This window comes from Diabrotica virgifera, chromosome 2, assembly GCF_917563875.1.
Source record: "Diabrotica virgifera virgifera chromosome 2, PGI_DIABVI_V3a".
In the NCBI taxonomy this organism is placed as follows: Eukaryota; Metazoa; Arthropoda; class Insecta; order Coleoptera; family Chrysomelidae; genus Diabrotica; species Diabrotica virgifera.
This window is the reverse complement of record NC_065444.1, coordinates 29,149,297-29,209,222: the sequence shown is the minus strand read 5'-3', so window position 1 is coordinate 29,209,222 and position 59,926 is coordinate 29,149,297. Positions and strand designations below refer to the sequence as shown.

General features: G+C 33.4%; 2 protein-coding genes across 2 annotated transcripts; one reads left to right on the top strand and one right to left on the bottom strand.

Annotated features, from left to right (window-relative positions):
- Nucleotides 1–2,983: 2,983 nt before the first annotated feature.
- LOC126880023 (protein takeout-like) lies at nt 2,984–59,723 on the bottom strand. Its single transcript, XM_050643548.1, has 5 exons — nt 59,545–59,723; nt 40,026–40,118; nt 37,052–37,199; nt 19,887–20,020; nt 2,984–3,377 (listed from the first exon to the last, which is right to left on the bottom strand). The coding sequence occupies exons 1-5, from the start codon at nt 59,615–59,617 to the stop codon at nt 3,073–3,075; spliced, it is 753 nt and encodes a 250-aa protein (XP_050499505.1). The 5' UTR covers nt 59,618–59,723; the 3' UTR covers nt 2,984–3,072.
- LOC126880022 (uncharacterized) lies at nt 4,876–9,964 on the top strand. Its single transcript, XM_050643547.1, has 2 exons — nt 4,876–5,302; nt 5,864–9,964. The coding sequence occupies exon 2, from the start codon at nt 8,353–8,355 to the stop codon at nt 9,748–9,750; it is 1,398 nt and encodes a 465-aa protein (XP_050499504.1). The 5' UTR covers nt 4,876–5,302; nt 5,864–8,352; the 3' UTR covers nt 9,751–9,964.
- Nucleotides 59,724–59,926: the final 203 nt, after the last annotated feature.

Sequence of the window (59,926 nt, the reverse complement as noted above, 5' to 3'; positions counted from 1 at the left end):
GCAAAAACAATGTTCTATACAAAAATGTTCTACGTGAAATTTAAAACAAAAAAGATCCTATACATAATTGTTTTAAAATCAACGGTTCCAGAGTTACGGAGCATACTTCCCACCAAATTACCCACCAAATAACCAAGAGATGGAAGAATACTTCTTGTCTTTAGGTCACAGGTTCCTAGCAGGAGGTGATTACAATGGGAAAAACATAGCATGGGGCTCAAGACTAACAGCGCCAGGTAGAGGTAGAATACTATATAACATCATCCAAGAACTGCAGTTGAGTTACCTATCCACATACACTCCAACGTACTGGCCTAAGGATCCAGCTAAAATACCAGACCTACTTGATTTCTTTATAGTTAAAGGCATGGGAGCTGGTTACCTAATATAAATGTAGAATCAAATCTAGACCTTTATTCTGATCACACACCAAAAATAGCACAAGTTAGTGCCACAATTATAGAAAAAGAACTTTCTGTAATGCTGTTCAACAAGAATACCAATTGGGAACAATATAAAAACCAAATTAATGCAGAAATTGACTTAAAAATATCATTAAAAACAAAAACAGAAATTGAAACTGCAGTAAATCACGTAACAAACATCATCCACACAGCTGCGAAAAATGCAACACCAGAAATATCAAATCACAAGAAAAATCAACACTGTCCGTGCCCAGTAATAATAAAAAAGAAAATAACTGAAAAAAGAAAACTCCGAAGGATTTGGCAGCGTAATAGACACCGTACAAACAGGATAAATTATGATAAAGCTTCTAGAGAATTGAAAGAGCTTATAAACAATATAAAGAATGCATCATTTAACGAATACTCAGAAAATCTGACAAGTACAGAAGATACAGACTATTCGTTATGGAAAGCGGTTGGGAACTTAAAAAGACGAAATGAGCAAATTCCACTAATTCGTAAAAGAGACCGAACATGGGCACGCACTGATGAGGAAAAAGCAAATACCTTCTGAGAATATCTGGAGGAAGACTTTCAACCTCTTTCATCGCAAAATACGCCTGAAATAGAAGCTAAAATCAAAGAAACTCTTGGAGCTCCACATCAAATGTCCCAAATTCCAAAACTCTTCAAAGTCAAAGAGGTACATGAGACAATCAGAAGAAACTTAAATCCAGATAAGGCTCCAGGGTTTGATCTGATCAAAGGTCGTCTTATTAAAAAGCTCCCCTGAAAAGGGATCGTGCTAGTAACAACCATATTCAACGCAGTGCTACGTTTAGGACACTTACCTGTCCAGTGGAAAGTTGCCGAGCTTATACTTATTCCGAAACCTGGAAAACCAATAAATGAAGTAACTTCATACAGACCAATCAGCCTGCTGACAGTCCTTGGTAAACTCCTAGAAAAGCTACTCGTAACCCCACTGACTCCCATAATAGAAGAAAACCACCTGATTCCTGAACACCAATTCGGATTCAGAAAGGATCATAGCACAATTGAACAGATACACAGAGTAGTGGACGAAATAAATGAAGCATTTGAGCAAAAAAGTTACTGCACGACTGCTTTCTTAGATGTGAGTCAAGCCTTTGATAAGGTTTGGCATGATGGACTACTGTTTAAATTAAAAAAATCACTCCCCCACACACTGTACATTATTATGGAATCCTACCTAAAAGAAAGATATTTTACTGTAAGGTACGGACATACAACATCAGAAATCATATTGATAATGGCAGTGGTACCACAGGGCAGTGTTTTTGGTCCACTTCTCTATCTTATGAACACAGCTGATCTTCCAATAAGCAACCAAACAATCACAGCTTCCTTTGCAGAAGATAAAGCGATAATGGTTAAACACAAATACCCAGTCATAGCCGCAAGAATTATCCAACATCTAGTGAAAATTCAGGACTGGACAAGAAATTGGAGAATTAAAGTCAATGAAGTAAAATCAGTACAGGTTCCATTTACCAAATGCAGAGGTACAGTGCCACCTGCTACACTAAATGGACAAGATCTGCTTCAATCTGACAGCGTCAAGTATTTAGGGATGCACTTGGACAAAGGACTGACCTGAAGAAAGCACATTTTTAACAAAAGAAAACAACTTGGCTTGAAACTCAGCAAATACTACTGGCTATTGGGAAGACAGTCAAAACTTAGTTTAACAAACAAATTATTGGTGTATAAAGTAGCCTTAAAACCAATATGGAGATATGGTATACAACTATGAGGTACGGCTGCAAACTCAAACATGAAGATATTGGATTGGAACGCTTCCAGTCGAAGGTACTACGGACCATAACAAATGCACCTTGGTTTATACCAAACAGAAAAATCCGAGACAATCTCCAAGTAGCCACAGTTAAGGTTTGATACAGATAGTGAGTGGCTACAGCCAGATAGTGAGTGAATACAGCAGCCGCTATTTGGTAAAATTAGAAAACAAATAATCTTGCACTGAACCTGCTAGATAATAGTGAGCAGACTCGGAGACTGAAGAGGCACAAACCAATGGAGCTACCATATAAGTTCTAAGCAGCAGTGAAGTGAAGTGTAGTGCAGTGCAGTGAAGTACTTACCCTTACAGGGCACAGTTCAGTAATTTAAGAGACTAGTGGAGTCTTTGTTATCACTGGATAACAAATCCAAATTTATACATACACCCCTTTGAGCAAACAACAAACATGCTTATAATTTTTATGTATTAATTGCATGTAGTAAATATCCTATAATAAAAAAAAGAGAAGACAAGAGAAGCGTCAGTCGACCGCCTAGAGGATAGACTGACGATTTAAGAAGGCTAAATAAAAACTGGATTAATGCTGCGCATTATAGACTGGGTTGGAAACAACAGGAGGAGGCCTATTTTTAGCAGTGGACTTCTGAGACTGGATTATGATACCGAAGTTAAACGATATGGAGTGTGTGTTGAGATTTATTGATTTCAAAACTGACAGAAACTAGCCAAAAAGAATGTAAAATTCTAAACAACTAAAAATAAAAAACCATTTAACAAATGCAGTAATTTATTAAATAAAAACAAACCCTATCTACTTACACTAATAATACTTCATTTAGGCTAACAACTCAAAATTATTTAAACATCTAAAAATATATCCTCTAGAGCAACTCTTGAAAACACTCTGTTTCCCAAGCCCTGAAAGATGAGTCCAAAACTTTTTTCATAGCCATCTCGAACATCAGTGAACAACTCGCTCCAGTTGTCGTTTAAAACTGACAAGATTTGATCGCCTAATTTTTTATCTCCATTGAAGAGATTTTCAAATTCGTAGATCATTTTCTCTGGTCGCAGCGTTACTGTGTAGTTGTAGAAATGCCAGTATTCTTTCCCTTTTTTCTGAATAGACTCTGCATAGATGGTGTGATTTATATGTGTATTTACTAAAACAAGAACGTCTTTTGATATGCCATATCTATACCTACATTCAAAAATGAATTCAAAATCAAATACAATCAAAACATCTCAATTTAATAATGAATATAGACCAGGGCGGATCTGTGAAAAAACGTCTATTTTTGGATGTTTGAGGTGTCATTCGGATTTTTGCAGATAAAGTTAGGTGACAGCTTCAATAATAATAATTGACTTATGCTCCTTCTCAAATATGCCCGGAACATTAATAAAAAAAATAAAACACGTAAAAATTTCGAAAAACATCGTTTTTTTTATTTTCTTTGCTTATAACTTTAAAACGGTTCATTTTGGAAAAAAGTCATGGGGAAATATAATAAACATAATTGAATTTTGTATCATATAGGTCTGGTTAAAAATGTATTACCTAAATTATTAATCTTTCTGCAAAATAAGGGGGCAAAATAGGCCTGTTTTATTCAATGTTTTTCAACCACTTTGGTTGCACTTAAAACCTTCGTAGTTCGCTTAGAAAAACATACTTAAATCGTCCACCAAATTTCATTAAAATCGACTTAATAGATAATTATTGCATAATAATTTTGCAATCTAAATTTGTTTAAAAAATATAAATTTTTTAAGAACTTTCTGAACAAAAAGTAGACCATTTATAAGTTTGCTAATTTCTTTTACATATAAAGAGGCGCTCTACCTACCTAATACACTTTACAGAACTAAGCACTGTTTTGCAGAACCTTTCGAATAAGCTAGCACACGACCCCTTTTTTAATTTAAAAAAATAATCGATTACGTCATCACACCCAGATGGATGACGTCACGAGTATGATATATATGCCAAAAAATTATAATTTAAATATAAAAAATCAACCTGTTTCGGTATTTATCTCCAGAGTCGCCCATTCTCGAGAAAATGAATTTATTCCAACTCAAACGTTCTCACTATAATTTGTTTATAAGCCAAAAAATTGTTTATAACTTTAAAACTACTGAGGCCGCTTAAATAATCTGATTTTAATTCTGTAAAGTGTATTAGATAGGTAGAGCGCCAACTGATATGTAAAAAAAATTAACAGACTTCTAAATGGTCTACTTTTTGTTCAGACAGTTTTTAAAAAATTTTAACTTAAAAAAAAATAGATTGCAAAATTATTATGCAAAATCTATTATGTCGATTTTAATGAAATTTGGTGGACGGATTAAGTATGTTATAATAATTTTCTAAGTAAGTTACGAAGGTTCTAAGTGCAACCAAAGTGGTTGAAAAACATTGAATAAAAAGAGGCTTACTTTGCCCCCTTATTTTGTATTTATTGCTATTTTGCAGAAAGGGTAATAATTTAAGACATTTTAAACCAAGAAAGATGTGGATAAACGAAGTGAGAACCGATGTTAAAGAGATATTGAGCGTGGACAACTGGACGAAAGCAGCCAGGGACAGAGTTACTTGGAGGAGGATGCTGGGGAAGGCCAGGGCCGGACTTGGGATGTACCGCCATAGGATGTGACGTTCCGCCCCTTATAGAATCGATTATTGATGGGAAGATATTATTTAACTATCCAAAATATTATTTAATTATTTTCAGAATTATTTTCTTTCAATGTTTATTCAAATAGAACTTAAACCCATCTCAGAATTTTTAAATGCTTGATGACGTCACATTTAAAACGTGGCAACATTGGTTTCCCCACTTTGACAGCCAATGCTTAGTAGAGGGGTACGAAGGATTCAGCTGTGAACGTGAGCCTTGGATTGCCATTGTTTCTCGAGTGTTCGGTCTGAATCGTAGTGTGCGGGGTCATTAGACTCAATTATTCACCTCTAATTCTCAGTTCCAAATTGATTAAATATTACAATAAAAGTATAGTGAAGTTATCCAGCAGCAGTGGATTTGAAGAATTTTAGAGCATACTATATCCAATGAGTTCTACCCCGGTAAATACACATTTTATTAAGTATTTTATTCAGCCATTTTGGAAGTCCTTGACATTTGCTAACTAAGTTTCACATAGTCTATTTTCATGGTTTTTATGTTTTATTTTCATGGATCAAACTCATCTAGAGATAATTCAATATTCGTTGTTAATTTGTGCTTCCAGTTGGAAAATAGAGCTAATTTAAACTCCATTTTTTATATTCCTTTCAAGTCTACAGAACTCCTATCTTTTGAACGATGATCAAATAAGTATCCATCGCTTAGTCTTACTATATTTCATCCTTGTATAATATATCTATATACCGGTGTATATATTATAATAAAATATTCTTTCACAGTAATTATATTTTGTATTTCAATTGGAAATTATTTGTGTTATTTGACCAAGGTCATCTGATAGCAACCTGATAAAAGGTCAAGCTGTCTAGTCATTCAAGTTTTTGGACTTAATGACCTATTTCTTCTTATTCCCATAGGAATAAAAACACCTCCTCGTATCTCTTGCTTCTTTTTTTTGACATTGGTAGATTGGTAGTAACACCACACTGTGTTTTTTTTAGCACCTACCATGAAATCTTAAAGCCACCCTACAACAACACCAAGGCCAGACCACACAGAGAGAAACAATCAATAGGCGACCAGCCTGGATTATTTCCACATTTTCTTTTTTTTGAGTACCTCCAGCTGCTTTCCAACAGTTTTGAGTACCTTCAGCTGCTTTCTACCAGTCTTCCTCTCCTGTACCTCCAGCAGGACAGCTGCTAGCGAGAGTTAGCACCCTTGGGTGCTCATTACATCAACTTCAAGATTAGGAAAGAGTGGTTTGTTTGGGAACATTTACTGTGCTCTTATTAAAGACAGACTGGTTTTGTGATATTTAGTACATTTTTTTTTATAGTTCAATTGCACACACATTTTTCCTGCTTTATATTTTTTATAGGTTTTTTTTTCTTTACAACATAATATTTAATTGATAGCGTTCCCCAACACTCTGCAATCTATAAAGGTATAAATTTCTGAGCTCAGATATTTTCCCTGATAATAGTAGTCGGTACTCTTATCTTGATTATTTTTAGGCTGTGTTCCACTTTTGTATAATTATTTAAACTCATTCCATTATTTTAGTATATGTTTAATTAAATTTTTAAAAATTAACTTCACATATTAGTCAAAATTGTAATTATTAACTTTATTTAACTTGAACTTATTAACTTTACTTAACTTTAACTTATTAACTTTATTTAACTTTAACTTTAATTTATTAAATTCATATGAACTTCTGGATTCTAATCCCTCAGATTAGTTTTTGGTTTCACTTGTTATTATTACTATTATAAACCACGAGTTAGGAAAAGGATCTGTGTATCCACTCGTAGGTTTATTTATTCAATAAGGCTTGTGCCTGTCCCACTCACAGTGAGGTATTTATATGTTATATATAGTATCAGGTAGTATTTAATTAAGGTGTACGTATTATAAACGTACAATTATTATTTGGTGAGGGTTCTACTAACCTAGTTGTAAGTTGTACTTCCTGTATTAGAGGTACCCGTAGTCAGTTTTTCTAACCTTATAAAGAGTATTCTTAGATCATAGTTGTATGATGATTTTGTAATTGACTTTCACTAGTATCACTTTTTCCTGTCATGTTAGAGTTACACACTAGTTACTTGTCCTAACTCAGAGATTGTTAAAAAGATCTAGTAGTTACATTCAATAAATATACATTTATTGTGATTTTTTTTTCTTATTAATCCTTTATTTTTAGTAGTATATTTTATAATTTAATAATCTTTAATAACTTTTCACATACTTGTACTACAAATTTAACATACTCTATAGCAGCGTAGAATACCTGGAAGAGCGTTAACCTAGTTATCCTTCTTCTGGCGCCCAAAAATTCATTCTATTTTCAGTATATTATTATATTTACTCTATCTATTTTCTGAACATTATCTTCATATCTTCTTTTCGAGCCATCATTGTCACTTCCTTTAATCTATTGTCTGGCCAAAAATAGCCGTGCAAATTGGCCGAATCCTTCCTTGAGTGTCAAGTGGCCCTTCTCATACATATTTAGCTAGCCATTCAAGTTATATCTATCTATTAATGATTTCTCATCTCTAGTCCTGTATCAATTCGATATTCTTTGTCTTGGCATCCTTCCATACAAATACTACTACAAAGTTGTATTTTAGTTACTCCAGCTTCTTCAACGGAGAAGCCACACATTTTTGTCCTTTGGCTACATTAAGTAGATCTTCTTCTTTTTACTACTTCTGTTGGAGTTTACCACTCCCTTTTCATTCACTCCAACAGAAAATCATCAGCTAGTTGTTACATCGGCTTTCCAACGTGGTGGCTTTATTTTTGGTCTGAGACAGTATTCATTTAGGTCAATTCTTCTCTTTTATCTGAAATCTCTTTGTTATTTCCGTTTGGTATCCTATACACATATTGTTACTTATTTATTTTATTTTTAATTTCTGATACATATCAGGTATTCTTAAACGCTGTTTTGATTTTTGTTTATATTTTGGGACCTCATTATAGTATATGTTTGTGCAGCTTACATTCTGGGTTAGATTTTGAATTTTTATTGGGAACTTATATTTAATATTGCTATTAATAATATAATTCATATAACAATTTTATTTCTTCAGTCAATAGTGGTATAGTTGGAGGTACAACTAAGTGTTGATTATTATTATTATTATTATAGATATATATTTTTTCTAGAGTGGTGGTAAGTTACATATAAATAAAAAAATTTACTTCCAGTATTTAGGTAGTAGGTTTACTTGAGTATACAATATTTATTGGATTATCTATCCATTTATTTGATCTTATATATTTATTTGATCTTATTTATTAGATTATATACTGCATTATATATATATTTTTTTTTTGCTGGCTATTTTGATTTTGTTGGTGTGTTGCTGATATTTTCTCGGTTTATATTATATATATTTTGCGTGCAAACTTTCATATTTTCATATTTTTCATATTTCTGTTCTTTGGACTATTTGTCAATAACTTTGCTCTCATCATGTGTGCTTTTAAAGCTGAACATCTTCTGGTGGATGAATTGGATTATGAATTAAAGATTCGGGACATAATGCCAGAGGAGTCGACAACTGTCGATAAAAAACGCAATCTTTTGAGAGGTGCTTTGAAACAAGAAGCTGGCAATAGAAGTTTTCTCCAAATTTCAGCTGTATCCCTTCCTTTTGAGGAACAACAAAAAGGAATCACTGAAACATTGGACAGCTTGTCTAAAAAAATCGAAAAGTTTAGGGGAACTGTAAAGGATACAGAGTATGCGCGATTAACATCTCGTCTAGGCCATATTTCTGCCCGTGTACACTTGCTACACTGTCCTTCTGAAGAACAGGAACCGTTCAAGAGGTCTGTTTCTCTTAAAATATTAACACTAGAGGGTGAACTTGATTCTAGAGTTAACCCCATTGCTACCTCTACTCCTAATGCTTCAGTCAATGTACCTAGCTTTACGTACTCCAAACCTGTTCAAGTACACAAATGGGGTATTTCATTTTCAGGTGAAAAACAGCACACTGATGTGATGTCATTTTTAGAAAGGGTTGAATGTCTTCGAATATCTAGAGGTGTTTCTGAAGAGGATTTGTTTGCTGCTTCTGCTGAGTTGTTCACCGGGACCGCTTTTACATGGTTTATGAATAACAGGGGTAATTTTTCTTGTTGGTCTGATCTGATTAAAAAGTTGAAGTCGGATTTTCTTCCGTATTCATTCCAGGATGATTTATTAGATCAAATTAAGAATCATAAGCAGAAACCTGGGGAATCTGTTACTATGTTTATTAATACTATATTAGGTATGTGTAGTCGTTTAGACACTCCTTTGTCAGATTTAGCTAAAATTAAAATCATCCTTAAATGTCTATTGCCCTTTTATCATCAACAATTAGCTCTTATGGACATTCAGAACATTGATGACCTTACTATAAAATGCAAACGTTTGGAGGAAACGTTATCCTGGTCTTCTCAACCTCCATCCACATCTCGATCCTCTTCTAACTCTTCTTCTCAGCCAACTTCCTTTAGGCAACGTTCTTGGCTAAATAAGGGTCATGAACATAATGTTTCGGTTGTTAGTTCTCTTGTCTGCTGGAATTGTGATCAGCCTGGTCACCCATTTTACAATTGTGGGATTCCTCAAAATCGTATTTTCTGCCATGGTTGTGGCCGAGAGAACACCCTTAAAAGAAACTGTTCTAAGTGTTCGGGAAACGACACGTCGGAGGTCCGTCCCCTGAACGTTTCTCCGTCCAACATCCAATCAGGGAATCAAACCCCATCGTCAAACGAAACTGCTGGACCAAGCACATCCAGCAACCCAAACCCATCTTCACGAAAAGGGAAAGGGGTGTCGTTCAAGAAAGCAGCACACACCACAAAACAAAATTAAACCAGAAATTTATTTCTATAGATAATACGTTAGATTCGCTTGATTCAAATGATCACAGATGGTCATTTACAAACGCTTCTTTGATTGGTAGTGTTCAACGTAACAATAATAATTGTGATAGTAATGTGGTTCCATTATCTATATTAGATTCTAGTTTTGTTAATGATGATGATACGTCTGGGTTAGTTCCATATAACGGTTGTAGACAACCAAATACTTTAGATCTAGATATTAATTCGTTATTAGTTAGGAAACAAAATGATAATAGGCCATATCTTCCTATTCAAATTTTAGGACAATCGTGTTTAGCTTTGTTAGATAGTGGCTCTAATATTTCATTGATAGGGGCACATTCGTTAAATTTATTGAAAAATTCTAGTATTCCCATTATGCCCATTTCATCTTTGCAAGTATCTACTGCAGATGGTACAGTTCAGTCCATTACGGGCAAACTCCAAATTAAAATCACAGTGGCAGATTTATGTAGGGAAATTACATTTTATGTTATTCCTTCCGTGCAGAATTCTATAATTTTAGGTATGGACTTTTTCAATGCTTTCAATAGTACCTTAAGTTGTTCTGATTTTTCTTTTTCCATATCTGAATTTAATTTATCTACCCTTAGTGCTATTCACGATTTTGCTAGTTTATCAAGCTCTGAACAAAGGCAATTAGAGAGTATGATCTCTAAATTTACTACTCTTTCTTCAAAAGACAAACTAGGTCGTACGTCGTTAATCTCTCACACTATCGAAGTGGGAAATCCCACTCCTTTCAGATTATATCAGTACCCCATACCTCAAGCCTGGCAGGCAGATTTAGAAAAGGAAGTAGATTCGATGCTTGCTTTAAATATCATAGAACCTTCAACATCGTCCTACTGTTCTCCGCTCTGGTTAACGAAGAAGAAGGATGGATCCTTCAGGATCTGCTTTGACGGTCGAAAACTAAACAGTATCACAACTAACAGGGATGCTTATCCTATCCCCAGAATAGATGTGATTTTGAGCAAACTTCAGAATGCCAAATACATCTCTTCTATTGATTTGTCTAAGGCCTTCCTACAGATCCCACTGAGTGAAGAGAGCAAGAAGTATACTGCTTTTGCTGTCAGTGGTAAAGGATTATTCCAGTTTGTCACCATGCCTTTCGGTCTTGTTTCTGCTCCTCAGACAATGTGTCGTCTGATGGATTTAGTCATTGGTCCACCGTTAGAGCCCTATGTTTTCTATTATTTAGACGATATTTTGGTTGTCACTCCTGATTTTTCCCTTCATATGGAAATTTTAGATAAGTTATTTTTACGTCTTAAGGAAGCTAATCTAACGGTCAATCTGGATAAATGTCAGTTTTGTCGCCCTAGTCTTAAGTTCTTGGGTTATGTTGTGGATAACCAGGGGCTGAGGACTGATCCTGAGAAAATAGTTGCTATCAAAAATTTTCCTATACCAAAGACCACCACCCAAGTCCGTAGGATATTGGGAATGTGTGGCTATTATCGGCGATTTGTACCGTCCTACTCTACTTTGTTGTCACCTCTTACTGATCTTTTGAAGAACAGGAAAAAGGGACAGACCATTACTTGGACTCCTGAGGCTGACGAAGCTTTTAGGCGCGTTAAAGATGCTTTAACGAGCGCTCCGGTTATGATGTCACCTAATTTTGATGAGCATTTTTATCTAATGACAGATTGCTCTAATACAGCTTCTGGAGGCGTATTATTTCAGTTGAAAGATGGCTCCGAACACCCCATAGCGTACACTAGTAAGAAGTTGAACAAGGCCCAGAAAAACTATTCAACTACGGAGAAAGAACTCTTAGCTATCATCCATGGGTTAGAAGCTTTTCGTTATTATCTGGAAGGTCGTAATTTCACTATAATTACTGATCATAGTTCCTTAGTATGGCTTCATAGTATGAAAAACCCTTCACAGAGGCTTTCTCGATGGATATGCAAACTGGCTGCCTATTCATATAAGATTGTCCATAGAAAGGCAAACGGGGTAGTGGTCGCAGATGCTCTTTCACGTGTCCATGATATTAATGTCCTAGATCTGTCCTCTTTAAGTCCTGATATGTGGTATCAGAATATGATTGATAGGGTCACTCAAGACCCACAAAAATATCCTGATTTTAAGGTAGAGAATAATATTCTGTACAAACACATCTTAAGTCCGATAGAGTCCTTATCCAATATGTCGGAGTGGAAAATAGTTGTACCTACGCCAAATAGGGAAAATATTCTGCATATGTTTCATGATGAAGTTACGGCGGGTCATTTTGGTTTTTATAAGACTTATCACCGTATTGCCGAATTATATTATTGGCCTGGTATGCGGAAGTCTATAAAAAGGTACATTTCTAAATGCATGGTTTGTGCTACTTGTAAACCAAGTAACCTACCACAGGCTGGACTTATGGGTTCCTTCAGGAACATAAATTTTCCTTGGCAGATGATCTCAATGGATCTCATTGGACCTTATCCTCGGAGTTACAAGGGTAATACCTATTGCCTGGTAGTTGTGGATTATTTCACTAAATTTCCTTTAGTTTGTCCCCTTCGCCAGGCCACAACTCCAGCAATTTTAAAATATTTGGAGGAACAAGTCTTTTTGGTGTATGGTGTTCCTCAAATTGTGTCATGTGACAACGGTCCTCAGTTTGTATCGAAGGCCTTTAAAGATCTTCTAGCTAAATATAAGGTTCAAAAGACCTTTTATAATGCTGCCTACCATCCACAAGCAAATCATACTGAGAGAGTAAATCGCAGTATTGTCACAGCTCTAAGGTCCTATACTTACCCTGATCACAGAGCTTGGGATCAATATATTCATTCCATAGCTCAAGCCATAAGGACTTCTGTCCATGAAGTTACCCAGTGCTCTCCAGCATATTTGAATTTTGGTAGGAATGTGGCTTTATCAGGTGATTATTTTGGTGTAATTTCAGACAATTCCGAAAATCTTCCTCAAATATCTGAGAAACTTCATCGCTTAGATGATCTCCAGACGTTACCTCATATTTTCGCAGACATTAGGAAGAAGTTAAAAACTTCTTACCTAAGGAACCAGCAGCACTATAATTTGAGGAAACGAGATCTGCGATTCTTTGTTGGTGATCGAGTCTTAAAGCGCAATTTTGTCAAATCCAATAAGGGTGATGCCATTTCTGCAAAGTTTTGCCAGAAATATGTCCCATGTACTGTCTCAAGGGTAATATCTCCTTTGATTTATGAATTAAAGGACAATTCGACTAATAAGCGAATTGGTCAATTTCATGTAAAGGATTTACTGCCTGACAACACCATGGACGATGTGGATTCTTCAACTTCATCGGAAGAAGATTAGCTTAACAGGGTTGTTTAAGCTAATATCTTCCTGTGTTTGCCTTTAATTAGTTTTATTATGGTATAGTATTTTAGTTTAAATTGTTAATCACCAGATAATGCCTGACCATAGCAATTTTTATCCTTCGGCATGGCTTGATGATTTCTCACGTATTAGTTATTAGGTACCGAATTCTTGTGTAATACCGCTTGTATGAGTTTATTATTATTTTTTTTGTATTATAGATTGCATTTGAGTCATTATCGACAAATATTCTCAAATACTAATCCAGCCAGTAGTATTACCAAGTTAATAACCTCCACTTGTACTCTTAGTTTTGTACTCAACCTCTCAGAATAAAAGGGCTGTTGATTATTATATATTAAGATATTTGGATGTGTGGGCTCATACAAGTATTCTTGCTTAATATAGATGGAGCTATGTTACACTACCATATCTTAGATTATGTGTTATATCTTGGATATTTGATTACATACCTATTATTTTTTTTTATTGTTTTTATATCATGTCATTGGATTTGCCATATTGGAAAGAAGTTGTGGTTGTTAATTTGTTATTGGGTTACTTTATTGATATTTGTCACAGGTACCTTAAATACTTTATATTAATTCGGATTCTTACTTCCTCCACAGGATGATTCTGGAATGAATTTGGAATTTTGATTTATAAATGAATTCTTGAGTCCTTCATATTTCTTCTTATGAACTAGTCTGTTAATGCTCAAAGTTGGTGAATACGTGGGTTCGAAGTTCAGCAACTGATCACTGCTATCCGATTTCGTAATCCATGTCTTTCTTGTCAGAGTAGGCAGATGTTTATCCATGATAATATTTCTGGTTGGGAAATGGTGTACAACACTTCCTAACCATTCTTGTGCAATTGTTCCAAATATTCCAGGCACATTTTCACACGATAATAGGGAAGTCTAGTTTGCTTATTTTATGTCTCTTAGTTCATAGTATATTGATGCTTGACTTTCCATAGACGTAGAGTCGTAATGTTAGTGATTAACCCACTGGGACAAATTATTGATTTTCTTTTTAGTAGATTCCCTCTTCTTTCCTTAGGCATTAATTGTTGCTTAGATTCAGGAATATCTCCTGGATAATCCTATGTATGTTCACATGAATATACAGTCTTATGAAAGATTGGGAGCTCGTTCCCGTCATATTTTGTATTTACCATGGAGTCATAGAACTTATAAGTTCATCCTTTATTTTTACTATTTAGTTTCGATAGGCTCATATTACCGGATGAGGGTAGATCTAGAGCTAATTTAGTTAGTTATTTAGTATTAGTGAGAATTGGTCCATAAATCTTCCTGATCGTTCTTCTTTGGATATGCTCCTATAAATCTGGTGTCCATTGCTCGTCCGATTTTGGATTAAGTGTCCGATTCTTCACTTATTTTGTTTATTTGGTTGTATAGGTTCGTATTACCGGATGTGGGTGTACGTAGACCTAATTTATTTATATGATTTAGTATGGATGTGAATTGGTCCATAAATCTTCCTGGTCGTTCTTCATTGGATATGCTTTTGTGAATCTGTTGTCCATTGATAGTCTGACTTTGGATTGAGTGTCTGATTCCACATTTATTTTGGTTAATGTGTTTGCATTCCTTTGGTATGTTCACTATTTATATTAGTTGGTATTGGTGAAAATTATTCTATAAATATTCCTAGTTGTTCTTCTCTGGATATGCTATTACGAATCTGGTGTCCATTGCTAGTCCAATTTAGGATTGAGTGTTTGATTCTTCACTTATTATAGTTATTGATTTCATTGGTGACTTTAGTATATGTACTTGCGTTATGGTATGAATTGGCTCTCACCTTTGCCTGGTTGTTCGTCCTTGGATATACTCCTTATAAATCTGATGTCCATGGATAGTTCAACTTTGGATTTACTGCCAATTCGACACTTATTTGTCATTATAAATTATGTCTCATCTTTAGCACCTTTACTAGGACTTCGGGTCATATTTTGCAATTTCCGTTATTTGCTGCAGTGACCATCCTACTTTCCCTTGATTATTAGTGGTGATTATTTGTAATCTTGCGAATCAACGGGGAATGATACACTAAGCACTACTACTCTAGTTTAATATTTTGAGAAAAAAAAAAAAAAAAAAAATTTTTTTAAATAAAATTTTTTTTCTGGTGGTTGAAAGGGAATGTGACGTTCCGCCCCTTATAGAATCGATTATTGATGGGAAGATATTATTTAACTATCCAAAATATTATTTAATTATTTTCAGAATTATTTTCTTTCAATGTTTATTCAAATAGAACTTAAACCCATCTCAGAATTTTTAAATGCTTGATGACGTCACATTTAAAACGTGGCAACATTGGTTTCCCCACTTTGACAGCCAATGCTTAGTAGAGGGGTACGAAGGATTCAGCTGTGAACGTGAGCCTTGGATTGCCATTGTTTCTCGAGTGTTCGGTCTGAATCGTAGTGTGCGGGGTCATTAGACTCAATTATTCACCTCTAATTCTCAGTTCCAAATTGATTAAATATTACAATAAAAGTATAGTGAAGTTATCCAGCAGCAGTGGATTTGAAGAATTTTAGAGCATACTATATCCAATGAGTTCTACCCCGGTAAATACACATTTTATTAAGTATTTTATTCAGCCATTTTGGAAGTCCTTGACATTTGCTAACTAAGTTTCACATAGTCTATTTTCATGGTTTTTATGTTTTATTTTCATGGATCAAACTCATCTAGAGATAATTCAATATTCGTTGTTAATTTGTGCTTCCAGTTGGAAAATAGAGCTAATTTAAACTCCATTTTTTATATTCCTTTCAAGTCTACAGAACTCCTATCTTTTGAACGATGATCAAATAAGTATCCATCGCTTAGTCTTACTATATTTCATCCTTGTATAATATATCTATATACCGGTGTATATATTATAATAAAATATTCTTTCACAGTAATTATATTTTGTATTTCAATTGGAAATTATTTGTGTTATTTGACCAAGGTCATCTGATAGCAACCTGATAAAAGGTCAAGCTGTCTAGTCATTCAAGTTTTTGGACTTAATGACCTATTTCTTCTTATTCCCATAGGAATAAAAACACCTCCTCGTATCTCTTGCTTCTTTTTTTTGACATTGGTAGATTGGTAGTAACACCACACTGTGTTTTTTTTAGCACCTACCATGAAATCTTAAAGCCACCCTACAACAACACCAAGGCCAGACCACACAGAGAGAAACAATCAATAGGCGACCAGCCTGGATTATTTCCACATTTTCTTTTTTTTGAGTACCTCCAGCTGCTTTCCAACAGTTTTGAGTACCTTCAGCTGCTTTCTACCAGTCTTCCTCTCCTGTACCTCCAGCAGGACAGCTGCTAGCGAGAGTTAGCACCCTTGGGTGCTCATTACATCAACTTCAAGATTAGGAAAGAGTGGTTTGTTTGGGAACATTTACTGTGCTCTTATTAAAGACAGACTGGTTTTGTGATATTTAGTACATTTTTTTTTATAGTTCAATTGCACACACATTTTTCCTGCTTTATATTTTTTATAGGTTTTTTTTTCTTTACAACATAATATTTAATTGATAGCGTTCCCCAACACTCTGCAATCTATAAAGGTATAAATTTCTGAGCTCAGATATTTTCCCTGATAATAGTAGTCGGTACTCTTATCTTGATTATTTTTAGGCTGTGTTCCACTTTTGTATAATTATTTAAACTCATTCCATTATTTTAGTATATGTTTAATTAAATTTTTAAAAATTAACTTCACATATTAGTCAAAATTGTAATTATTAACTTTATTTAACTTGAACTTATTAACTTTACTTAACTTTAACTTATTAACTTTATTTAACTTTAACTTTAATTTATTAAATTCATATGAACTTCTGGATTCTAATCCCTCAGATTAGTTTTTGGTTTCACTTGTTATTATTACTATTATAAACCACGAGTTAGGAAAAGGATCTGTGTATCCACTCGTAGGTTTATTTATTCAATAAGGCTTGTGCCTGTCCCACTCACAGTGAGGTATTTATATGTTATATATAGTATCAGGTAGTATTTAATTAAGGTGTACGTATTATAAACGTACAATTATTATTTGGTGAGGGTTCTACTAACCTAGTTGTAAGTTGTACTTCCTGTATTAGAGGTACCCGTAGTCAGTTTTTCTAACCTTATAAAGAGTATTCTTAGATCATAGTTGTATGATGATTTTGTAATTGACTTTCACTAGTATCACTTTTTCCTGTCATGTTAGAGTTACACACTAGTTACTTGTCCTAACTCAGAGATTGTTAAAAAGATCTAGTAGTTACATTCAATAAATATACATTTATTGTGATTTTTTTTTCTTATTAATCCTTTATTTTTAGTAGTATATTTTATAATTTAATAATCTTTAATAACTTTTCACATACTTGTACTACAAATTTAACATACTCTATAGCAGCGTAGAATACCTGGAAGAGCGTTAACCTAGTTATCCTTCTTCTGGCGCCCAAAAATTCATTCTATTTTCAGTATATTATTATATTTACTCTATCTATTTTCTGAACATTATCTTCATATCTTCTTTTCGAGCCATCATTGTCACTTCCTTTAATCTATTGTCTGGCCAAAAATAGCCGTGCAAATTGGCCGAATCCTTCCTTGAGTGTCAAGTGGCCCTTCTCATACATATTTAGCTAGCCATTCAAGTTATATCTATCTATTAATGATTTCTCATCTCTAGTCCTGTATCAATTCGATATTCTTTGTCTTGGCATCCTTCCATACAAATACTACTACAAAGTTGTATTTTAGTTACTCCAGCTTCTTCAACGGAGAAGCCACACATTTTTGTCCTTTGGCTACATTAAGTAGATCTTCTTCTTTTTACTACTTCTGTTGGAGTTTACCACTCCCTTTTCATTCACTCCAACAGAAAATCATCAGCTAGTTGTTACAAGGAGAGAGAACTATTAAATTTTAATAACCAGAAATTTTAATTTTTCATAATGCCTGTAACTTAATAATCGATGTTTTTACATAAAGGACCCCGCACAAACCTTATGGAAAATAGGTCCCAGTGAATTTCGTTCTATACTTTGGGAAAATATCCTTTGAAGCATCCTGACAAAAAGTTCTCATGGGCACAACACAATGGTATGAAGGATTTTCAAGATATAGAGGCCCAAACTCGGAAAATTATAAGATTTACGGGGTATTCCAATTCCGTGAGTTACTGGTTATTTGGCAACATGTAGAAGTTTGGATCAAGGAAAAGTACTAGTAGTCTATGATTTTTTCCTGGCTATCCAATGGCGACCTTTACTTTGACCTTGACCTTCAACGGACGTCATCTTCTAGAGTTTCGAGGGTTTTCGGCATTAAATTGATATAAACAGATTACTCATTTGTTTTTGGGATAGCAAAACACGAATATGCCATCAGAATTGACCTCCGGTTGACGTGGTGGCCAGAGCCAGTGCAAGGGACGTCATCTTATAGAGTTTTGGTAGTTTTCGGCATTTAAATATGCCACCAGAACCGACTCCCGGAGCACCTGGTTTCCAAGGTCAATGAAACATTTTTAATCAATTTAATGCTGAAAACCCTCGAAACTCCAGAAGATGACGTGCCATATTGAATGTTCGGTAGTATGCATGTATGCATGTTCGGCAACCCCAAGAACCTAAGATTAATCCATTTGATTCCTCCGAAACTCCAGAATATAACCTGTCTTAGGCACCAGGTGCTCTTGTGTCTGTGCTGATCACGTATTCGTGTTCAGCAACCCCAAAAACTTATAACTAATCCGTTTGAATTAATGTAGTACCAAAGACCCTCGAAACTCCAGGAGTCCCTTTCATTGACCTTGGAAATCAGGTGCTCCAGGAGCCGGTTCTGGTGGCATATTCGTGTATAGCGACCTCAAAAAACCCTCCAGTAATTCATTTGCATCAATTAAATGCCGAAAACCATCGAAACTCTAGAAGATGACGTCCCTTGCAGAGGCCCTGGCCACCACGTCATCCGGGGGGCAATTCTGATGGCATATTCGTGTTTAGCGATGCCAAAAACCCATGAGTAATCTGTGTATATCAATTGAATGACGAAAACCCTCGAAACTCTAGAAGATGACGTCCGTTGAAGGTCAAGGTCAAAGTAAAGGTCGCCATTGGATAGCCAGGAAAAAATCCTAGACTACTAGTACTTTCCTTGATCCAAACTCTACATGTTGCCAAATAACCAGTAACTCACGGAATTGGAATACCCAGTAAATCTTATAATTTTCCGAGTTTGGGCCTCTATATCTTGAAAATCCTTCATACGATTGAGTTGTGCCCATGGGAACTTTTTATCAGGATGCTTCAAAGAGTATTTTCCCAAAGTATGAATGAAATCCACTGGGACCTATAGTCCATAAGGTTTGTGCGGGGTCCTTTTCTTGAACTTACAATTAAAGAAAGAAAGCTACAGTATCTCGGACATGTGATGCGGGGCGAGAAGTTTGGCATCCTGCGACTCATAATGCAAGGAAAGATAGATGGCAGAAGAATCATCGGAAGAAGACGAATTTCATGGCTGAAGAACCTGAGAGAATGGTTTGGATGCAGCTCAAAACAACTATTTAGAACTACTACCTCAAAAATTAAAATAGCTATGATAATTGCCAACCTCCGTAGCGGAGATGGCACCTGAAGAAGAAGAAGAAGAAGAAATTTTCTTGGTTGGTTAAGCCAGCGAACAAAAACAAAATATAAAAGAATGCAGTTGTATGTAAAAATATGAATTACTTACTAAGAGTAATATTACATTTGCCTTCACCATAAATTGGTAAAAGCATCACTTTCCCCTTCAGTGAATAATCCCCATCCAATCTCAAGTATGGGGTAATGGACGTTGAATATAAAATCTTATTGGGTACATCAACACTAAAACATAAAAATCAAACCATTGTTATTGTTATCTATATTTTTGAACCTATACAGGGTGAGTCATGAGGAACTGTACATACTCCTACCTCGTATAGAGGCCCCTATGGACAAATGACCATTAAAAAGTGTCTGCTCCCATTGTTTAATAATATACAGTGTGAGTTTCGCATTTTGACAGAAATTTATATTCGTCATAATTTTTGAACGGTCAGATCGATGTGTCTCTTATTTTGGTCAATCGTTACACTATTACCACCTAATCAACTGATTTATTCAAACTAGAAAAAAATCAGGTCGGGCTTTAACAAATTAGTTCGTTTTGGGTCTTAGAAAAAATTTCACCCTGTATACGCTTTTTGAAAACTCTAATATTAATTTTACAAATTAGACAAATACGCAATTAAAATGACATATTTATTTTTTCCCCCACACGATTACTTAATTTATTACAAAAAAATCAAATTTGACTGTGAATTAAAAATTTTCACAAAAAGTGAACCATAGATTTAAAAAAAATTAACTTTTATTACAAAAATTAATTTTTTTAAACAAATATTTGATTTATGTTACCACCTTACCACCCAATCAACTAATTTATTCAAACTAGAAAAAAATCAGGTCCGGCTTTAAAAAATTAGTTCGTTTGGGTCTTAGAAAAAATTTCACCCTGTATACGCATTTTAAAAACTCTAATATAGATTTTACAAATTAGACAAATAGGCAATTAAAATGGCATATTTATTTTTTCCCCACACGATTACTTAATTTTTTATTAAAAATCAAATTTGTCAAAATCGCAATTTTACCATAAAAATAAAAAAAATTAAACAACGTTTTTCTTAAAATTAAAAGTTTCACCATTTTTTTTTCTCTAACACGTCTAGATCTAAAACTCCCCATAACACTTCTCTTTGGACTCTATAGTTTAACATAGACGTGATCAAATAGATAAATTTTAAATATTTTCACTTAATTTTTGCGATTTAACCCTTAACTACAGAGATCCGGTATTTTTTACCGGCGGGCATTCCCAAAATGTAACTTTCATGGTAACCTTACCACTTACAAGTTCATGTGTCTCTGTACCTCTCGGGTAGTTTGTATAACAATGCTAGTCAAAGCGTGTAGTGTGTATGGTCAATATTTTCTGTTCTAGCACACATCAAAAATCTTAACCGGTAAAAATTACCGGATGTCTGTTTTAAGTAAGTATTTTTATATGAGTACTATTTTTGTAAATCTGAAATGTTTATATTATTTTTTTGTATTTTTAGGAAAAAAGTAAAGAAATGGACTGTGGAAGTCATCCTGGACCTTCAATGAAGGTTAAATTTGATAATAAAAATTTTGAGGCCACTTTGCAAAAATGGAATTGCCATTTAATTCTGTGATAATTTTACCCCTTGCAGATTTTTTCTCATGGATGTAAAAATTTTCGTAAATGCTTTTTTATGTTTCCTTTGTCATTCTATGTTACGTTTATTTGTTAAAAAAAAGTCTAAATTTTTGTCCATAGCATTTATGGCCGTTTATTTCTATAGACCAAAAAGTCACCAAAATTCTCGTTTAACAGATTATTCTTTAAAAATCTTGTATTATATTAATAAAATCACTCATTTTACTATTTTTCCCTTATCTAGAGACACCATAAAAACACATAATGCATATTATTTTGTTTTTTATTATTAACTTTATATTTATACTATATTTTATAATGACCGGTAAAAAATACCGGGGATCTGTAGTTACGTGGTACTATTGGGATGTCTGTAGTTAAGGGTTAACTTTGCAATTCACGAAGCTGCGCCTTTTATTTTTAAAAATTCATAACTTTTACGAGAAGAAGACCGAAAGTCTACAACAATTGTCGTAGTCTTCACAATGGTAAGAGATATGTGCTGTAAAAATTTCAGAAAAAAAATTTAAAATGGAACGTTGTAGCGAGTTAAACCGTGATTTCATCTTTTTTTTTTCATTTTTAGGTTAAAATTCCGATTTTGACAAAGGACCAGGCAACACTCCTTATGGAAAAGTGGTCCCGGTCAAATTTGAAGTCCATGGCACCTGAGTCTGAATAACTACTATTCTCGAGTTATAGCCTTCTGAAGTTATTGGATCCGAGTGCTCGGTTTGCGTTAAGTGCACTAATTTACGGTCAAGTGAACGAAAATATTTATTATTAGAAGAAGAGAAACTCATGTTCTTGATACATACTTGCGTGTTGTATATGAATTCGTGGTCAAAAATAGTTGGATCGTATTTTAGTCTTCAGAAAACCTCCGAAAAGTCTTCAGAAAACTAAAGAAGTGCGGTATAAAAGGTGCTGCTAGATCGATATAAGCATTATCATGTTTTCATGAATGCTTCTCAGTTATGGAATACCAGCAAAACTACAGTTCCGTCCTATCTTTAGAAAACTGCTGAACAGTGGCGGATCTAGGGGGGATGGGTGTAATTCCACTCGTAACATGTTCCAGAATAATTAAAGAAAAAATTGTTGAAACAAAAAAATACATTAGTTGACATGAAACTTGTCCCGGATATCAGATATAAGACAGGTAGAGAACATGGACTTGATTTCAATACAAAAAAAAAAACAAATTAAATGGTAGTTTGTAAATGTTAAATATTAATTACAGTTGTCTATGGAAAAATCGGGTTTAAATCATCTTCGACTATTGTAACGATACGAAAACATTTCATTTTTTTTATTAGCTTTCAGCTGTTGCAGAAAACATTATCTTTCATTTTACCCTGTATATCATACACGTATTATCTAATATTCGTTAAAATAATTTCGCCGTAAAAAAATTCCCAAGTAGAATCGTAATGTTTCTTCTGGATTGATTTATGTTGGTATTTTTTTTACAGTCTAAAAGATAAAAGGCTCTTCGAGGTAAAAAAAACCTTCCAGTTCCATTTAATAAAATGTTTATACGCTATGGACTATTGGAAGTTTTAGGTGTTTACACAAGTGTCTGTTCCCTTGCGTTAAAAAAAAACACAAGTGAACTTTGAGTGGGTCATTATTGTCAACATAAATATAAGCAACTTCAACGTTCGCTATTAAGTTAATTCCTTTTCCATGTCAACTCGCATCCAGAGTAAACATTGAGAAATTGATCGAAGTTATCTAATAGCCCTGTTTGTTGTTCTTATTACTTAAGTCAGCTTAATTAGGAATGAATTATGATCAATCCTTTGGCGTAATCTAATGGAAATATCTTGCAAATGTAAACACTTTAAAACTTATTTATTTTCCTAACTAATAGTCGCATACTCAAAATTTAACGAAAAAGAATGACGACGCAAAAATATAAATCATCGTATTCTGTTCTGATTTGCTAAACATTGTGTCATGCAAAACAACAGGGCTTAGCATTGGTTAATATTTGTCATCTGGAATCACGGTATCTCATTTTTGATTGGCTGGACTAACGTTTTATGATATATTTGGGAGAGATGGTGCTTTTCAGGGCTGTTCTTGTTTCTGTAATTGGTTTTGGATTCGTCAATTATTTTGTCATGAAAAGGACAATATTTTCTTGATTGGTTGATCGGATCATGAGTGTGAGCTGGAGGAAAGGTGGTATGTTTTCTGGGTAGGAGCGTTGAGGAGGTAGCTAGGATGATCATTATCGATCAGCCAATGATGTAGAGAGGTCGAACTTCTGATTGTGCAGTGTCCAGTGATGTCTTCGTAAAACACTGGGAGAGTTTGCACTTAGGTGCAATTATGGAGATCGTCGATTTAGCTACAAAGTTTGATGGTCGGTAGTCAACGACCTTCATTTCGGTCTGGAGGACGCCCCTGTTCCTTTTGGAACACATTTCATATTGGTCAAGCCGTTCTTATTAATAATCATGATGAAATGAAGTCGTGTTTTTACGTCACAACTAGTTATATAAGTTACAAAAACAAGTAAAGCATTGCTGAACTTTTCAAACTAAATACTCCTGTAAATTCGAGATTGTACCACATCAGTATTGTATTTTTGTAGTAGTAAAGTGAAAAGTGCTACGACCGTATATCTGAACTTTGCGTTGGAAGCTGCAGAACATTAAAGCATAGACACAAAGGTACCTACTTAATATTGTATTTATTTGTATTTGTGGACAATACCTCTTAAAATAAAAAAATGTAAAACCAGAAAGAGGTCAACCTTAATTTCTTTTTTTAATAATTTTGTTTGTTTAATAAATAGCATTAATTTTTAATCATGTTGGCTTGTTACTAATTATCCATCTCCCTTCTCTCTGGTCAACTGAATGAGAAATAATAAGGTAGGTTTTATTTATCTTCTTTACCTTTATTACATATCTTTATATGAATTTATATTTATCTTGAAATGATTATTTTTATTTAGTTACCTTTTAATTTGTTTGGTTTATTTAAAGAGTTTTTCTTTGTCTTCCCTTTCAAAACTAAAAGATCAAAGTGGCGCCCTTTCGGCTTTATATTGATTAATTTTTTAATTAAATTTTTTTGTCCATTGTGTCCTAGTTTAACTCTAGTAGCTATTTGCCCTTTTTTTTGTGTTTGTCTATTTTTTGTCTCTATTTCCCAGCTAATAAGAAAATGTAAAGAACCACACCCACATATCTACCCGATTCTGAGCAACGGAGCCTTCGTTCATCCCTTATGTGTTGACAACTTCTTCTTCTTTCCATTTTATTGCCACACATATTTATGGCACCCAACTTTTAGGGCTTTGCCTTCTTTTATTTGTCCACCTTGTTCCTTGTTAATGTCACACTATAGTATAGTATAGTTGATCCAAAAGATGGCATAACCCAGACATCCAAAGTGAAAGTTATCCTTCAACACCAAATTGTTCTATATGGTAAACACAATGTCCAGAAAAAAGTCACACCATTTTGAGCGTCGGGTTTGGTGGGGAGAGGGGGGAGAAATCGGTTAATTCGTAGTTTTTTTTAAGTTTTTCGCCAATATTTCTAAAACTATGCGGTTTAGGATGAACAACCGTCTATACAAAACTGTTCTACATTAAATTTGAAATAAAAAAGGCCCTATGCATAATCTTTCTAAAATGAATGGTTCCGAAGTTACGGAGGTAGTATAGTATACCAGGTCCAAAAAAGGCCTAACCCAAACATCCAAAGTAAAAGTTTTCCTCCAACACCAAAATGTTCTATATGGTCCACATAATGTTCAAAAAAAAGTTACACCATTTTGAGCGTCCGGTTTGGGAGGGAGATGGGAGAGAAGCCGGTAAATTAGTAGTTTTTTTAAGTTTTTCGTCAATATTTCTAAAACTATGCTTTAGCGTAAACAATGTTATATACAAAAATGTTCTACATGGAATTCAAAACAAAAAATGTTCTATACATAATTGTTATAAAATCAACGGTTCCAGAGTTACGGAGGGTGAAAAGTCGAGGTTTTCGATACTTTTTATGTTTTTTGGGCAATATTTATGATATAACTATACCAAAAACCCAGACATCCAAAGTGAAAGTTATCCTCCAACACCAAATTGTTCTATATGGTCCACATAATGTTCAGAAAAAAATGACACCATTTTGAGCTTCGGGTTTGGGGGGAGAGGGGGGAGAAGTCGGTAAATATAAAAAGTATCGAAAACCTCCAATTTTCACCCTCCGTAACTCTGGAACCGTTGATTTTATAACAATTATGTATAGAACCTTTTTTGTTTTAAATTTTATGTAAAACATTTTTCTATAGAACATTCCTTACGCTAAAGCATAGTTTTAGAAATATTGACGAAAAACTTAAAAAAACTACTAATTTACCGAATTCTCCCCCATCTCCCCCCCAAACCGGACGCTCAAAATGGTGTAACTTTTTACTGAACAATGTGTGGACCGTATAGAACAGTTTGGTGTTGAAGGAAAACTTTTTCTTTGGATGTCTGGGTTAGGCCTTTTTTGGACCAATTATACAATACTACCTCCGTAACTTTGGAACCGTTCATGTTAGAAGGGTTATGCATAGAGCCTTTTTTATTTAAAATTTAATGTAGAACAATTTTGTGTAGAAGGTTGTTCATGCTAAACCGCTTAGTTTTAGAAATATTGACGAAAAACGTAAAAAACTACGAATTTGCAGATTTCTCCCCCCTCTCCCCCCCAAACCCGACGCTCAAAATGGTGTGACTTTTTTCTGAACATTATGTGGACCATATAGAACAATTTGGTGTTGGAGGATAACTTTCACTTTGGATGTCTGGGTTTGGGTCTAACTATACCATACTACTATTCGTATGTTAACATTTTGCTGATTTCGGTTAGATGCATCATACGTCGTGTTAACGAACGACCTATCAGGATACTTAACATTGGGTTTATGTCTTGCAAAGCCTAAAAACCATAACACACTGGTGATATGAGCACAAGTACCTACAGTTCTCGCACCAGATTGACAGGTACAGTAGTACCCGTTAATCGGTTCTTCTACAGGCTCATCTTCATCATTATCTTCATCAATCGTTTAGGAAATGAATACGTGGTGTTTTGTAGCTTGCCGAAACCTAGAAAACATTCGAACTGTTATGAATCCCGGTTTATCTATATTCTCATCAATTTGAAAGTCTTCGTAATTTCCTCTTATTATTTTATCTTGTATGTAAGTTGGTGCCAGTTTAATTTGATATATCCCAATCGTAAGGTCTTTTAGGTAGTCTAAGTCGAAAACAGGAAAGTTAGCAAAATCATCATTATGAAGCCTTCTCCATTGACCATTTCTTCTATATGATTATACCTAAGTATGAATATTATAGTTGTTATAAAAATAACCCTACAAAATTATTCTCCATATTATTTTGTATTAAAAAGCTCATCATCATTGGCTGTAGAACCCCTGGTGGACCTCGGTCTGTTCGAGAATCAGCTTCCATTCCATTCTATCCTCCGCCTTGGTTTTCCAATTTCGTACTCTTAACACCCGTAACTCATCTTCTCTGGTCCTTAAATCGTACTCTGGGCCATGGGCGCCCATACACATGGGCAAGGCGGGCCGTGACCCCCCTGGCTTTTCGGGTGCTTTGAATTATATATGGTTATTCGAAGTATACAAACTATAATGTGCAACATCTTCACGTTTGCCACCCCCCTAAAAATTTTTATATGGGCGCCCGTGCTCTGGGCTTACGTCTTTTCGTCACACTATTCGCTCTTTAGTTATAAATGTGTTTTGATTGCTCCATCTCGTTCATTTTCGTTAAATAAAGTTATTTCATTAATTCTGGAACATGTTACCGGTGGAATTGCCCCTATCCCCCCTAGATCCGCCACTGTTCAGTAGTTTTCTAAAGATAAAGCCGAACTGCAGTTTTGCTGGTATTGCATAACTGAGAAGCATTCATGAAAGCATGATAATGCTTATATCGATCTAGCAGCACATTTTATACCGCACTTCTTTAGTTTTCTGAAGACTTTTCGGACGTTTTCTGAAGACTAAAATACGATCCAACTATTTTTGACCACAAATTCATATACAACACGCAAGTTGTATGAAGAACATGAGTTTCTCTTCTTCTAATAATAAATATTTTCGTTCACTTGACCGTAAATTAGTGCACTTAACGTAAACCGAGCACCCGAATCCAATAACTTCAGAAGGCTGTAACTCGAGAATAGTAGTTATTCAGACCCAGGTGCCATGGACTTTTTTAATCTACACATCAAGAAGTATCATTGACCAAACTTTCATCAAATTTGACCGGGACCACTTTTACATAAGGAGTGTTGCCTGGTCCTTTGATTTTTTTTAAGAAAAAATTAAGTAATCGTGTGGGGAAAAAATAAATATGCCATTTTAATTGACTATTTGTCTAATTTGTAAAATTCATATAAGAGTTTTCAAAAAGCATATACAGGGTGAAATTTTTTCTAAGACCAAAACGAAATAATTTTTTAAATCCGGGCCTGATTTTTTTCTAGTTTGAGTAAATCAGTTGATTGGGTGGTAACATAAATTAAATATTTGTTCAAAAAAAATTAATTTTTGTAATAAAAGTAAATTTTTTGAAATCTATGGTTCACTTTACCAAACTTTTAATTATTATTCATAGTCAAAGTTTATTTTTTTATAAAAAATTAAGTAATCATGTGGGGAAAAAATAAATATGCGATTTTAATTGCTTATTTGTCTAATTTGTAAAATTCATATTAGAGTTTTCAAAAAGCGTATACAGGGTGAAATTTTTTCTAAGACCCAAACGAACTAATTTTTTAAAGCCGGACCTGATTTTTTTCTAGTTTGAATAAATCAGTTGATTGGGTGGTAACATAAATCAAATATCTGTTAAAAAAATTGATTTTTGTAATAAAAGTTAATTTTTTTAAATCTATGGTTTACTTTACCAAACTTTTAATTCATAGGCAAATTTGATTTTTTTTATAAAAAATTAAGTAATCGTGTGGGGAAAAAATAAATATTCCATGTTAATTGCATATTTGTCTAATTTGTAAAATTCATATTAGAGTTTTTAAAAAGCGTATACAGGGTGAAATTTTTTCTAAGACCCAAACGAACTAATTTTTTTAAGCCGGACCTGATTTTTTTCTAGTTTGAATAAATCAGTTTATTAGGTGGTAATAGTGTAACGATTGACAAAAATAAGAGACACATCGATGTTACCGTTCAAAAATTATGACGAATATAAATTTCTGTCAAAATGCAAAACTCGCCCTGTATATTATTAAACAAGGGGAGCAGACACTTTTAATGGTCATTTGTTATTCCCCATAGGAGCCTCTATACGAGAAAGGAGTATGTACAGTTTCTCACGACTCACCCTGTATAAATCATACTTTAAACAATTATTTAAGTAAACGTAAAACATTAGTTGGACGAATAAGGAAGAATTAATTATGAGGTATATCTTACTGTAATTTTGTGAACTTTATATAAGAAGCTTGTTAAGAACCAGTGAGTTTTATATTCTGTATAAAAATAATAATTAATTGTTAATTTTTGGCCATTTACAGAACATTATGTAATATATATTTTTTTTCAAAAAAACCTTTTTACCACATAGTGGTGTAAGGCGACAATACATTACATACAATACAATACATTATGTTACATTATAATACAATACAAAAACAACTTAATCTTAAATTTAACTAATAACAGCTATACATTTATATTATGTACAAATTTGACCCATTCCTTCTTAATTCTAGCCAGCGTCCTTGCTTCTATCCACGTTGTTCCCCTTTTCTCGATTATTTTGCCTAGTGTTCTATCCCATGTTTGTCGTGGTCTACCTTTCTTCTTTCTTCTTTGCGTTTTTGCCTGCCGAATTTCTTTCACCGGTTTTGTCTGATCCATTCTCTGAAGATGACCCCACCAACTGAGTTGCCTTCTCTCTATAAATTCTAACGTTGACTCGATTTCCAAATCTTCTCTTATTTGAGTGTTCCGTAGTCTATCTCTTTTGGTAACTCCTCGAACTCGTCTAAGGTATTTCATTTCTACTGCCTGTATTTTACTCTTTTGTCGTTCTGTTAGTACCCATGACTCGCAACCAAAGGTTAATACAGGTCTATATATTGACTTGAACACATTAATTTTTGTTTTTCGTGTTATTTCTTTTTTATTTATGAATATTTATTGCTCATTGCATGGTACAGGTTCATTGTTTTTTTAATTCTATTATTAATTTCTGTTTCCTGTCTTCCGTTGTCTTCTAATTCTACTCCTAAGTATTGGAATGTTCGTGCTTGTTCTATATTTACTTCTTAAATTTTTATGTTTATCTTTTCTTATTCTTCCTTTTCCCCCATGACCATAACTTTTGTTTTATTTTTATTAATTATCATTCCATATTTTTTTAGTGTTTCATTCTATATTTCTATATTTCTTTGTAGTTGTTTCTCATTTTCGGACAATATGACGACGTCATCGGTGAATGCTCGTTCTGAAATGTCTACTCTTCTTAAATTTTTATAACCCACATGCATTTTGTTCACTTTTACTTTACATTCTTTAATTATCTCATCTATGTAAATTACAAACAGTGTTGGACTTCATCCTCCTCCTTGTCTTAGTCCCTCGTTCGTAGTAAATGGTTTTGATGTTCTCGTTTGGCTGATGATATAATTCACATTGTTGTTGTAAATGTCCTTAGTTACCCTTATCCTTTTGTTACTTATACCTCTCTTCTCTAATATTTCCTTTTCAAAAGCCTTTTCAAGATCTGTGTAAGCCATATACATTTTTTTCTCCTGTTGCTGATATTTTTCTATTATTTGCTTGATTGTAAATATATGATCCTGGGTGCTTCTGCCTTTTCTGAAACCGCTTTTTGATTCCTCGAGTGTGCTGTCAATTTTTCCGATTATTCTTTTGTTCAGTATTTTTTCTTATATTTTCATGGCAGTGCTTAACAGTGTTATTCCTCTCTAATTGTTGCAATCTGTTCTATCGCCCTTTTTATAAATTGGCACTATCTGTGCCTTCTGCCAGTCCATCGGTATCTGTTCTTCTCTCCAAACTGCATTAAATATTTTTAATAACAGCTCTGTTGCATTTTGTCCCATTTTTTTTTATCATTTCACTGGTTATTCTGTCATAGCCTGGTGCTTTTCCGTTTTTCATTTCTGCAATAGCTTCTTGCAGTTCATTTATGGTTATAGGGTCTACATTGTCTACTTCTATTCTTTGGTTCGGTACATTGTTTTCATCTTAATAGCAGTGAGTTTGTAGCATCTCTTGGAAATATTCTCTCCATCTGTTCATTATTTCATTTTCTTTTGTAAGAATTTCGCCAATTTTATTCTTTATGTTTTCTATTTCTTGAATTCTTTCTTTTCTCATTGATTTTAATACTCCATAGAACAGTTTTTGATGCTCTTTACTGTTTTTCCATAGTTTCTCCAAATTCTGTCCATTTGTCTTTCTTTGCCTTTGTAACCAGTTCTTTTACTAGTCTGCTGTGTTTTTTATATTCTTCATTGTTTTCTGGTGTTTTGTTTTGTAAGTATATTTTCCAGGCATGTTTCTTTCTTTTAACTTGTTTTATTTTTTCATTCCACCATGCAGTTTGCTTTCTTTTATTGCTCTTTTTACTTGTTCCACATACTTCTGTCGCTGTATTTAGTATTATCTCTTTGAAGTAGTTCCATAATTGTTCAACGTTTTGCCCCTTTTTATTTTCTTTAGTCTTTTCTAGTTTTTGATTTATGATCATCTGGTACTTCTCAGTTCTCTCTGTATTTCTCAACTTATATGACCTAATAGTTTCATATTCTTGCTTCTTTTCTTGCATCTTGTGATTGTTGTTATTATCTGACATATTTTGTTTTATTTTCATTTTACTAAATAGTGATCACTTCCTATTTCTGGACCCCTTCTAACTTTTGTGTCCATTACTTTTTTCTTGTTATTTTTTTCTACTAACATGTAATCAATTATCGACTTTTTTTTCTTCTCTACTTTTAATTTCTCTTGTGTACTTGTGTATGTTTTTGTATTCAAAAAATGTATTAGTTATTACTAAATTGTGCATCATACAGAAATCTAGCACTCTTATACCATTGTTGTTTCGTGCTGTTTCTCCATATTTTCCTAATACCTCTTTATATTCCTGGTTATTTGCTCCTACTCTGCTATTAAAGTCTCCTGCTAAATATATATCTCCTTTTGCTTGTTCCGTGACCAATGCTAATTCTTCCCAGAATTTATCCTTATTATAAGCCGAGTCGTCTTCATTTGGACCATATACAATTATTATTGTTTTTAGATTCTTGCCTTTATCTTTCATTTCAACCGATAGTATTCTCTCTGACCAGGCTTTCCAATTACTTATTTGGTCTGTTAATCTGGTGTGCACTATGCATCCCACCCCTGCCGCTGCTCTCTTGTTTTCTTTTATCCCGCTATATATTAAGACACGATTATTTTCTGTTTTTATCATTCCTTGTCCTTTTTTCTTAGTTTCAGTTATTGTTAGTATATCTAGTCCTGTTTCTTCTAACTCCATCTCCAGTTCTGTTTCTTTGCCTTGTATACTTGTAATATTCCAGGTTCCCAGCTTCCACATTTCTTTTCTGTTCTCCTTGTTTCTTTCTTCCTCTTTTCTTTTTGTCCTTTTTTTTTCCTGTCGACTATGATTTATTGTACTTGTATCCTTATCCATTGCCATGTTCGTTACCTTATGTTCCAATCTCTCATTTACTCTTAGTTCTTTGTTTGTTCTAGTTTTCTTTCGTTCCTGTTCCATTTCTATTCTTCCTTTCCTATAGTTAGTTTGTTGAACCCAATTCTCACTAGATTCCCTTTCATTTTTTCTTCCTTGGCTCTTTGTCTTATATTTTTCTGCATTTCTCTTTCTGTTGCAGTTAGGTCGTGATTAATATATATGCGTTGGTCTCTAATTTTTTGCAGCTTAAATTTATTTTGCATGATTTTTTCTTTGTCTTCTGCATTAACAAACTCCAGCTTACTTATTCTGTCTCCTATTTTCTCGCTGTTTTTACCTGAATTTGTACATCTAATTTTTCCGCAAGAAAATTGTTTATAGTATTTTTTAATGTTTTTGAGTCTTCTGTCTGTATTTGGAGGCCGGTTATCACCATTACATTATGTATTAAATAGGCGAAATAACAGAAAAAATGTAAAGAAATGAAAGGTATCAAAAAATAGTTTACCCTTTGTCGGGGTCTTGAAGATACTTCGTCGAAGATACTTGAAGTCGAAACTTTGTGTACATACCTACTGTTCAACAGAAAATGAATTTAAATTCAAAAAATATGCCTTTCTATAGACATAATATTTAAAAGGGGGTACCATAAAATTGTCTCTGTATCGTCAACACAGCGATCATGGCTAAAAGTATCGAATATATTCAATTTCCTATAAATCGGTTCACTAGAGAATGCTTCAACAACGGATTTGGCATAATTAGTTACGTCAAGGACAAAGTTACTTGTGGTTAATAAACAAGACTTTCGCCCTATGCAACTAATTGTCAACAATGAGCCTATTACAAAAGTTAACCATTTTAAATACCTAGGATGTTGGATAAACGAGACAATAGACCCTGATGAAGAAATTAAAAGTATAGAAATAATTACAAGAGGAGCACTTATGAAACTTAGACCTCTAGGTTACTCTAGCTGAACTTACAACTAAGAATCAAGTTCCTAAAATGTTACGTGTATTCTTTATTACTATATGGATGTGAAACCTGGATCATGAAGTTAATATGATGAACAAATTGTTGTCATAGAAGTCTAAAACAGAATAGGTTAAGGCTAAGGTCACTTGACGAAAATGATAGAAAAATGAAAACTTGTATATCCTATCTTCTTCTTCTTCTTTTTGTATAGACATGACTCTGTCTGTTTTTTCAATGTGCCTCTAGTAAGTTGTCGTTCCATCGTTTTCGTGGTCTTCCCACTGATCGTCTTCTTATTGGGGAACCGTCTCTCGCTGTCCTGACTACTCTATTTGTTGTCATTCGGGTTATGTGGTCATTCCATTCTATTCTTCTGTTTCTTACCCAGTTATTAATGTTATCCACCTTGCACCTCCGTCGTATATCTGTACTTCTAGCTCTGTCCCATAGAGTCTTACCATCGATTTTTCGAAGGGTTTTCATCTCCGCCATTTCGAGCAATCTTTTTGTCCTCTCTGTGTCGAGTCGTGTTTTTGCCGCGTATGTCATTATTGGTCTGATGACTGTTTTGTAAATTCTGCCTTTCATTTCTTTTCCGATATTTTTATTTCTCCATATTGTGCCATTCAGGCAACCTGCGGCTCTGTTTGCCCTATTCACTTGATCTTCCACTTCTGTTTCGAGCCTTTCGTAGCTAGATAGTGTGATGCCTAGGTATTTAAACTCCATCACTTTTTCTACGTATTATCTGACCTTCCAACTCCAATTTACATCTTATTGGATCTGCTGTTATAACCATGCATTTTGTCTTTTTTGAGGAAATTAACATGTTCAATTTTCTGTCGGTTATGTTAAATTGGTGCAGCATACGTTGTAAATCATTTTCACTCGTCTGTATATCATATTTGGGGTATAAAATGAGAGGTAGCAGATACTGGATACAGCAGTTAATACTCAACAGGAAGATCGGAGGAGAAACCGGATTGGTAGGAAGAAATATCGATGTCTCCGAAACCTTCGTCAATAGACTTGTTTAACAGCAGATGAATTTTTACATACCGCCAAGATCAAGAACAGTATCGACAATTTGTCAAGGAAGCTACTCCCGCCAAAAATTTGGGCACGGTACTCAAAGAAGTAGAAGAAGAATAAAAAGAAGAAGAAGTGGTCAAAATTATACGGAACTGTTATTATAATCCGTAATTGGATATTTTTCGCCACTTTCTTTGAAAGGAAGAGTATTTACTATATTTGTAAACATAAGTGTCTGAACTGAATTAGCAGTATTTAGTATTTAGGTAAATAACCACAGAAAGTTTAACATAGATTCAAACGGATATTAAAGCACCCAATCGGAATTTTTGAAAAGGTTTTTATTATGGATAAGTAACGAACCTAACCAACCTAACGGTTATTCAAAAAAGATGAGTCTTAACAAATAACAAATAGCATAGGAAATGAAGCATTTTGGCTCGCAATTTTTTCGTCCAGCATGGATTTACTTGAAATTTTCAAAGAAGGTAGGAAATAGTCCAAGGATCATTTTCTATATCTTTTTTTCTATTTTTTCTATAACCTTGGGGGTAGTTGCCACCCCATCTCGAGGGTGGGAATTTTTTATTACATTTTAACCATGTAAATTGATGTAGAAAGTTTACATTTTCTTCGTAAGACTAATATTTTTCGAGTTATTCGTGGTTGAAAGTAACAGTTTTTCGACGGAAAAATCGACTTTTTTAGAGGGTTTTTTGAGAATAACTCAAAAAATATGCATTTAATCAAAAAAACTGTAGATATCAAAATTGTATCTTTTAGTAACACAAACGAAACTGTTTTTCTATAATATTTTTGCGACCAATACAAACCGAGATACGGCATGTTAAAAGTTAGCTTTTTTCGTCAAATACATAATTTGAAATAATCAAAGCCAAATAACGGGAAAACTTTGCATTTTTCCAGAAAAACTTAATAATAGTCTCCCGTTTTATACCGCTCACGTGGCTTTGGGAGTATAGCAGGGTAGTCTGCTATATCTAGGGCCTACGGTATACAAGGAAGGTAACAGGGCCAGTGCTACGCTTCAACCGCCTATTATTACCCCTGGTTTTACCCAAGGTACTCATTTTATTCAGGCTGAGTCGAACTGGGGCCTATAAACATTTAAAAATGTCTAGTTGTTCTTGCCGGCGGTAGGATTTGAACTTCGGACCACCGGTACGCTAGCCTAGCACACTACCACTCGGCTACGCCGGCCCTCCAGAAAAACTTACATGATATTATTTCAAGCATACAATAAGATCTTTCAAAAAAAATAATAAAAAGTTTCTAGCATAAAAATTGAGCAACTTATGATCAAAAAAAGTCGGTACCTGTTTTTCTCTACGAAAAAAACAGTGAAAACAACCCCCTAACTACCCTTTTAACTAAAAACTGGTCTTTGCCTTTCTGTAATTCCTTTTATATTTATATTATCAATACACCCAAGAAGTTTGACTTATTTAAAAGGCCTAATTTTAGAAAAATTGGAGTTTAAAGAAAAATTGATTTTTTGCAATTTTGCATTTTTTATCATTTTCTTCAAAATATCTCCGAAAATACTGGAGATACGAAAAAAATGATAGACTACTAAATTGTAGCTTTTTTAATAGCTAAAATTTTCTTATACATAGATTCTCATTACAGTGAACAGTTAGCGAGATATAGCTGTTTAAAACATCTATTTACGAGCAAACATCCCCTTATTCGAGCCATTTAAACCCACCTCAATTAAAAATTAAGAGATCTTACGGCATTTAATTTACACAGTCTTATTACTCTTCAAGAATCCTACAAAACTTTTATTAAAAAAACTTTTTATCGCCAAAAATGAAGGAGCAATATTTCTAAAACTAAATTTTTTTTTCGAAAATTCGAATAGTTCCCTTATTTTCAATGTACCTATATAATACCGCAGAGCCGGTTCGTATACTGGATGACTAAAAAACTATTTGTATGTGTATTTTTATATATTTGTAAATTCGTATTTTTGTGTAAAGAAATGTTTTTGTAATTCTTTAATTCTACTTTTTTTCTGTAAGGATCTATTAAATTGTCTACTTAATTGTAGACTAAATAAATAAAAATTGAAATGTTATTAAGGGTGGTTTTAAGGGTTGAAATAGTATGATATTATATCCTAAAGCATAAAACAATCATTATTTAACCCGTCAAAACCAAATTTTATCTATATTAAAGTTTACACGTTATATTAAAGTTATATGTTTTTATAGGGTTCACACCCCTAAAAATAATCAACGCCCTTGAGCATGATATAGAATATGAATTACAGGGTAAGATGATCCTAACCCCAAATTTTTATGTAAATTCATGCAAGCCGAAATTATTCTTTTAGGATAAGCAAACTTTTCATATATAGCTCCAACAAGGGTGGTTTTAAGGGTTGATATATTGTGATATTATATTTAAAGCACAAAACAATCATTATGTAACTAATAAGAAGCAAATGTTGACAATACATATTAAAGATTCAAATGTTATTTTATAATTTTTTACAATTAGGGGTGGTTTTCACCATTAAAAAACCAAAATCGTACAACGGCTCAATATAGAAAATGAACTAGAGGGTGAAATGAGCCTAATCCCAAAATTTGTACAAATCGATGCTGGACGAAAAAATTGCGAGGTTTTGCCATTTTCCCAGCTTCATTTCCTCGACTAAAAATAATTTCGTGGAAATATGTATAATATGTATTATGAATAAAAATGTAAATATAAATATAAATAGTTAATCATAAAAATGCCACAAGGAAATAGCTTCAGAACAACAATAAAAATGTATGTACAGAGTGATTTAAAATTTAATGAAATGGTGAAATTTGGACAAGTTAACAAGAGAAGCGATGCTCCAAAATATACTTACTGGCCCATAAGACTTTTGGATTCTGTTAAACCATATAATTTGATATTTTTGAACTTTTGTGTTACGTGTACAGGTCCGGTCCCTTCTCCTATTGTTAATTCAGGTATATCTAGGGGATCTAGACTACCAAGACCAAGCTCAGGAGTGGCTAAAAAATAAAAATTAAATTATGATCTAATAGAGAAACTACGAATTTACATCTAAAAAAGCGTTGCACTTGGGGAATGGTGACAAACTTTAAAAATGTAGGATTTAGAAAAACAGAATGGCTTTCGTGTAGGAAAATCCTCTATGGACAGCAAATTTTTTCTAAAGCAGGTTATTGAAAAAATATAAGCCCTTAACCTTGCAACTCATATAGATCTGACCATAGGCGTAATTCGGGGGGTGGCAAGGGGTGGCAGCTGCCACCATACAGTTTTTTACCTTCATATTTGGTCACCCCAAAGATTGACCCATCAAAACTAAATTTTATAAATAAATTATGTATAAAAATCAAAGTTTCAGGCTTTTTGCTGTGGTGGTAGAGTACTGCAAAATGTGGGTTTCATCCAGCGGAGCTCTCAAGGAGAGGAAAAATCCCAGCTAAACTTGGCGGAGGCTCTAAAGCTCCATTTGAAACGGTTAAAGAGCACCTAAAAGCTACCGTTTTTTCCCACTCCTTGACACTTTGGAACAGGAAATTTAAAAGAGGTTGCAGGAAAATAATTGGATGTACTTAACCACCTGAGCCAATTGTTAGAAGGACATGAAGTAGTGGAGGAAAGCATCAAGTTTGTTTAAAAATACTACTCTTTGGATGAGGAGTTACTTTTCTGCGAAATGAAAATTTTTCATAACATGAAAGAAATAAAAAACAAAACAGTTGAAGAAAAATCGTCAGTTTTTGTGGAAAAGGCTCTAAAAAATGTCTTGCCCATGGCGTTTGAAATATTCAGGCTATTTTTTACGATACCACTAAACTCAGCTGTGAAAGGACCTGGGTCACTGGGTGTGAAAGGACCTTTTCATGCCTGAGAAGATTAAAAACCTACACCATAAACACTAGCGGTCAGGAAAGAATGTCTGCATTGGGGCTTTTAGCCATTGAAAGGAACATCCCAGTCGATATTGAAAGTGTCATCGATGTATTTAATATCCGGAAAAGGAGACTTCGTTTAAGTTAGATTTGAATCCATCACCTCTAAAACACACATTGTTTCTCTTATCTTACTAAAATACTATTGTAAATAAAAGTCTATTAAAGATTTGAATTATTGTATTGAATTTATAAGATCTAGACCTCTATCCAGTAGAATCCTAGGTTGATACACAAGGTTGGGGCAGATATTGTAAAAAATCGAAAATCAGGATGTTTACAACCAGTATGTATAGTTATAAAAAAAATGGTGTATAAATTGTATTAAACCCTTCTATTTTGCATCAAAATTTACAAAATATTCCCCCCCCCCCCCAAACTCCCCGGTAGGTTTTGCCACCCCAATGAAAATCGTGAAATGACGCCTATCGATCTGAAAAAAGCATACGATAATGTACCACTTTCAAAGCTCTGGGTAACCATGGAAAAACAGGGAATAAAAAATATGCATATAAAAGCAGTACAACAGCTTTACAAAAATATGACGGTAAATATTAAAAACTGAAAGAAATTAACTGCAAAAATTCCTCGTGGTAATGGTCTAAAGCAAGTCTGCTGCAAACTCTTCCAAACTCTTCAAAATACGTCTAAATAAGGCTCTGCCAGTGTGGAAAAGGAAGTGCTGCAATATGGACATCCCAATCGAAGACAAGAGGTTGTACACGATACAATTGGCTGACGATCAAACCATTCTAGCTGAAGACGTGATATAGACTATATAGGGTGTCCCAGACTAATTTATCCACGCTATATCTCTTAAACGAATAGAGATTTTCGAATGGGACAAAAAGTGTTATATTCTACTTATAATACACTTTAATATGGCGTAGAAAAAAATAATCCCCTAAATATTCATCCCTTAGTTACAACCCCTAATTTTAATTTTTTTAATAGCACCCTGTATATTTTTTTATAGTTTTGGATGTGGTCTTCTATCGTCTATTCAACACATTTTTTGAAAATAAAATCGGTTCGTAAATAACCAAGAAAATATCAGTTTAGTTTTGTTAATTATGTGTCCCAGACTAATTTATCAAAGCTATATTTCATAAACGAATAGAGATTTTCGAATGGGACAAAAACTGATCTATTACATTTGTTTACATTTGTAATACACTTTAATATGGCGTAGAAAAAGAATATCTCCTAAATATTCATCCCTTAGTTACAACCCCTAACTTTATTTTTTTTTAAATAGCACCCTGTAAGTTAGGGATGAATATTTAGGGGATGAATTTTTTCTACGCCATATGAAAGTGTATTACAAATGGAATAGATCAGTTTTTGTGCCATTCGAAAATATCTATTCGTTTAAAAAATATAGCCTTGATAAATTACTCTGGGATACACAATTTAACAAAAATAAACTGATATTTTCTAGGTTATTTACGAACCAATTTTATTTTTAACAAATGTGTTGAATAGACGATAAAAGACCACATCCAAAACTATAAAAAAATATACAGGGTGCTATTAAAAAAATTTAAGTTAGGGGTTGTAACTAAGGGATGATTATTTAGGGGATGTTTTTTTGTACGCCATATTAAAGTGTATTACAAGTAGAATATATCACCTTTTGTCCCATTCGAAAATCTCTATTTGTTTAAGAGATATAGCGTGGGTAAATTAGTCTGGGACACCCTGTATATTATGCTTTGAAAACTGAAAAAGGAGTACACCAAGTGTGGCCTCACAATGTACTTAGTTTCGGGAGAAAAACCAGACAACTAAGGATACTTATAAACGTTTGATTCATCAGGTCTTGGCTTTTATTTGTCTAGAATTATAAATGTTAATATTCAACAATATACAATATTATAAATAAAATGGATTTACCTGTTTTTAATAGGCGAACGGTACGTTCTGTATTATTTTTAAAACATTCATCTAAATCTGGACTTTTAAAGCTGCATCTTCCAAATCCGCTTGCTGTAATAGAGAAATTTTGTTACTTGTAAAATTGTTGTTAAAGATGAAGAAAATCCAGAGTTAAAAAATAGTACCACAAAAGCATGGAAAGAATATAAATATCTCGGATCTATAATATCTAAAGAATGCACTACCAAAAGAGACATAGACAACAGAGCGCAGCAGGGCAAAAAAGCGGTAAACATTTTAAGCCCTCTATCTCTACTATGGTCTAAAAATATAAGACAAAAACGAAATTGAGAATCTATCGTACCTTGGTAGAACCTATTATGACTTATGGGGCAGAAGTTTGTCAGATCACGAAGAAATATAAACAGAAGAATAGAATTAGTAGAAATGGATTATCTAAGGAGAGCGTGTGGTATATCCAAGAAAAGATCACATCGGGAATGGAAGATATTAGAATGAGAACAAATACTGCATATTCCAGTGTAGATAGAATTGAAACGAGACTATTATGGTATGGTCACGTGAAACGAATGAGTGAAGATAGATGGATAAAGAAAGCTTTAAATTACATACCACAACAAGAAAGAAGAACGGGAAGGCCTTCAGTTGCCTGGGAAGAAAATGTATGGCACATCATGAGAGATACAGCCATCAAAGAAGACGAATGGGTGGACAGAAAACGATGGCGGTCGAAATGCGAGAAGCGACAGAGGCTGTAGGAACCTCGCTTATAGATAGATAGATAAAATTATTACTTAAATAAAAATTAAAATATTAACGTATACTATGAAAGAAGCTTAAAAGTTTGTATAGCAGACTAATCTGCCATTTTTAAATCTACTGTATGACAATACATTAAAAGGTGACTGAGGTGTCTTTGGTTCTTTGGTCCAGTTTGGGCAAATAGAGTTGTTTAAATAAATCATTTTCCGAGATAAAGATTTACCCAATACTCTTATACCTAGTTGCAGCAACAAATCTTAAGCTTAGACCCCCCAGCTCAGCTTATAGATAGGACCGCTTTAAGTCTCACTTACATTGCACCATATTTTTCGATTCTTATCAAACACATCTTAACTGAGACGAAGTTTAAGATGCAATCCACGTGACAATCCATTGTGGCAAGCTAAAAATTGATCTCAATGGTGCAACGCGTATATTTAGTAAACTGAGCTTAAGAGTAAACAGTAGCGATCAACAGGTAGCAACAAAATATAACTTCGGGAGATAGTATCATAAACTTTGGCAACAGTGGTAATCTTTGACATTATCTAAGATTAATAAGTCGCGCTAAATGGAAGTAATAGAAAACGATTTTATTATTAATAAATAGATATTTATAAAAATAAACCAAAATGGGTGAAAATTTTATGTTAAGATAGGTATTTAGAAAGGTATTTGAATGAAATATCTAATAATAAAACAATAATAAATAATCATTTTTTGTTGTGAAGCGAAACAAATTTCGATTTTCGCATAAATTTGGCACGGTTTTTAATGGACTTTTTCTTGAAAGGTTTCACTTTATTTTTCGTTTGATTTACTTTTTCCATTTTGTTAAACTATTGATAATATTTTTAGAATAAAAAATCCTCCTAAAACTTTATATACTCGCATTAGAATTCAAAATATTTTCACGTAAAATATACTTACCTACCTACATATAACTAAAACTCAAAAGTAACAACAATCTATTCTTTCAAAGAGGCCAACAACTTATACAACAAAAACAAATATATAATAAATTAACTATCAATAAACACTACTTTCCTATGAAACAACAAAAACGAATTCTTAAATTAACACACTACTGCACTGAACAGATATCGATAAAGATGACAGAACAGATTAGAGAAAATCTTACGCAGGTTTGTCAAAATGACAGTGATTATTTCATTCATAGAAGATTCTGACCAATAGAAAGCTACAGAAATCTAAATTAAATCGATAATTTTTGATAATTTCCCGTCGTCAAGTATATTACGTCAGATGCCCTTCGTTGCTACGAAAAAATACATTCAGTGACATTAATGACAATTAATGTTTTTAAAATTATAAAAGTGATGACTTTCAACCGCCAAATTAATATTTATAACAACTGTTTTTTGAATTGTACTAATTTGTACTTACATAAATAAATTACAATAAAATTTTGGTTTTGAACAGTTTTATTCATGAAATAATCGCAACAAATTGCACTCGAACTCTAAAATTAATATAGAATTTTAGAGCTCTTGTGCAATTACTACTGATAATTTCTCTATGTTGCCTAATTAGTTATTTAGTTATAATATGTTCGATTTCTTGTCAGAAATAAAAAATTTTAGTAGTTCCAAGATTACACAAAATCTAGGCATGGGATAAAAAAGTTTTTTTGAAAAAAGTTTTTTTTTCTTCTTAATGGCGGTGCAGGCTCCTTTTTTTAATATTTTATTTAGTTATAGAGTAATTTCCACATACTAACATATTTCTGAAATTGGGCTCTGTACCGCCATTCTTTATTATATTACGAATATGTGTGCCAAATATCTCGACAAAATATTCAAAATTAGAGCCGCAATCTTGAAACGCGTTTGTTGCTACCTGTTGATCGCTACTGTAGCCTCTTAAGACACGTCTTAAGGTTAAGATCTGTTGGTGAAACCAGGCATTAAAGACATTTTAAATTCAAATAACAATATCGATAACCTACTTTTGTTTTTAAAAGACTTTACTAAGCAAAGTGTAATTAGCTGCTACTGCTCCACTAATAACCTTATTAGGGTAAAGCGGGTTTTCTTAATACAAAAAATGAATAATGTACAAACTACTTAGTCGATCTAGCTGAGATTTAGCACACTGGAAGAACTCGTTCATTGCCATAATTTTAAGTGCAGTAGAGCGTCGATTATCCGAACGTCGATCAACCGAACGACCAGTTATCCGAACTCCCGACTCTCGCGCCCCACACTCGAGTACCAAGCAAGCGTTAGTAATTAACGCTTAAAATATCTATTTCTTCAATATTGTATCCAAAAATATGTTGTTGCAAAGACTGCACTTTTTTGTTTAATTGCTATTTGTCATTATTAAGATATATAAATATGTAGGTATGTAAATATGGCTTTTATTCACTTGTGGATAAATATGTATGACTATATCAATATAGTTCGATTATCCGAACTAATCGGTTTTCCGAACACCCATGCCCCCCAATTAGTTCGGATAATCGTCGCTCTACTGTAGTTATATTACATATCATTATTCAGAAAACAAAGTTATTAAAATTTATTTACTGCAAAAATAAGGGCTTTTGCAATTATTATCCCGGTCTAGATAATTAGGTATTAGAGCTTTATTTGATTATTTTTCCCTAAAATGCGAAGAAATATTTTATAGTTTAACATAACGTTTTCACTTTTTACGATTATTAAAAAAACAAAGCAAAATCAGCTGTACATCTTCAAGGATCTGCCATCAGCTATCCTTCATATACTTGTTAGATCCTTCAAAAGCCTGTATAAGACTTTTTCAGTTTTTTTACTAGCCTACAACAAAATTATTACGCACTTTACTAAAGTATACTGTAATAAAGGTGCGTGCAGACATGAAACAAATCTTCGTGTCTTAACACCGTCACATTTTAAGTCTGGATCGCATTGCGTAAAAGCGTAACACCATAACATAGTAACATCGAGGTGTCCCATCGGTTGTCGGTATTTTGCCGGCACATCAAAGCAATTGTAGGTTGCACAACTTGTTCGAAAGTTTGGTTTGCAAGATTTGTTTGTGTACCTACACACTCGCGATTTACCTTGTGTATCATTTATTTAGTTGAAATAATTGTTATTATGGAGTAGACGGAAGAATCTACCATTGATTTTATAAATAGTCACCAAAATATAGAAATTTTATGGGATAAAAAACATCCGAAATATAATAAAATAAAAAGCATGACGCTTGTGAAGTACTCGAAGTCTGTTGCAGACATTTTGGTAAAATGTTTGTAAAGGCCACTAATTGTCTGAAATTTGAAATCCAACAGTAAGTGTCTTACACTGTAGGTACATCCTTTTCCCGTTTCTATTACTACCTATATAGTCCAGGGCGCATCTGTTTTGAGATGGACGTTGAGAGGTGACTCAAATTTTTTTTGCAGAAATTGCTTGAAAATAACTTAAATAATAATATTTGAGTTATCCTCCCACTCAAAATGGTCCAGAACATTGTTTAAATAATCAAAATGTCAAAATATGAAGGAAAAATTCGATTTTTTTATTGGTTTTTTGATTATAACTTTAAAACTATTGATTTCTGAGAAAAGTTGTACTGACATAAAAGTTGCGTTATTAAATTTCCTACAATATAGAATTGGTTATAAATTTAAAAAATAATCACCCTTGTTGCAAAATAGCAATAATTGCGAAAAGAACCATGCACAAACAAGTATTGGCATTTTACGTTTTTCAACCATTTGTGCTACACTTATAGGACCTTCATATTTTACCCAGAAAAACATAATGATATAGTAAAGCAACACTGTAAATTTCATTAAGATCGGTTTAACAGATTTTGCAAAATAATTTTTGCAATCCAGCTTTCGCAAAAAAAATTCATGTTTTTTAAATGTTGCAGGACTGAAAATAAAGCAGATAGCAAATTTATTTTTTTTTGATTATAGAAGTGTACTGTACCTTTCATTTGCCATTTGCAAAATTAAAATCGATTAATTACCACGGCGCCAGGAAATTTTTTAAATAAACATTAATTTTTGGTGCTACGCGCAGGACAGCGGTGTTCAATTCACACAAGTTGATTTCCACCAAAAATTTTTCCTTTATCTAATCTATTATTTTTCCTTTATCTAAAATCTTTATCTAATATATTATTTTCTTAATCTATATTTTGTTGTATTTTAATATTTCAATTCCACAAAAATCAAGCTAATTTTATTATTGTTTGTGAAATATTGTTTAAACAATTGCATATTTTTAAAAATAATAAACTTTTATTCTCTAAGTTAAAATATATGAACAAAGAAAATTTTTGCTAAAAAAAGTGTTATTTGAAAGGATAGAGTATGTGTTTTTATTTTGCAATAAACAAATTTATTTATTTATGTCGAAATGTAATAAAAATTAAAATGTATCAATCATTATCAAAGGTCATTGGAATGCCCAATCAGAGCAAACTATCAGCTGTCCTGCGCGTAGCACCAATAATTAATGTTTATTTAAAAAAATTCCTGACGCCGTGGTAGTTAATCGATTTTAATTTTGCAAATTGTAGATAAAAGATACAATACACTTATATATGTAAAAAAAAATTTCAACTTGCTATCTGCTTTATTTTCAGTCCCGTAACATTTTGAAAAAATGAATTTTTTTTGCGAAAGCTGGATTGCAAAATTTATTTTGCAACATCTATTAAACCGATCTTAATGAAATTTACAGTGTTGTACTGTATCATATAGTTTTTCTGGATGAAATATGAAGGTCCTAAGTGTAGCATAAATGGTTGAAAAACGTAAAATGCGAATACTTGTTTTTGTATGGTTTTTTCGCAATTATTGCTATTTTGCAATAAGGGTGACTATTTTTTAAATTTTTAACCAATTCTATACTGTAGGAAATTTAATTAAACAAGAAAAATCCCGAAACAGTTCGATTTTCATTTTTAAATTATGATATTTTGGCATATATATCACACGAGTGACGTCATCCGTCTGGGCGTGATGACGTACCTAATCAATGATTTTTTAAATGAGAATGGGGGTCGTGTTCTAGCTCATTTGAAAGGTTATTCAATTCTCTATTCAGTATTATAAACGTTAATATCATTATTTATACGGGGTGTCCAAAAATAATTTTTTTAAATTAAACTAATTGACAGAAAAAGAAGAATGTATGTCATTTTTTAATTCAAAATAATTTACTAGTGTCAGAAAACAGGAAAAAAATGTTTATTTGAAAAATAAACATTACTTTTCGCTTAAATTAAATGTTCAAACTTCCAAGAAGCAGGTGCCTAGCGGGAGCTGGCTTGAACATAAATTTAAGCGAAAATCAATGTTTATTTTTCAAATAAACATTTTTGAAGTTATTTTTCTTTAGGCGCGATGCGATTGAGAGTAAAATTTCATAAATCTGCGCGCATGCGCACACAGACAGTAGTAGTTCGTTGCTAATCTTTCAAGATAGGTATGTATGTATCTGTATCAGCCCAAATAAGTCATTAAAAGAATATATTAATGTTTTTAGTAAATGTATTATTTATTATAATTTTTGGATTTGTCTTTCTCTGTAGTAAGATAATAAAATATTATGTAGGTATAACATTTTTATATGTCTATTTGTCACCGTGATGTTTAATTATATCCGAAACTTACGTGTCACTTAAAGAAGCTCGGTGGCGTAGTTGGTAGAGCGTTGGGTCAGTGATTGGAAGGTCGCGCCGGTCGCGGGTTCCGATCCTGGATGATTCATATTTTTTTTTTAATTTTTGGTTGTTTTAATAAAAATTTTTTGAAAGTGGTAGATAGGAAAGTTAGTTTAATATTTAAATAAAATACAAATAACCTGTTAAGTATATTTACTTCGTTGAAATTATATAATCGAAGAATAACTTCTTACGTGCGTACAAAGTACACACACATTTTTTTTCTGTTTTATGATAAGAGTAAAAAATATTTTGAATTAAATAAATTACATACATTCTTCTTTTTTGTCAATTAATTTAATTTAAAAAATTGTTTTTGGACACCCTGTATAAATCATTCTATTACTGTTTACATTACTGAATAGAAAATTGAATACCCTTTAAAATGAGCTAGCACCCGGCCCCTATTCTCATTTAAAAAATCATCGATTACGTCATCACGCCCAGATAGATGACGTCACTTGTGTGATATATATGCTAAAATATCAAAATCTAAAAATAAAAATCGACCTGTGTCGGGATTTTTTGATTAAAAATTAATTAAGATACGTTTAGAAACAGCTGGAATATTCATAAAATACAATATGACGTATTTGTTTTATGTCACAAAATAATTTATGCGGACTAGTTACTAATAATTTCTTTAATTTGATTCAATTTTTCCGCATTCAGTAAATATTTTTTGTCATTATGATACATTACAGAACATTGTAAATTTATTATCGGCAATAAAACCGGTAAAGTTTAATCAATCGATATAGTTTTCATCATTGAATTAATTATACCGATCAATTAATAAATATAATTATCTAGCTAATTAATTTCATCATTGCCTATTCATTTTGTATTTATGACATTTTGTTTCTGATTAAAAAATTGCGTACAAAAATTAACTAGTAACGGTGTGCAGAGTAAATTTTTAATTCACCAACAAAATCAATAAATACGAGACTTGTTCAATTGCAACTCATCTTTGTTCTAGTCTACATATTTATAAAAAAATTGTTTGTAAATATATCTAAATGTCCAGCTTTCAAGTCCATATTGTAGTATCGAGAACACGTAGCATCTCAAAGCTCTATCATGTATTTGGTCTTTTTTATATTCATTTTTAGTCCATATTATTCACAGACATTGTTTGTTTTGTTTAGTAGTAGTTGGAGTTGTTCAGCAGAGCTTGCCATAATCACGGTGTCATCTGCATATCTTATGTTGTTAATAGATCTTCCGTTAATTATTATTCCTTCACTTTGAGATAGCAATGCTTCTTCAAAAATGGCTTCACTATATGCATTAAAGAGTAATGGAGACATAATACATCCCTGCCGAACTCCTCTCCTGATTTCAATTTCTGGACTGGGTTCGTTATCTATTACAATTTGTGATCTTTGATTCCAGTAAAGGTTTGTTATTATTCGTAAGTCTCTTTTGTCTATGTTTTTTGTCTTTAGAATTTGGACTAATTTTTCTTTTTTTTTCCATTGCTGTAATCCAGTTTGGGTATAACCCACTTTGTGAACGATACTATGGACAGATTCTATAGAAATTTCTCTGATTTCAATTCGACGATTTTCTCTAATCAAGTCTTCCACACATGCCACATTCCTGTCTGTTGATGCATTACTCAAAGCACTTGGTTGCGGCTTATCATGCCTTTATTGTCTTCCACTCTTAAAAATTTTCGACACCGTTCCTTGACAGTTGGATACGCAAAACATACGTTTTCATACACTAATTGCATTCGCGTATGAATTTGCAATGGTTACAAACCTTCAGCACACTAATATTGGTGAAATAATATAATCACCTCGCGGTTAGTATTGGAAAATTCTCGAGAATGAAAAATCGGAGAATATTCTCGATATGGAGAATTTTCTGAGAATGAACCCCATGACGCACTTAAGAATATTGTTGAAGATGAAAAATAGGGTTTTAAAAATCATGATCTTATATACAAAATTTTGACACGAAACAACAGTGTTCTTTGTATATAAAAAAATACAAGAACAACAGAAAACATAAAATTTCTTTGATAAAAAAATGAAATTTTCTTTTTAACAGCAAATAATCGATGTGGTATGATAAAAGATGAGACCTCAGATTCAGAATCTATTTCTATCATTAGCTACAATCTACAATCTGCATTTCAATGTACTGATGAGTTGTGGGATTTTGTTTTTCACGAATGGTCAGCTCAGTCATGGATTGGTCTACGTCTAACAATGTTAAATTGTGAGCAGTAAAAGTTACCTTACGAACCCGTTCAGCAATGAGCCGGTTTCTTTTAGAGGAGTGGATAAAAAAACCATAAGTACTGAAACTTCTTTCAGTCGCTGCACTGGATGAAGGCATACTTAATATATCAACTACTATTTTAGGTAATTTTGTTCAGAAACATGTACTTTTTCACCATATGATTAAGTCTAGTTTTTCAATTGATTTTACAACGTATGGTTTTCCAAAAAATCCCTCTCTAGACCGATAAAGTACCAAATCTGCCATTATTTCAGCCGACTCATCACCATATTTTAAAGTTGCTAAATTATCTACAAACGCAGTTTCCTCAACTTGTTCTTCTCTGCTTAAATGAACACCATTCTAAATATTTGCACGTTAATATTGCACCAAAACAATAAATATTGACACTGTAAACACTCTTGCTAGTGGTACATGGGATTGGCAAAAACAATATACCTACATATTTTTTAAATTATAATAATTTGACCCGTATCTAGTTTTTATTTTTGTTTCGGTTTTTGAAAATATAAAAAATTTTTGCCGAGAGTATTCTCGAGAGAATTTTCTGGCCGAGAATATTCTCTTGAGAATATCCTCTTCTAACATCACTACTCACGGTAATTATATTTCTCCAGAAAGGATTTCACTACGGCTTTCATAGAGCTACTCCAAATCGGTCATTACAAATTCGCTGGTCATCATCATATCTATTAGGACTTTAAAGAAGGCTGCTCTGAAAAGCTCATTTGATGTACATTCATACCATTCTCTCTGGTTGCACAGCCATGACTGACATTCTACGTCGTACTATGCTTCTTTGTCCTTGGATCTTTTCCCGTATAACCAATTGGAGCCAAAAAAATCTCTCCAAGCTTCCATTACACTAAAAAACTCAAGAAAACGTAGCACCTCGGCAACCAAACTTTTAGCTCCAACTTTAAATCTCTTGTGCAGAGCAGTCTCATCATTTTGTCGAAAGTTTCTCTAGCCTTTTCTAGTCTGATTTTGATTTCCTGAAAGTAATCATTCGTGGAATTAATCATTGCTCCAAGATATGCAAATTTTTCCACTCCTTCGACATTGGTTCCGCTTATTAGAAGGTTCCTCTTTATTGCTTTGAGTTTTTGATATTATCATAAATTTTATATTTTGACGTTCAGTATTAGACTGTAATCTATTGAATACTCCGCTATTCTGGTCACCAGTCGTTGAATAGGAACTCCATTTACCTTTATTCCAGCTGTTTCACCCTCAAGAGCTTTTTCAGGATCTCATACGAGTAGGCATTTTAAGAATTGGCGACAAGACGTATCCCTGTCACCCCACGTCTAATTTCAATTTCATCCAACAGCTGTTCGTTGACACATACTTTTTCTCGCTAAATTTATGTACTCGAATTATTGTAAAGTAACTGTTTTGAAGTTACATTTATTTAGTTCTCAAGGAGCAAATATTGGGAGATCTCGGCTACCCAGTCTCAGGAAATTGGGTAGAAAATACAGTCCATTAATTATTAGTATGGGTCATTCAACGAATATACGACTCTCTTGGATTATCTCGACAACGAATATTTTACTGTGTAACATAAGAAGTACGAAAGTAAATTTCTCTAATAATTATTCCAGTAAACAACAATGTAATTTTCAATTTACTTTCATTCTTATATTTTGCACAGTAAAATATTCGTTGTCCATATAATCCAAGAGAGTCGTATATTCGTTGAATGACCCATATTACCGATTATTGTTCTGAACAAATTTCTCTTCTGAGGAAACTGATATTTCTACAGGCACACTAGCAAATAGTCTAAGAGCTGGGAGCGGATTTTGTGCGTTATAAGTAATATGGAAAAACTATACGGGAATATGTTGAATTAATTGTGTACATGACTTTCCCAAATGGCCGGAAACCAGAGTGGGAGATGAGGGTTGTTATATGAGGTCAAAGTCGCGGTTTTTATTATTTTTTTTGTGACGCTCATGATAGTGCACCAGAATTTGGGAATAAGTAGGTTATGACGTAACTAAGTAAAATCTCTAGGGGCGAAACGCTGCGTGGCCGACAAAGGGGTGGGGGCAGGGGTGAATATAAAAAATATAAAGGGTTTTTTGCGACGGTCGTGATAGAGATAGTGCACCAAAATTTGGGAATAAGTAGACCATGACATAACTAAGTAAAATTCCCAGAGTAGTTATAAGGGGTCAAAGTCGCGGTTTTTATTATTTTTTTTGTGGCGCTCATGATGGAGATAGTGCACCAAAATTTTGAAGTAAGTAGGTCATGACGCAACTAAGCAAAATCTCCAGGGGCGGAACGCTGCTTGGGGTACAAAGGGGTGGTAGGCAGGGGTGATTATAAAAATATAAGGGGTTTTTTTGCCGTTCGTGATCGAGATAGTACACCAAAATGGGTGAATTTTATATTCACCCTCTCCCCCACCCCTTTGTCGGCCACGCAGTGTTCCGCCCCTGGAGATTTTACTTAGTTACGTCATGACATACTTATTCCCAAATTTTGGTGCACTATCTCGATCATAAGCGTCACAAAAAAAATAATAAAAACCGCGATTTTGACCCCTTATAACTACCCTCGTCCCGCACTCTGGTTTCCGGCCGTTGGGGAAAGTCATGTACACAACTAATTCAATATATCCCCGTATAGTTTTTCCATATTACTTATCACGCACAAAATCCGCTTCTATCTCTCCGACTAAAACATACTAAGAGACGATATTTTGTGAAAATCTAAAATGTTGTGTTTTTATGTTTTATTTTACTAATTAATTTTTAGTATCCAATTTTTCACTTACATTAATAGACAGACTAAACGCAATAAATGTTTAATCTATATTTATGTGATCAATCATTTAAATAATTACTTATTCATAAACATATAATTAAATGGTGAAATTATATCACTTCGTTAAACGTTACTGATTTTAATTTAATGCTGATAATAAACATTAATGATACAAGTAAATTGATGATCCCACTCATGGGATAATACCTGACAGGTGAAACCTATAATCGATTAATGATCTTGTAAGATGATGTTGTACAACCATGTAAGACGAATGGATGAGAATACTCTCCCAAAAATTGCCCTAGAAAACAACCCGCCCGGTTCAAGACCCCCCGAAGACCACCTAAAGATGGAGGGATAGTTGGCAATCTACTTCCCAGGAAATTAACCAGAGGCAACTTCAGAATCTTCAAGAGCAAGCAAGATCTTCAAGAAGTAAAGGAAGAAGAAGAATAAATAACAGGACATATACCGAAACAATGGTTACTCTCCACCTTTTGCGTTATCCCTAAAAATACAAAATCTAAAGAGTGCAGTTAATACAGAACAATATCATTAATAACTCATGTTCTCAAATTATTGTTGAAAATGATACATAGATGGTGGTATGTATAAATAAAAAACTGGAAGTAGGAATAAATGATAATCAGTTTGCCAGAGAGGCATTATTTGCTTTTAATTTGATAGCTGGATATGATGGATAATATGAATGTCATCATCATCATTCAACCCGGATCTATACACTGCTTGATATAAGCCTCCCTCAGTCTTTTCCATGCATTTCTGCTTTGTGCTGTTTGCAAACAGCACAATATGAATGTTAATCAGAATAAAAAAGGAACATTTATTGTTTATTGTTTTTCAAACTTTTCAAGAATGTTCAAAAGTATGTACAAAAGTTATGCTTCTTTCTCAGGCAACTAAAAAAGTTTTCACGATTTTTTACAAGGCATCATTTTCCCCTATAACATTATAAACAAGAGCTTGAACATTTAATCAAACAAATATAACATTATTGTTCTTGTTACGATTTTTCTAATTGTTGGGTCTAAATATAATATTATTTGCCCACAATCTCATTGGGTAATTTTACTTCAATTTTTATTTACAAAGCGATATTCACAAAAATCTGCAATAATTAGAATAATTATGGTGCAATTTTGTTTGCAAAATCATTCGTAATGATGTGTTAATATAAGAAACAGACAAATAATATTTATTGTTTGTCATTTTTGTTTAAATATTTAATCAAATAATATATTTACTATTTAAATATTTATAAACGAATATATAGGTACCTATTAGTAAGTACATGACATGTAAGAGAAACTTATGAGGCTGGAAAATTAAAACACTTGGAAATTGGAATGGAAGGAATTTACTAAGTGACGAGGAAATATTCAACATATAAGTAGAACGGAAAATTTCGAAGAGCTTATAAATAATATAATAACACAACAGTATATGAAGAAGAAGAAGAACTGAAGAAAATGTCTATAAAGAACGAGCAAAGAAAAGACTGCCTAATGAAAAAGTAATAAAAGAAATAATCGAGAAACTAAAGAAAAATAAAAGCCTAGGAAAGGATGAAGTAACAGCTGAAATGTTTAGATATTGAGAACAAGTAATAATAATTAAACATTTGAAAAAGTTGCTGAAAGAAATATGGGAACAAGAACACATACCGATAGAATGGATTGAAACCACACTGTGTGTCCAATTCACAAAAAAAGCGAGACAAAAGTTTATGTCATAATTACAAGTGAAGTGCGCTACTAAGTGTATCACATAAAAAACTTGCACTATAAAAGATATCCCAAAAAAATACACTCACCAACACAAAATTCCGCCACCCAAAATTTTTTATTAAGTTTGACAATTTATAACTTTTTTATTTGTGCTCCGATTTTCAAGATTCTTGCAATAGTTTCTAGGTACATGTATTATTATCGTTTGGTATTATTCTGGTAACACAAATTTTTTTTTGCTTGCATTGCATTATACAGGGGTGAATGGAAGAGTTGTATTTTCTCCTAACTTTAAAAAATTTTGTGGAAAAATTAAAGGATTGATTTTGTTTCATAGTCCTGGCATGTTATCCAGGAGGCATCACTAAAAGTTTTGTTTTTTGAATTATACGAATATCTCTTTTCTTGTAAGAGGTGTACTTTTGTAAGAGGTGTTTGCAAATAAAAACACTTTTGGACTCATAAAATAGAGGTTAAATTGATAAGATTAGAATGGCCCGCATGCAGCCCAGATCTCAATCCTATTGAGCATTTATGGGATGAATTAAAAATGTTATTCGCCGTCATCCTAGGCCTCCAGAAAATTTGGTACAGTTATGGCTCCGGTAGAGTAATATCGGGCTATTCCCCAGGTAAGGATAACATATCTTTATTCGATGCCAAACAGATTTCGAGCAGTCGTTGCTGCAAGAGGTGGATATACCCGCTATTGAATTGTTTTGTTTTGTTGTTAATTTTGTTTTGTTCTGTTAATTTTAGTGAGTTTGATATTTTTAATTAAAAAAACCTTCAAAGAAGTCTTTTTATTTACAGCTCTAACAAGAAAAGAGATATTCGGATAATTCAAAAAACAAAACCTTAGTGATACCTCCAGGATAATACAAAAGGAGTATGAAACAAAATCAGCCGTCCAATTTTTCCACAGAATTTTTTAAAATTAGGAGAAAATACAAGCTTCCATTTACCCCCGTATAATGCCATTTAAGCAACAAAAAATTTTACCGCAATAATAACAAACGACATCAATACATCGACGCTGCCAAGCCAAAACGGCATAAACGCCAAAATGACCAATTTTTAGTTAGCTGCACCAAAAAATAGGATTTTAATTTCCGCACCAAACAGTCAACGCGGTATAACCCCAGACAAAGTGAAATAGGGGTAATATTGGTTTAAAATTTTTATAAACGCCAGTCTAGTCACGCACGTGAACACCGACGTGAACACCGATTGACATAATCGCCAGTGCCCGTAAGATTATCATTGTGTACAGTTCGGTCCAGTAATAATAGTAAAGGTATGTATTTTTACAATTTTTATGGATAAGTAACATGATATTACTTACCTCTGCAGTATTTTCAATTTGTATTGATTTTTGAAGCGTAAATACACTGAAATTCTCTAAAAACTATAAGGCGTTTATGCCAAAACCAAATATTTACATCGTGGTTGACACAAGCGCCATTCCTCAATGGTATTCTTATGGAGGTTTCTTATTTAAAAATTGCGCAAATAAAAAGTTTCTTTTAAAATTTTCTATTGTAACTTTGTACTAGTGTGATGAACAATTCATTTTGTATTACAGCATATAGTACAAATCAATTTTATATAGCTAAAAATGGCGATCGATTTTTGGCGTTTATGCCATTTTTTTGTTGCAGATGAATAGCAAAAGTAAAAAAATAATGGCCTTACTAAATGACAATAAAATTTATGCCCAAGCAGTAAAAATTATATACAGACTGACAATAATTCCCCTATATTCCCCTTAGAGTTTTATGATATTTATAATGCCAACATTGCAGAAGCTTTTAGCAATGACATTATCATCTTTGAGGAACCACCAGACGTTGCAGTAGAAGAAGAAATATTTAGTCACGATCTCACATCATGTTTCAACTTAGCAGCAGATAATGGTTTGGGTGCCGGTATAAGTAGTGATCAAAATAAGGAAAATACAAGCAATCAAATCAATAATGATGTTGAACCAAATATTGACAGTGATTATGATTTAGAATCCGCTATTATTAGATATCCGCTCCTATTTGCGAATTATTTACTTTTAAGTATTTCATCCTACCATCAAAAACATGTTTAAAGAATTTAGGGTATTGTTTTTAACTTAGAATGTATTTTTGGTTTAAAAAAATAAAGCCTATCAAAAATCTTCGTAATTTCATAATTTTTCTTGTTGGCATAAACGTCAATTTTTTATTCTCGTTTTTTTTTTCATTAATGGCATGTATCCCTTTTAAGCGCCATATTGGCTAACCTTACAACGATGCGATCGACACAAACGCCAGAGGTAAGTTTGGCATATTCACCAATGTTATATCTCGATTGGACATAAGCGCCATTTTCTAGTTTTTAATTTATTTCAGACAGTATTTTCAGCTACATTCATGTTCGCAAAATATTAAAATTTGAAAAAAAATCATCAATTTTTTTGAGTCACTGTGCAGATAAGCAGAATTGGTAAAAATAAAAATAATCAGTTTTATGTGTTTCCTGAAAAATCAAGTTAATGTCATTTATGCCGTTTTGGCTTGACAGCGTCGACATGTACCTACATATTGATGCAAGAATCTTGAAAATCGGAGTACCAATCAGAAAGTTATATATTGTCAAACTTAATCAAAAATTTTGGGTGGCGGAATTTTGTGCCGGTGCGTGTAGATAATGAATTATGAAAAAATTAATAAGAATAATAAAATTAACTTCTTCTTCACGTGCCATATCAGAATTTTTCGACGTTGGCGAGCACCATTATTGCGACGGCTTCTCGACTTCCGCAATATGGAATGATTGTCCCGCATTTGATATCTGCGTCCATTCACGAATGTTTTTTAATCAAGAACCTTGTTTTCGTCCTGCACCTCTACGGCCCTCTATTTTGTCTTTAAGGATCAGTTGTAATATTTTATATCAATTTCCCCTCACTATATGTCCCAGATAAGACATTTTCTGGTGTTTAACAGTCTTTAGCAGCTCTCTATTTTTGTTGACCATCCTTAGTACTTCTTCATTAGTTTCTCTTGCTATCCAAGGTATCTTCAGTATCAGTCTATGAATCCACATCTTCAATGCTTCAATTCTGTTCATGATCGATACTTTTAGCGTCCACACTTCTGCACCATACAAAAGTACAGACGAAACATAGACCAAACATAAAAGTGACACTCAGAAAAATAAAGTATAGGCTTAAAATAAATGGAAAAGAAACAGATAAGTTTGAAATAACTTAGGTGGTGCGACAAGGGGACCCACTGTTATCAACGTTGTTCAGTATCTGTCTTCAAACTATCGTCAAAGAAGCCGGAATCAACAGGAAGGAACTTGTATATCAACTAAAACGCCTAATGATAGCCAGAAGTAAACATGAATTAAAAGAAATACCAAAAAGACTAGAAGCGAAAGCGAGAAAAAAAGGGATATACATAAACTAAGAAAAGATCAAATATATGGATGGGACAGAGAGATAACATGCAAGGATAATAACTGACAAAAATCACAGAAAGAAAAATATATAAATTCGAAGAAGTACAAAGATTCCAATACCTAGGAGCGACATTCACCAGCAGACCAAGTATGAAGGAAGAAATCCAAGCAAGAATTATGGCTGGTAATCGTTGTATCTTTCCTCTAAATCTATCTATCTATAAGCGAGGTTCCTACAGCCTCTGCCGCTTCTCGCATTTCGACCGCCATCCTTTTCTGTCCATCCATTCGTCTTCTTTGATGGCTCTATCTTGCATGATGTACCGTACATTTTCTTCCCAGGCAACTGAAGGTCTTCCCCTTCTTCTTCTTTGGTGTGGTATGTAATTCAAAGCTTTCTTTGGCCATCTATCTTCATTCATTCGTTTCACGTGACCATACCACACTAGTTGTCTAGTTTCAATTCTATCTACACTGGAATATACAGTACAGTATGTGTCCTCCTTCTAATATCTTCATTCCTGATGTGATCTTTTTTAGATATACCACACGCTGTCCTTAGATAATCCATTTCTACTACTTCTATTCTTTTTCTATCTTTTTTTTCTTTCCTCTTCCTTTATCTTTCCTCTAAACAAGTTATTAAAAAATAAAAACATATAGTGCTATATGCCAGTGAAACATGAACGATAAACAAATCCAATGAAGGGATGCTCCAAGTATAACTAAGAAAATTCCTTAGGAAAATATTTGTAATAAGCTGTGGAATGGAATGTCGATAAAACGACCAAATATAAAACTAAAAAAGTTGTATGTAGAACCGAATATCATAGTGATCCGAAAATTAGAAAGACTGACAGATTTGGATATGTTGCGACATATCTAAAGAATGAAAACCACGGGACTACCCAAAATAATGATAAGGGGGTACCAGAAGGAAAGAAGAGGACAGGTAGGCCAAAACCAGGTGAAAGAAGGATTTGAAAAGACATAGAACATAAAATCCTAAATTGGGAAAATAAAGCAGCAAACAGGAAAGGATGGCAAAGTAAGCCGAGCTGTGGGTCTTCTAGGCCTGGGGAGCTATATTACACATAATTTCAAAAGTTATGCATCACTCCTCGTATTCACGATGTTTACGCTTTTATAAATCCGTATCTTTATCACATATTTAATGGGCCTTTTTATAAAAAATATACCTTTTTGGTTTTTTTATTTTATTTGAATACCCATTTAATTGACCTGGTTTGCCAAGGTGTAAACATTTGAAAAATTTATTCTGGAGAAATTTTTGAAAACGTGATTAAAAATGAATCGTACTTTAACTTCTGAGTTGGACCGTATAATAATTATCGATTTAGTTGAAGAAGGCCATTCACAGTGGTTCGTGGTGGAAAGAGTGGGTGTTTCTCAAAGTGATGTCTCACGGATATGCAATAGGTTCCTGGAGACAAACGCGATACGGAATAGAGCTCGGTCTGGTAGACCCCGAGTTACCAATGATCGACAGATTGGATATATCAGAATTTACATCCGTAGAAATTGTTCTATGTCTGTACCAGCCCTCCAAAGAGAATTCAGGTATGCTACAGGAGTCAGAGTATCGTTGGCTACAATAAGAAGAAGAATTTTAAACTCAGGTTTGAGGAGTCGTCGACCAATAAGAGTTCCTCAGCTACAACCTAGACATGTTTTGGACCGCTTCCAGTGGGCTTAAGAACACATACAGCTCCCTCAACAGTTTCGGAATTTTGTGCTTTTTTCAGACGAGACCAGAATCTGTTTAAATAGTGATAACCGGCGAATTCGTGTGTGACGAGAGTCAACAAGAGCTGCACAACTAGCCACACACGAATTCGCCGGTTATCACTATTTAAACAGATTCTGGTCTCGTCTGAAAAAAGCACAAAATTCCAAAACTGTTGGGGGAGCTGTATGTGTTCTTAAGCCCACTGGAGGCGGTCCAAAACATGTCTAGGTTGTAGCTAAGGAACTCTTATTGGTCGACGACTCCTCAAACCTAAGTTTAAAATTCTTCTTCTTATTGTAGCCAACGATATTCTGACTCCTGTAGCATACCTGAATTCTCTTTGGAGGGCTGGTACAGACATAGAACAATTTCTACGGATGGAACTTCTGATATATCCATGCTGTCGATCATTGGTAACTCGGGGTCTACCAGATCGGGCTCTATTCCGTATCGAGTTTGTCTGCAGGAACCTATTGCTTATCCGTGAGACATCACTCTGAGAAACACCCACTCTTTCCACCACGAACCGCTGTGAATGGCCTTCTTCAACTAAATCGATAATTCTTATACGGTCCAACTCAGAAATTAAAGTACGATTCATTTTTAATCACGTTTTCAAAAATTTCACCAGAATAAATTTTTCAAATGTGTGTACACCTTGGCAAACCAGGTCAATTAAATGGGTATACAAATAAAATAAAAAAACCAAAAAACGTATATTTTTTATAAAAAAGGCCCATTAAATATGTGATAAAGATACGGATTTATAAAAGCGTAAACATCGTGAATACGAGGGGTGATGCATAACTTTTGAAACTATGTGTATATACATGGTATATTTACTTTAAATGATTTTTTTATTATATTTAGTAATGCCTCGACAACTAATGGCCATTGGCATGGTAGGTACGGTGAACTTTTGCAGTTAGGTACCTAGTGTCATGTGTAGTGTGTGTGTTGAGTAAGTGTCTTGTTACTTTGCAAAGTCGACGTCATTGTCTTTGCAAAGAGACGCTAATTGTACTTTAAATGATTATTTTATGTAAAAAGATTAAATATATAGTATAAATAGACAGGTACTTACGTAATTTAGCTGCATCTGTTACGACACCTAAAAATGTCACGAACAAAAGACTAGCTTTGACACAAAAACCCATAATTTTAATGACAATCTGCAAATAATGACGTTCGGCGATAGCCAGCAAGTGCCAAGGTTAAATTTTCTTTGCCGGCCGGTGACTTACAGCGAAAAGATGCTGCCGCGATCCCGAAGTTTCCTTTTATAGGCGTATAAGTATAAACAATCATTGTTGATCGGTGGAAAATAGCGTTAAAATTTACTTTATGCTGGGCAAGGTGAACAACATTCATTTAGACTCATGCTGACAATTTAAAGAAAATGAATTTTACTATTTTTGAAAATTTCGTACATAAGATTTGAGTAACAATCCCTTATTTTTCGATGC

Coding starts and splice junctions, on each gene's coding strand:
- LOC126880022 (XM_050643547.1), top strand. CDS start 8,353: ATGTGTGCTTTTAAAGCTGAACATCTTCTGGTGGATGAATTGGATTAT.
- LOC126880023 (XM_050643548.1), bottom strand. CDS start 59,617: ATGGGTTTTTGTGTCAAAGCTAGTCTTTTGTTCGTGACATTTTTAGGT. Junction 37,200..40,025: donor CGTTCGCCTATTAAAAACAG/GTAAATCCATTT, acceptor TTTATTTTTTAG/CCACTCCTGAGCTTGGTCTT. Junction 20,021..37,051: donor TCCAAAAGTCTTATGGGCCA/GTAAGTATATTT, acceptor TTTATGTTTTAG/TGTTGATGTACCCAATAAGA.